The 72,089-nt window shown below is 38.0% G+C and overlaps 1 protein-coding gene across 1 annotated transcript; it reads right to left on the reverse strand.

Moving 5' to 3' along the window:
* Positions 1 to 3,397: 3,397 nt before the first annotated feature.
* Positions 3,398 to 53,773, reverse strand: LOC120226227 (pregnancy zone protein-like). The gene is made up of 36 exons (XM_039224416.1): positions 53,649 to 53,773; positions 51,531 to 51,714; positions 50,638 to 50,791; positions 50,426 to 50,478; positions 49,357 to 49,377; positions 48,738 to 48,906; positions 47,473 to 47,557; positions 44,559 to 44,682; positions 42,424 to 42,538; positions 40,471 to 40,580; positions 37,962 to 38,123; positions 37,129 to 37,356; positions 33,046 to 33,109; positions 28,997 to 29,139; positions 25,090 to 25,239; positions 22,760 to 22,930; positions 20,095 to 20,185; positions 16,783 to 16,942; positions 16,153 to 16,381; positions 15,515 to 15,641; positions 15,198 to 15,319; positions 14,923 to 14,974; positions 11,977 to 12,060; positions 11,282 to 11,458; positions 10,907 to 10,994; positions 10,118 to 10,274; positions 9,659 to 9,733; positions 9,193 to 9,376; positions 8,516 to 8,739; positions 7,458 to 7,676; positions 7,157 to 7,287; positions 6,709 to 6,799; positions 5,909 to 5,977; positions 5,256 to 5,358; positions 4,428 to 4,469; positions 3,398 to 3,571 (listed from the first exon to the last, which is right to left on the reverse strand). Exons 1-36 carry the CDS (start codon positions 53,729 to 53,731, stop codon positions 3,549 to 3,551), a joined length of 4,464 nt encoding a protein of 1,487 aa, XP_039080347.1. The 5' UTR covers positions 53,732 to 53,773; the 3' UTR covers positions 3,398 to 3,548.
* Positions 53,774 to 72,089: the final 18,316 nt, after the last annotated feature.

Here is a 72,089-nt window from a genome sequence, read left to right on the forward strand (position 1 = left end):
CTGATTCATCTTTTATGAGATAAGCTGTAAACATGACAGAAGGCTAGACATGAAAAACTAGACCCCATATCTCATTTTAGGTTCAAATTATAGAACAAGATATTTTATTGTTAAACTGTGTGGAATATATAAAACCTTCCACCACTCAGTCATTTGGCATATGCTCATTTATTTCTTCTGATTTAAAAGACAAACAACAATGAACTAAGTAAACTGAGCCAGTAATGGAAATACGTTATTTTCATTGGCCATCACAGAAGTTCCCTGCAGCTGCCATCATAAATTACACACACTGGGTGGCTTAAAACAATAATAATTTGTACTTTCGTAGTTCTGGAGGCTAGAAGTCACAAATCGAGGTACTGACCAGGCCATGCACCTTCCAAATGCTTTCAGAGGCAATCTCTTCCATTCTCTTAGCTTCATTTGTTGCCAGCAGTCCTGATATTTGTGTCTCTGTCTCGTCATCACCTGACATCTTTCCTGCATGTCTGACATTGTCTTCCCTCTGCATGATTTTTCTCTGTGTATCTTCACCTTTTCTTACGGAACCACAGTAATATTGGATAAAGGGTCCATCTGACTACAGTATGATCTCATCTTAACTTCCATCTTTTTTTTAATATTTATTTATTTTCAGAGAGAGAGAGAGAGAGCGCACATGCAGGAGAGGAGAAGAGAGAGAGGGAGACACAAAATCCGAAGCGGGCTTCAGGCTCCAGACTGTCAGCATAGAGTCCAACACGGAGCTCAAACTCACCAACTGCGAGATCACGACCTGAACTCCGACGCTTAACCTCGACTGAGCCACCCAGGCGCCCCTCACCTTAACTGACATCTTAATTACATCAGCAAAGACCCTATTACCAGATAAGGTCACATTCCCAGGTACCAGAGATTGGGACTTCAGCATATCTTTTTTGGGGACACAGTTCAACTCCCAAGAGAGACAATGTGCTTTTACCCCTTTGATGATTGCTGACAGCTAGTTCTGCAAGACAGAGGCAATAGTTTTCCTTTTAGAGCTCTGTGAATGTATAAAATGCACTTCTAAACAAGTTTTGCTTAAGCATGAGCAAAGTTCCCTGTTCTCCTCATTTATTTGACTTGGGAAAAGTACGAAAATCTTTTCCATAAAATATTTGTGACACATTAAGCAATTCAACTCAGGTTTGAGTGAAACGATCTTTCTAGTTCATTTTCTTTACTGGTACATTCCAACACCTTTGTGTTACTTCATTTCTCTTTCACTTATCCACATTTGGGAATATGCACACTCAGGCAATGGCCCGTTCTATCACGCTTTTGTTTTACTGAGAACCTTCAATATGCACAGTACTGTGTTAAGTGAATAGGCTGCAAGCATGATTGAGATACAGGTTTGGTTTTCAAAGAGATCAGATTCAGAGATGGGAGGAAAATTATTTTTTAGCCTGTTTTAAATTAAAGTATGCATAAGCGTGGAAGAGATATGTGTGCTAAACCATGTGATTAAGCATGAAGAAGACAGGCTGGCTCTGCACAAATGGCCTGTGTATTGGAGATTAGCAAAAACTCCCTTTTTCCCTTTACCAAGAAGGTGAACTCTCAGAATGCAAGTCTGAAATATTCTCCCTATTTAAATCTTTCTACAGTTTCTATTAACCAATGAAAAATATTGTTCTAGTTTTTCATTACCTTGTAATCTTATTTTTTTTTTAAGTTTATTTATTTATTTTGAGAAAGAGAGAGAAAGCACAAGCTGGGGAGGGATGGAGAGAGAGAGAGAGAGAGAGAGATTGAATCCTAAGCAGGCTCTGCACTCTCAGGGAGAGCTTGATTCAGGGCTTGAACCTACAAACTATGAGATCATGACTCCAGCCAAAGTCACACTTAACCAAATGAGACACGCAGGCACCCCTCGTAATTTTATTCTTGCACATACCTTTTAATTTGCCTCCATGTGTATATGTTGTTTTATGCTTATATTTTTTATTTTTATTTTTAAAAAATATTTATTTATTTTGAGAGAGAGTGCGAGCACCAGCAGGGGAGGAACAGAGTCAGAGGGAAAAAAAGAATTCCAAGCAGGCTGTAATCTGTCAGTGAAAACTCTGACACGGGGCTGGATCTGACAAACCATGAGATCATGACGTGACCCCAAATCAAGAGTCGGGCCCTTAACTGATTGGGCCACCCAGGCATCCCACTTTATGTGTTTAACTTATTATACTACATATATTTATGAGATCAATCTTTCATTTTAACTTTGTAGCTCAGTCCAAATTCAGAAAATAAATCAAATGTAGGGTTCACTTCTTGTGAATTGAATAAATGAAGTTAAACTGTGTCTGAGTAAGAAAGGCTGAATGTTGTAAAATATTGACTGACTTTCAGAATCATTATAAGTTGATTAATAGTCACTGCACTACTGAATAGTATCCAGTAAGACTATGGAGATAATAACGTGACAAAAGATTTCAAAGTTTTACCTGGAGTAAATAATAAACAGTATTGCAAAGAAAAGATGCAAACAGAGAAATGAGAGGGACCAGCCATTGTAGTTATTAAAACATTTTGTTGAGCTACACAAATTCAAATATTTGACTTGTGAAAGAAACACACAGGATTTCATCATCTCAAATATCTCTCTAAAGCTATCCCTTTATGGTCATGCCAATTCCCCCTTGCCCTCCCATCCGTAACTCCTGGAAGCCACTAATTTGTTTTCCATTTCTATAATTTTGTCATTTCAGTAGTTTTAGATAAAAGGAAACATACACTATGACCTTTTGAAATTGGCTTTATTTTCTTTTTCTTTTTCTTTTTTTTTTTTTTTAAGATTTTTGAATGTTTATCTACTTTTGAGACAGAGAGAGACAGAGCGTGAGCAGGGGAAGGGCAGAGAGAGAGGGAGACACAGAATCTGAAAGAGACTCTAGGCTCTGAGCTGTCAACACAGAGCCCGGTGGGGGGGCTCAAACCCATGAACCACAAGATCATCACCGGAGCTGAAGTTGGACGCTTAACTGCCTGAGCCACTCAGGTGCCCCTGAAATTGGATTTATTTTCATTCAGCATAATGTTTTTGAGATCCATTCAAATTGTTGGGTAAATCAATAGTTTGTTCTTTTTTATTGCTGAGTAGTATTTCATGGCATGAATGTACCACAGTTAGTATAGCCCTTCACCTACTGATTGGGTATTTTGGATGTTTCCAATATTTGGAAACATTGTTTTCTTTTCCCCACCTTCCTGTGGGTTATTTGAACACTTTTTGGAACTCCATTTTGATTTAGCTGTAGTGTGTTGAGTGCAGCTTTTTGTAGAGCTTTTAGAGTGTTTTAAAAAATACTATGGGGAATAGATACACATTTCAGAAGGGAAACAGAACATTGATAAAGAACAAAAGAAATTGTAAATGTGTATATGTCATAAATTTAATCCACATACAAATTTTATGTATTCCAATTCCTAGCTCCTGTTTCTCTCACTATCTTTTCTCCAGATAAGACTTTGTTCTTCGTTGCTGGAGAAAATCATTGGATGGGGTCCGCGAGTTTCCATTTTTAAGTATTTCTGTGTTCAGATTCTAAACAGTAGAATGAAAGGTAGGAAAATTAGGGAAATTCTGTCATCTACTACAGGAATAATTTTCATATTTCCATCATAAATATTCAACTTGAGTAAATTTTAATTATTTTTAATGGTTTTTTGTCCCCCTCCCCCATTTTAGAATGGAGAGGTGAGCATCTCAAAGCAAGTGTTCTATTGTCAAAGAGGAACATTGTTGACAAGTCTAAAGGAATATCTTACAGGTCTTTCATGTTGGGCTATATGGATAATTACAGGGAAAAGTTTCCTGACCATAATAGACATAAGTGTAGAAACATCCTAAAAATGTCATAGGTGATAAATATATCACCAGTGGGTATAGGATATAAACTAAATAGTAGATGATTTCATTTTTAAATATGGCAAATTCCTGGATTCATCTGCAAACAACTCCTCCCAGATTCAGTAATTATACTTTACATGTATTTTTTTCTTTCTTTAAATTTTTTTTAATGTTTCATTTATTTCTGAGATAGAGAGAGACAGCACAAACAGGGGAGGGTCAGAGAGAGAGGGAGATACAGAATCTGAAACTGGCTCCCGACTCTGAGCTAGCTGTCAGCACAGAGCCTGAAGCGTGACTCGAACCCACGAACCGTGAGATCATGACTTGAGCAGAAGTCGGACACTTAACTGACTGAGCCACCCAGGCGCCCCACATGCATTTTTTTCTTACTGAGAAATTTTATAAGCCATTTGAAATAGTTTGCTTCATAAACAACACACCATAGACTTTTATAATATGATTAGGATATACTCAAGCAACAGCCTATTCGGACAACAGATGTTTGTATTCTTTATGTTGACATTATATATTATTGTTTATACTTTACCAGCACTGCAGGGATCACTGTATTCTTCAATGGTGAATTCTTCTGAAACACAAAATGATAAGACAGAAAGAGTGAAGACAATCAATAATAGGCTTATGAGCAGTTAATTATAAATAAACTGTAAACTAAGAGAGAAAGTATAAAGCATGGTTATGGAGCCGATGAAAAGGAATGACTTCTAAACCATGTGAGATTGGTGGAGGGGGCAGGAAGAGAAAATTGGGCTTGGATACAGAATTCTGGGCCAGATTTCACAAATTGGGAGTTGTCTTTCTTTGGACACTGTGTAGCCCTCTTCACAGCTGGGTTCTTCTTATTGGAGTTGTATCTTTCTCTCTGAACTCTTTCTAACTCCAGGAAGGTGTAAAGTTTTAACACTACCAGCATGTTATGATGCTGGTATGTTTCTAGTTTAAAGTGGAATGGAAGAATTTCCTGATATATTACAGAACTTCCCAAATTTTGTGAGACCCCTGAAGGCACAAGCCAAAAATGGATCAAACTTTAGAAATCAATACTGAGATGATTTTTAGTTATTGCTACTCTTAAATTTCTGGAATAATCCAGTTCAGAACAAATAACTATAGGAGAATTTAGAAAGAACTGATCCTCTTATTGCTTTATGATTCTTAAAAATTAAGAATGGTTCTAAGACAAGTTTAGGGGGCACATGAGAGGTTCATATACAAGAACATGACCAGCCAATGACCACAGACTCACGAGTTCTTCCAGTGAAAGGCTGTGCAGTTTTGTTTTAGTTAAGGTGACCCTTTACCAGGTTAGTCAGTGTTTTCTTTTTAAAGCACAGCCTGTATGAATCCCACTTACCTGTCTCATAATAATCATAGGCTTTTATAGTAGCTGGTTTTAAGTTGTTCACTTGGATGTCTTGTTCCACGGAGAAGGAGAAACTCAATGTTTGATTGGTTAGCTGGAGAGACAGAAAAACCAAATTGGAATCAAAGATGAACTTAGTTACCAGTTGCCATCCTCTCTTCCTATGCTGTCATCAAATCTTATGGTTATGTTATCCACCTATAACAAAACCTATGGAAAGAATGGGACATTTTGAGACTTGCAGAATGACAGACATAGAAAGGACAAAAAAGATGATTCTATGGACAGTGAAGTGTAGTAAATTGACTTGTTCAGGCTTCATTTCCCTCTATAGCTATTTTCTCCTCCTTCACCTGTGTGTATGAAAAACATTATCATCTAGGATCTGGATTGGTGTGTTGGGAAAGAGAGAGGCAGCATGAGCAGGGGAGGATCAGAGAGAGAGGGAGACACAGAATCTGAAACAGGCTCCAGGCTCTGAGCTAGCTGTCAGCACAGAGCCCGATGCGGGGCTCGAACCCACGAACCATGAGACCATGACCTGAGCTAAAGTCAGTCGCCTAACCAACCGAGCCACCCAGGTGGATTGGTGTGTTGGAATATCTAGTAGTGTTCCCACATCGGGCAGAGTCACAGAATCTTACCTCTTCAAAGTAAATCAGGACATGATTGGTGCTCACTTCAGTCCTTTGAATCTGAGGCTTTTCTTGGAGCTGTTGATCGAGACGATAAGGCAGATATATGAGATGAGGAAATTCTAGGCTGAGAATACTTTTCAGGTATATATGATCTAACGGGCTGCTCAGAAACATCCAAATTGCTAATTGTGATTTGTTCAGGAATAATAGTAATATTTATTAAGCCCTTTCTATATTATCTATCATCTATTTATACCTCTGTATCCCTTTATCTATCTATATGTCTATCATCTATCTATTGTCTGTCTATCTATCATCTATCTATCTATCTTCTATCATCTATCATCTGTCTTTATGTAGCTGTCAGTCTATCATCTAATTATCTAATCTATCTACAACATATATATTTTCCTGATATATGAGAGAGAATTATACTTTACATATAAAAAGGAAAAGGGAGAATATCACAGATATTTCTGTATATATGACATATTTTATATCATACACATGTGTATACATGTGATATATTTTCCCTTTTTAAATACATGGTTGGAAGATAATTCAATACCTCTCCACATACCTAGATATATCAGGACCTTCTGGGGCAATACTAATCATGTCTAGGACTTATGTATTACATTTGAGACTACATAACAGTGATGGCTCACTCTTAAAATGATGCAAATCTAGAGAAGTACATTTGAGGGAGTAAGCCTCTTGAAAACTGAATCAGTAAAATAAAATTGACAAGCATAAATATCAGCATTTATCATGACTTTGATACTTGTAAGGGACTCAGGGTTTACCCTTCTCACTGATGATTTCACAGGTATGAAGCCTGATATCATCTTCACATCAACAATGGCCATGTTGGAGCTTGGTCGTTCCCCAGTGTAACTATGGAGTCAAGGCATAGGGAGAAAAATTCTTTGGAATTTGTCAAGACAGAAATCTCCCCTTCTCTTTTATTTCTCGTGTTTTCTATCCTTAACCACCAGTCAGCTTCCCTGTCTACCTTATATGCTTCTGCTATGGTTGTTTGGAAAGCCCATCATTATGAACTCACACTCTACAGGTATGGTGACATCATACTCTCAATGTAAAGGTTTTTCAGTAAGAGTGAAGAACATTTTCTTAGTAAACATGGCAAGAATTACATATTCACATTGTGTGATTCTGGGCAATGGAGGTTCCCGCACAAGAAAATCAGTTTCTCAATATTCTACAAAGGCTTTTTCCTACAAAAGGATTTACCTAATGTTGATGTGAATCTGGAGTTTCCTGTGAGCATCTACTCCATCACAGTTCTTGGGGAGGATATCAACTGTCAGAGTGAAGGGAGCTTTCCTTTCTTTCTTAGGTAGGACATTATATCTCAGGGATGTCTAGAACAAATTAAAAAAAATCCCTTATCTTTGCACTCCAATAGTCTGTCTCTTCTAGATGATTCATCTCTCTTCTTAGAAGATGTTTCCTTTTCCATTTGGAGATTCGTATCTAATTCTTGAGACTTTTTCTCTCCTTGGCAGCATCCCCTACACCCTGGCAGTCTCACCTGGATATACACACATCCTGATCCTGACACTGTTGTGGTGTACTCTCCTGGGATCTCTGGCAACCTGATTTCCTGAAACAATAGGCGATTGGCATCATGTACTTGGAATTCTTTCGAGAAGGTCTCTGAAGACTTGACAGTGATGACAGAGGCTTTCTCCATTTTGCTGAAAGTTGCTGCTCCATATTTGGATAGGGCTTGAAGAGCTACCACTGTATCCTGAAGAAAGACAGGGCAGAAGTCACAGGAGAGAAGGTAACAAAATCATACTAGATGTAAATCATATCAACCCTACTCTCTCTCGGAGTTATTTAGTGACAAACACAGACTTGTTATTCTTCATAAACTATTCTATGTACTGGGGGGATATAAAAAAGTTTCCCAACTCAAGTCATTTACACTAAACACATGGAAATTAGACTTAGATATTTGACATAAAGCAGAGGCTATTTCGATAATTTATAAATTTATGTAATCATATATGTGTAAACATTCAAAGAAAAGAAAAGAAATCAGGGCTAGATTAGTAAGAGATGACTGCGAGAAATGTTAGAAATACGGTTACTTATGAAGCATGAGAAATGTTTATATAGACAGAAGAGGGCCATCAGGGACTACCAGGGTGGGAAATACCTGGAGACATAGACAAAGGAGAGAACCATTTCCAGAAAAAGCAAAAGGATTAGCCTAAGTAGATAGTAGTAGGCATGTTTACTGGGGAAAGGAAATATCTTGAATAAAGTATTAGATGATACTAGTCTTTGGATGAAAAAAAAAAGATTTACTTTATCAAGGAAGTAGTTTTATGAAATATTGCATTAGGAAGATTGACCTATTTTACAGCTGAGGGTCAACTAAGGGGAGAAGATAAGAAAGACCGTACAGAGGACAGAGCAACAATGAATATATTTAAAAATGAGGCTGGAACCTTTCTGCTGATGGAGGAATGGAGAAAGTATGAATTAGAAATAGTATCTAATTACTCAACTCTTAGAATATGAGTGTGTTGACATATGTATTCTTATATTTATTTTTCTTCCCAGAGTCTCTCCACAGACCTGAGTGGAGGAGAAGCCCCCATTGGGGTTTTGTTGCTTGGTGATCCATTTCACGATTTTTGAAGCCACAGACAGGTCTTCCGAAGATGGGGCAGGCCAAGCAGTAAGATGGGCAAGGAGCAAGTAAGAAGTCATCTCCACTTCAACAGAAGGAGCCCGGGGTTCATAATAGAATGATAGAACTTCTTGAACTTTCTCAGGACGCTGCCAGTGGATTGATTCACCTTTGAAAGGGAAAAAAAAAGATGATCTTAAACTTAAAGAATGACTTTTAAATCTAAGCCATGAATACTCATTATAATTAGAGCTCACCTAGTGAACTGATGTAAAAATATTAATCACCAATCAAGCACCTCTTTGCCAAAAAGTCAATTTTAAGCTTCTAGTGAATCACATTTGTGTGTGTGTGTGTGTGTGTGTGTGTGTGTGTGTGTGTGTCTAGTACATACTTGTGTGATATTAGAGATTGGACTGTATAGTCTATCATGTGTGAACTGAAAAAATAATCATGTTGCCTAGAGAATTGAAGTGTTGGATCAATGATAATCTTATCATCATTATAATAATATAATATGATATGTGTGATATAATATAATCATGATACGTCCTCTTCCTTCTTTTGATCGCTGGTGATTCTGGAGGTAAATTTTATCTCCTTTCACAGTTGCAACTCTTACCTTCTTTCACAGCATCTTTGTCCAGTGATTCAAGCAGCTCTTTTCGCTTGGCCTGGTTTCTTGCTAGGGCAAAGGCATAGGCCAATAATGCTTTGGTATAGACGGGATTTCCTTGGGCCTCTGACTCTGAGATGGCTTTCCAGGCATTTTCCAGGCAGAATAGAGCATTGCGGACAACAGGTTCCTATAAAACAGATGGGAACAGATCTTTACTTAGCAGAACCAGACTAATGAATGGTCTCCAGACTAACACCGGATTAATAGCCTCAATGTAACTGTGTCATGGAACATCACGGTTTTGACCAGAGAATCATTTCCTCTGCAGCTTCTGAAGGTCTCTAGTCTTGAAATATGCCAAAATTAAACAACATAAAAACCACAACTCATTTTCCTCAGAGATTCATAGTTTCATGATTTGTGTCCCTTATATTTGTGAGAGAGGTATAGGGACTGTGCTGGTACATACAGTGACAGCCAGTGGCATCTCCAGCAGAGCAATGGTGATGTAGGCAGAGAGCGTCACTTCATCGTCTACACCACCCTGTAAAGACCACAGGCAGAGATACTCAAACATTCCAGTAGTCATTAGCCAGAGTTGGCTAACTCCACTTTTCCCCTTGCACACTTCTCACTAGAAAGCATCTTTTCTTATGCAGTATGATTGGTTTTCCCCTTTCTCCTCCACTCTAAAATTCTTGAATCTGTTCCAGATCACTTTCCCTCTCTTTTAATAATATATTGGGGCTTTTTGCACATGATTTTAATTCCTTAAAATAAAAGACTAATTTACTGTCAGATTTCAGAAGCTTTAGAGTCTACTGCCCTACCTCAAATCTATATCACCAAGACTTGAGGAATCCATAGGAGCATCTTTGCTCCTACATGTCACTATATTCAGGGACCAGAACAAAATTAATGGTTCCACCTTAATAGCATTGTTTAGCAGTGATCCTGAGCGTTGGAAACACCCATTTTCCTTCTGCTTCTGTGAGAGCCAGGTGAGGGAATCCTTGATGTGTGAGTTATCCACAAAAATGTATGACCGGGCTTGAGCAAAGGACTTGAGCACAAATGCAGTGAGCCTGTCCACACAGGAGAGACACACATTAGGACCGTCTCACAATTAAAGCTCACTTTGAGCAAATGCATTCAGACATTGGTCTTTGCAACTCAGTGGAAGAAACCATTGGGGGGATTGGTGGGGACAGGACGTATGCACACTAAATATTTTTTTGTTTGTGCGGCAAATACCTGAATTCTTTTTTAAATCTCTAAACTTTGTTGGTTTCTTCAGAGTTGATGAAGAACTTTTCCTTTTTTTCCCCACTTTTTTCGTGCACAATGTTTGCATGATAACCCTTTCCATCACCAAAACTGCCATTTCCTGAATGATCTTCATTACATTACAATCTCTTTCTATCCTTTCCCTTAATGCATAGTATAGGTGCTTTTTCTCTTACCATTCACATTAAAACACTTTCTGTCTTATATTTCCATTTTGGGGGATCTTTATTTTATTGCTATTTACTGTACTATCACAGTAGGTGAGCGTTCATACATGAGTTTGTGAGATCACACAATAGTGATGACAAACTTGAGGATTATTAAAGGTTAATGCATTCCATGAAATAACTTCAGGTATCAGAGAATAAGTATTTCCAGAATTCCAAAACATAATGAATCCGCAGGGAGTATATGGAAGTAATGATCTTACCAAGTGTTTCCCTCACTTGTACCATAATGCTCCCCAAAGGTACTGTATGAACCATCTCCATGCTTATAATTCAACTGCCTTTGGTACCCTGAAAAGAAAGTATTCATAGGTTTATGAAATAGCAGAGACATTGGAGAATTAATCAGTCTTTTCCTCAAAACTTGGTGGGGAATCTTAGGAAAACTACTATTTTATCAACATGTTTCCAAGACTTAATAATGCCATTGAATGTTCTGGTAGTATAGTGGGACATTTTATTGGTTATCATAGCAACAGTGATTTTTAAATCTCAACCGAAGAAAGGCTAATTTGAGTTCAGTGAAAGAGCTATTTAGGGAATCAATTAAGATTTCTCCTTTTGGGGCAATCTCTCACCACTGACGAGATAGCTGATGGCTTTGGACTTGATATTCTCTGTCAGCTGTCCCGTCTCATTCAGATAGTTAAGGACATAGATGTTAGGGACAAAAAGGACCATATTCTGCTCTCCACAACCATACGGCATCTGGAGAAGATTCTGAAGATTTCGCATTGCAGAGCCTAGTATGTCACCTGGGGAATGAAAGACATTTAAAAAAATCAGAGGAACTCATAGCTAGTCTATGTTGGGATAAAGAAGATTACTAGCTAAGTGTGAGGTCAAATCTCTTATAGAGAGAAGGATAAGAAACCATAAGAGGCGAAGAAAAACAAGAAATAGAAAGGATAGAGAAAAATGGGGAAAATAAAGTCAATAATTCAAGGATGGAAAAAACTGAATGGCAGGAGATATCTTTTCTGATGAACAACATGTCCAGTAAAAACCAACTGTTAGGATGCCTCACCGTCTAGTCAATTTCTTGAAGATGGGGTCACCAAGAGAGGACCCTTGTTACTTTTTAGAGTGTGTCAAGGTAGCACAACATCTGTTCAGCCCCCTTTCTGACAAATACACAATGCAATTCTTAGCTTAGCACTCTTTCTCTCAAACCAATGCCTCCAGCCAATGTTTTCATTAACCGTGGCTGACGAGGCTGCACGCATGAGAATAATGAGGTGGACAGCTGTTTGCCTCTGGCTGGCAGACTCACCCAAAACCGAATACATCGCCCGGGCAGATCCCTCAACCACATCTGAAGGAACTTTCAGTGACAACTTTTCAGACACTCCAGTTTCTAATGAAAGAAGACAAATATGTATAAGGGAGGGAAAACATGAGAGAAATGTCCTACTTTTGTTTGAAGTTTCCCCCTTTTTGGTCAAATTCCCACCTGTCATTTCTCTTGATCACCATATAATTTCTTTGATGCAATCCAAGTTTCTCACAGTGAAATCCTTATTACCGTATATCTGTGTTAAATTTTTATAGATTTCCAAATGATAGCATACCTTGTTATGCTTATTTTCTTCCCCTAACTGTTTATGTTAATATATATGATTAGTGTTTTTTAAAAATAACATCCATTCCATAAATATGCATTCAGTGCATACTATATACCACTTTCTGCTTGAGGTGCAATGTTGCAGCAATTTCAAAAAAAAAAAAAACCTTCCTGACTTCCCAGAGTTTTCTTTTTCATAGGAGTAATAAGATAACAAACAAAGATTTAGTGTGATAGAATTGATAATATTCTATAGAGAAAGTTAAAGCAGAATGTTTATGTGGGAGAGCTGGTAAGACAAAGCGAAGTGGCAAGTGGTGGATGTGAAATCGACTCCCCTCTCTGATAAAACAAAATGGTAGGTGACTGGAGATTTGAACTATATCAAGATATATGATTTATACAAACCTGGGGGAAGAGAATTCCAGGAAAAAGGAACAAAAAGTGAAAAGGGTCCAGAGACTAGAGCATGCTGACTGTGTTCCAAGATGAGACTTGGGTCTTCTGTGACCAGAGGAGGGTGCGTGAGGGGAGAGTAACAGGGTCTGAAGTCATAGCAGACTTTTTTTTTTTACAAATAGTTTATTGTCAAATTGGTTTCCATATAACACCCTGTGCTCATCCCCACAAGTGCCCTCCTCCATGACCATCACTCCCCTCCCCCCCACACCCATCAGCCCTCAGTTTGTTCTCAGCATTCAAGAGTCTCTCATGGTTTGCCTCCCTCCCTCTCCCCCACTATTTTTCCCCTTCTTCTCCCCCACGGTCCTCCATTAAGTTCCTCCTAATCTTCCTATATGTGCAAACATATGGTATTTGTCCTTCTCTGCCTAACTTATTTCGCTCAGCATAACACCCTCAAGTTCCATCCATGTTGCTACACATAGCCAGATTTCATTCTTTCTCATTGCCATGTAGTGTTCCATCGTATAGATAAACCACATATTCTTGATCCATTCGTCCATTGATGGACACTTACGCTCTTTCCATGTTTTAGCTATTGTTGAGAGTGCTGCTATGAACATTGGGGTCCATGTGCTCCTATGCATCAGCACTCCTATATCCCTTGGATAAACTCCTAGACACAGGCTGTAACTTTCAGGGACATGGAAAATTCTTGGAAGGTTTGAACAGAGGAGGCACAGGATTTAAAATATGCTTTAAGTGATCTGCCTTGCTGTCAGGGATCAAGGGAAGATGACCAGGAAACCAGTTGGGAGGTTATTGAGATGACTCAGGAGAGAAAAGGCGAGAGAAGTAGACATGGTGAGAAGTAAGAAGATTCTGGATAAAATGGAAAGGTGGAGCTTCTTTGAAAAGAGATTGGGTGTGGAATGTAACGAAGTGGTAATGAAGAATGACTCCAAAGTTTTTATCTCAAGCAAGGAGAAGAATGGAATTTTTATAATCTGAGATGGATAAAAAATTGTAGGAGGAGGTTTGTGGGAACTGGGAGACGTGTACGTTTGAACATGCTGGTTTTGAAATGCCTCATAGCCTACAGGTCCATCAGTGGAGATGATAAGTAGGCGACTGAATACACGAGTCTGAATTAGGAAAGCAGTGGGGCGCTTGGGTGGCTCAGTTGGTTAAGCGTCCGGCTTCGGCTCAGATCATGGTCTCACGGTTCGTGGGTTCGAGCCCCGCGTCGGGCTCTGTGCTGACAGCTCAGAGCCTGGAGCCTGTTTCAGATTCTGTGTCTCCCTCTCTCTCTGACCTTCCCCTGCTCATGCTGTTTCTCTCTCTCTCTCTCTCTCAGAAAAAAAAAAAAAAGAATCAGGAAAGCAGTGTGGGTCCAAGTTGTACATTTGGCTGTCTCCAGTACAAAGCTGTTTTTTTTTTTTAATGTTTTATTTATTTCTGAGAGAGAGAGAGAGAGCATGAGCAGGGAAAGGTCAGAGAGAGAGGGAGATACAGAATCTGAAACAGGCTCCAGGCTCTCAGCTGGCTGTCAGCACAGAGCCTGACATGGGGCTCGAACCCACAAACCGTGAGATCATGAACTGAGCTGAAGTCGAACACTTAACTGAGTGAGCCACTCAGGTGCCCCACAAAGCTGTTATTCAAGTTCTGTGGTTGAATGAGATTATCAAGGGATGCTTACAGAGGAGAGCTCTGCACACAGAGCACTGTCCTCAAGATGACCCAAATGGTGCAGAGTTGAACATTTTAACGGTAATTTTTATGTGATTGTATGAATGATATTGGTAAAATGTTGATTTCCCATATATGCTAGTGACTTGAAGTTCTTCTTCAAATCACTTACATGAGGAAGTTCAATTCGAGCACGTTGAAACTAACAATTGAATTCAACTAACAATTGAATAATAAAGAGAACTCTTGCCACACAGGTGTTTCAATACTTTGAAAATTATTTAGGGGAGAAGTTTGAAACACCCAGGTGTATTGGAAAGAATCTTGTTCCGTGGTCATCAGCTTTAGGTCTCATTATTAACCAGAAGCTTTTAGGTAAGCCTTTTAATTTCTTTGAGCCTCCAGGAAAAGATTGTTCTGAATCAAATACCCTTAGGCTTGCACATGGGAGAGCACGCTAATTTTGTTCTCCAGAGGAAAACAGACTGCAGATGGCCTTCTGCAGCTCTACACTTTGGTAAACGGCGGAACAGGACAATTTTGTCTATTTTTGACCCTTACCTGATGCACAGAGGAGTGTGTTGAAAGTTTTCTCTTGTTCTATTCCTTCAGGCTTTTCATTGGAAAAAAAAAAAAAGGCGAAAAAGTAAAGTCATATTGGGTGTAAAAGCAAAAAACCCCAGTCACTCTAAAGGCGAGGAGAAAATGTTAGTAAGACACTGAATTACAGATACACTTCTATTCTTGGGAATGAAATGGCACTGTCACATACATATTAGACCCTGCTATATAGTATAATAAGGCCTCTGAAACTCAGAGGAAGTTTATCCACGTACCTCAACTAATAAGGGCTTCACTACAGTATCCTTCTGTCCAAGCTCCGGGACTATTGGCATCTCATTTCCACACAATTCCTGGGACTGCAGGGCCTCCACGGTAGCTGTGAAATTCACCTTTCCTGGGGAATGAGATCCTTAAGAGTTAAACAGTGATTCTATATTGAATGGTTTCTCTTTTTACATTTCTCCAGTAGATATAATGGTTTTCTTTCGGTGCATCGTTGTTGAAGGAGGAGGGAAAAAATCTGGATCAGGGTGGCAAGCAAATCACTACAACATAGGAAGTGAGAGTTGTCAACGCCTTGATCACTTACCCAGTGACTTCGGAGTCACAGCCCAAGACACAGTTTTCTGACTCGTTCCACAGACACAGTGAGTTGCTTCATCTTTTTTCACTAGGTCGGCCGAGTTGTCAGGAAGGGTGTCCAGCTGCACTGTGACCTGTCCCCCGTACCCGCCCACAAAGTGTGGGAAAAAAACACAAGCAGAAGATAATAACAGAGGAAAGGGGCTTCCGGGGACCATGCGAACTTTTGGACGGGCTTCGAGAAATGGTTCAACCAAGGTAAATCCTGTACAGTGCTTTGTAGTTTAGACGTTGCCCAGAGGGAACTGAAAAACTGATGGGGATTGAGTTATTCCCAGGATTTAGGCTTGTGCCAACACAAGGGAGAGAAACTTGCTTTAGTCGAGGTGGAAGAAGAAGAAGAAGAAGAAGAAGAAGAAGAAGAAGAAGAAGAAGAAGAAGAAGAAGAAGAAGAAGAAGAAGAAGAAGAAGAAGAAGAAGGAATCAAAGCAAATGACCGGTCACGTAGCTTTGCTGTTAACACCTATGCCATTCCCAAATTAGGCTACATGACAACTCAGCTATGATCTGCTGGGGGATCACCTAGGAGGCCTGGATAATGAATGGCGATTGTACTCTTGCTTGCTCCCAGAGAAGTGCCCTTACCCGAATGCAGTGGGACAAATAATTGAACACGGTGGCTTTGAGAGTAAAGGCTTCTCCTCGCACCACAGAGTAGGGGAGAGTGAGTTCCACGAAGAAGGGCTGGAACACTTGAAGAGAGATGATGGGGGAGAGGCCCAGTCCTGTGTTTTCAGATAAGCAGAGTGCACTGGCCTTCCACTCAGTGATGGTGTCAGGGACCTTCACTGTCAACTCTCTTTTACCTGATGAACTGGAAAAGGGAAAGAGAGGTACACTGTGAGTCAATATCTTTTAGCACAGGCCGTAGCTGATTCTAGAGCACGGTAACTCAGTAACCCTGTGTGGTCAATGCTAAACTCGATACCAGCGCGCCCAGTGCTAAACTCGGCACTCCTAGCGAGGCCTCTGGAAGTTTTTCCTTTCTTTTTAGAGGCATGGGTAGCTTCCTCCTTTCCATTATTTTACATGTCTCAGGATGAAATTAGAAACAATTTTGCATTGCTGAACTATGAGATCAATGAACTATGAGCCCAAATATTTACCAAGAAGAAATGAAATAGAACTGAAAGGCTCAGGAGCCAAGGGTAAGGCCAGAATCAAAGAGGAAGAGTCACATCTTCTAAAATAAATTCTGGGCAACACACAACTCACTCAAGGGGCACCAAGTCCCAGATCCAGGTCTCAGGGAAGTATTTCCGGATTGTCTCTTTCATGGGACTGTGTACCATGGCTGGAACACTCGCATGCATTACCGGCAGTTGAATTCTTCCTGCCATACCAGGTGCTAGTTGTGGTAAGGCTTGTGGAAGGGCTGTGGAAAGACAATACAAAGGGCCCCATGTAAACCTCATTTTTAACACGAATTTCTTAGCGTTGCCTAGTTTCTCAAGCAGAATAAGGTCATTTGCCTTGGGAAATGTTTATCAGAACAATTTAACCTACCAACTTTTTACTCTGTTCACTTATTTATTTGTCCTGTGGGAAAGCTAATCCTACGGTTCCTTCAAAGAGTTTGGAGGTAAATGGATTTTTCTCTAGAAATGAAAACAAACGTAGCTCTCTGTAAACTGATTATTCAATGAGTAAAGGGAAGAATAAAGGGTAATGTAACACACCAGATATTACCTTTTCACTGAAATGATGATCATGTGTTTTTCACTTGCAGTGGGAATGAACAAGAAGAATGAATAGTAGCTACAGAAAGGATTTCAGGAATGCTTTTGTCCTTGACAGTGACTGAGATATGAACACAACCACTTGAATACAGTAGAGTTGGTTATAGAGCCCAGGAACTCAATAAAGGACAGAAAACATACTTTTGAGTGACCAGAGAAGACCTTACCGAGGTAGAATTTTAGATGATCATTGAAAGATGAGAAAGAGAGGAGAATTAAGGAGATATTTGAAGGAAAGGGCTCTAAAAGTATGTACATAGAGGTCAGAAGGGATGCTCCACAGGGGAAAGGGAGTAAGATGTCTATTTTAAGGGTTTGTTGAGTAAATAGTAGGTATAGTTGTATAATGAAGTGCCATGAAGATTAGGACGTTTAAAGTAGATCTGTTCATGTAGGAGTTAGCTTTATTTAAATACTCTAGGGAGCAGAAGATCTAAAGATCACGCAGGTAAATATATACATATAAGTATGATATACAGATTTTAGATAGATAGATAGATAGATAGATAGATAGACAGATATAGTCGGACATGCCTTTTTAAATCTTTAAGGACAATAAGTCTATAAATTCTGGAAATGGTGACCCTCTATGAGAAATAAATGACACAATAAAACTAATGTTTAAAGGTGATAGAGACTTTCACAGTATCCAGGATAGATTGAAGTGAAAAAGGACCGGGGCCAAGAAAAGTAAATTAGGGTGATTTTTAAGTAATTTCATTTTGAGATAACAAGGCACAAGGGTAAGGTGGTGTAACTGAAAAGGAGGAGGAAAGAATGGATAGGTGATAAATACAAATGCAAAGTTTGCACAGAGCCTTGCAGAATATTTGGGGAAAGAATGTAACAACACTACTCTGTTTTTAGGTTTTCTGGGTCATTCTATCAACATGTTTTCTCTTATTATTGGGAAGAAAATACACACTTGGTATTAAGAGAATTGTGAAAATAAAGTAATAGTGTGTTTCAATTATTATTTTTAAGTTTATTTCTTCATCGAAAGAGAGAGAAAGAGAGAGAGCGGGGGGGAGCGGATTGGCAGAGAGAGAGAGGGAGAGAGAAGAGAGAATCCAAGCAGGCTCTGTGCCAGAGCCTGATGTGGGGCTCATACTCATGAACCACAAGATCATGAATTGAGCCGACATCTAGAGTCAGAAGCCTAATGGACTGAGTCACTCAGGCGCCCCTCTTTTCAGTTATTTTTTTAAAAATATGCTCTTCATGGAATCATAATTATATTTTTTCATTTATGCTCACAACATACGGTCAGTAACTTTGATGCTGTCATTCTGACTTTAGATTTGAAGAGACTGAGCTTTAGAAAGTTTAAATGAGTCTGCGAATTTGCAAAGTCCCATATGATCTACCACATGGGAGTATGATGAGAACATGTCCGTTGGTTCTTAGCAACTTTTTTCACTATCTAGAATTTTCTTTCCATTGAGGGAATCTTCTGATTTGTTCTTCTGTCATCAACTAGAACTTTATTCTTTGTCTTCTTAGGTAAATAATTTCTACTGTATTCAAGTATGTGTTTCTTTTATTTTTAAGAAATACTTTAGACTAGCACTAGACTAGACTTATTAGAAAGTAGGATTCGTGGATACACAAATATGCAGGGAGAGATGTCCCTAGGGTTGATAGCAATAAAAAAGAATACTCAGAATCTTTTCCAATTTTTCTCATGGCCGGGCATGCTTGAAACACACAAGGAGACCAATAGTCGATCTGCCAAAAGTTGGCCATTCTATTTTGTTCAACATTTCAAAGTCACTTTGACTTTCATAAAAGAACGTGACAGAGACAATTCGTGTCCATATGATCCCTCACATTTCTCAACCTTCCTGGCGGTAAGGGCAGATACGCCACTTTCACAGCAGGCCAAAAAAGTCTGGCCAACAAACTCCTTTCTCATGGTAATGATCTTGAACGGCACATTGGAGATAGAATCACAAGATGAAAGTAGAATGGGTACCCTTAAGTCACTGATTGGTAGAGTGCTGTTCCAGACAGCTACTGGATTCATCTGCGGTGTTGTGTGAGCAAAAAAAAGAAAAATAAACTGTTATAATCTTAGTCACTGAGATGTGAGAGTTTGGTTGTTATTGCAGTGTAATCTGTCTTATTCTGACTAATTTAGATGTTGACTCCACACTGGATAAGGAGGATTTGAAATCGCAAGACTATTGAAGGCTAGGACAGAAAAGCAGTCCATTTTGATTTCAGAGCGAGAGAGAGAGAGTAAAGAAAAGAAACAATAATAGCTTTAAAAATTCTATTTCTTTTTTTCTGGCCATGTGTAGCAACATGGATAGACCTTGAGGGTGTTATGCTGAGCGAAATAAGTCAGGTAGAGAAAGACAAATATCATATGATTGCACATATAAGAGGATTAGGAGGAATTTAAAGGAGGACCATGGGGGAGAAGAAGGGGGGAAATAGTGGGGGAGAGGGAGAGAGGCAAACCATGAGAGACTCTTGAATGCTGAGAACAAATTGAAGACTGATGGGTGTGGGGGGGGAGGGGGGAGATGGGCATGGAGGAGGGCACTTGTTGGGATGAGCACTGAGTGTCATATGGAAACCAAGTTGACAATAAACTATTTGAAAAAAAAATTCTATTTCTTTTTGAAGGGGAGGGAATGTTATTTGAAGAAAACTCAGCAAGAAGTCGCCGCAGAGTCACAACATTCAATACTCAGAAAAATAACTTTTCGTCCCAAACCACCCCAGCAAAACATCATTTTTTCCCCTATTACTCTAGCAGGCAAAGATCTCCCGCCCTTACCTTCTGCATAGGCTAAAGGATATGGTGGAGGCAGATGACAGAAAGATGTACTGTAGACTTCTGAGTTGGTAAAAATTTTTACTCCTGCATACTGGAAGAAAATAGATATTATTAAAGCAAATTGGCAATCCAGTCTTGAGAATGGAATATTTTAATACATTTCTACTGTAGGGGCCAAGAGCAGGCTGCCAAAATGAATATGGCATATTGATTATTTTGAATTGAAACTACTTGGGAAACATCTGGTTCAAGAACACTCAGTCCCTCTTCTGTCCTCATAGCAGTAAATAAATGTCCCATGTGAAAGGTACCCTCCCTGTACTAAGAAGGAAAAAAAAATTTCTTTATCACCAGACATAGGAACTTTAAAGCCAAGAATGCTGTAGAAACAAACACTGTTATTTTTTTTTTCTAATCCATGACCTCAGCCCAAATTCCACTTAGAATTCTAAAGCTGCCAAACATGTTTCCTTCCTTCCTTCCTTCCTTCCTCCCTCCCTCTCTCCTTCTCTCTCTCTCTCTCCTTCCTTTCTTTCTTCCTTTCTTTCTTTCTTTCTTTCTTTCTTTCTTTCTTTCTTTCTTTCTTTCTTTCTTTCTTTCTTTCTGTTTTATTTACTATTGAGACAGAGAGAGACAGAACANTCTGTTTTATTTACTATTGAGACAGAGAGAGACAGAACATGAGCAGGGGAGGGGCAGAGAGAGAGGGAGACACAGATTCTGAAGCAGGCTCCAGGCTCCAAGCTGTCAGCACAGAGCCCGATGTGGGGCTTGAACCCAGGAACCATGAGATGATGACCTGAGCTGAAATCGCACGCCCAAACGACTGGGCCACCCAGGTGCCCCCCGGATATGTTTTCTTTACCCTGTCAATTTCTCACAAATTGGTTTTCTCTTTGTCTAAAAAGTACAAAAGCTTCCTGTTTGTTCATTTCTTTAGGTCTCACTTTCATTATTGGGCCTCCATGAGCATGTAATAAAACCATTTTTTCTCTCCCGCTAATGTCTCATGGAAATTCAATTCTTAGTCCAGCTGGAAGACCCTGAGGGTAGAGGAGGAATTTTTCCTTCCCTACATGATCACACTTTCATTATTATTATGCATATAGCTCATAGGACCATCATGAAAATGCCACACAAAAAGAAAAAAGCTATTTTATAAATGTGAAAACAGAGCCACAGACGGTCCAGTTCATCCAGTTAGTGACTAAAAGTTGGGATTAGGACCCACGTCTACTGATTTCTATTTCTGAATTTTGTGTGCTATATGCTGATGCCTCTTTAATTATCTTCTGCAGCTAAGAAACTATTTTATACCTGTATATTTACCTTCCCTTCCTTTTCTGCAACAAATATTTGTTTCTCCAAACAAATATATATATATATAGTGTGTGTGTGTGTGTGTGTGTGTGTGTGTGTACCTCATGGCTTTATTGCACAGAGTAATTGTTTATGTTTCTTTTCATTTGAAATTATAGAGCTGTATATTGGAGATTTTTCTTCGCAGTAAGCTTTGTTTTGTTTAGATTTTATCGGAAAATCTGCCTTTCCCTAAATATCTATGCTCAACTCATCTCTTTCCTAATTTATTCTTGTTTCTTTTCTTTCTCATTTTCTTTTAGGTATCTTGAATCTCTGCATCCAAAACATTTATGCAGATGCCTACAGTAGCCTGATTCCTCCAGTCCACTTGGTCCCAATGGCCTTTTTCTTCACTATTAGTCACTGATAAATACTACTCGCTGTCATATCTCCAAGTACATGGGAAACTGTGGGACGCCAAAACGGTTATCAGTGGTGGACATGAAATAAGGAGAAAGAAGTCAGAAATAAATGTTTAAAGATTAAACAGCTAGCTAATGAACCTAAAGAGTGCTCTTCCTACCCTTCTCCCACCAATTGATTTATGATCCTGGAGGCTCTAGAAAAAGGAGATTTTAAATGGCTCTCTGCTGAGCTGCAGAAGAAGGGCATGTTTTCCTCAAGATACAATAAGAGTTTTAAGTCCTCTTTGGTAGTGCGATAAGGTATAATCTCACAAGCTGGACAAATTCTTCCTTCATAACACTGTCTGGTTACAGTTTGTCTGAAAAATAAACATTTTATGTAACATACCCCAGGCATGCTAACATTACGACCTGAGGTTTGTAAATCTTTTCCTTGTGAAAGACTACTTTCAGTTTTCCTGAAATTTTACTTCAGTAAAGATGATGAAAGTATTATACTTTGTGTATTCAGTCATTTATTCGTTCAACATTGTATCTTATTGTGCAAAAAACTGATATAATGGCCACCAATAAGGTACTCACCTTTCACTGTGGAAAATGTTTCACTATTCTCATGTACTAGAATCTCTGACAATCACTGGGAGGGGGATATGACAGCAGTAAGTAACTTTGGGATCAACTTGGGTAAGGCTGTGGACCCTACAAGCATATCGTTTGCAGTTTAAAGAGTGCAAGATAAATTGATGATTGAATGAATATCTGTATGTATACAAAGTTCTCCATACTTCTGAGGATCCAGTGTTTTTCTATTAATCTTAGCTTTGTTTTTTTTTTGGGGGGGGCAGGATCAGATTCTATAGCTTAGAAGTCTATTAGTTCTCCATTTTAACAAAACTTAAAACTCAATTTTTGTTTATATTTTTGGGAAGATGAATTACCGCAAAAATAGTGAGAACATCATCATCTTTTACACCCCACTTTGGTGTATAAATAATTCCATCATGAACTATGTCTTTCACATGGGTACATTTTTCATCATTTTCATCGTCATCGATGAAACCTCCGTACATAAAGGTAGGGGCCTTCTTCGGTGGCAGCAAATCATAGACCTGCAACGTGAGAGAAGAAAGGGAAAACTCTTGTTTTGTTTTCCTTTTTAAGTTCATTTTTAGTGTGATAATGTTCAATCTGGGATTCAAAAAATCATGGTGTTTACTTAATGCTCCCATGCCAGCGTGATAAAAAGAAACAGATAAATCATAGGGAGATAATAAATGTTATGCATCCTGATCCCTTGTTGTGCAAAGGAAATTAACACATAGAAAAATGAAATTAATTGATCAAAGTCTCAGATCCCATTTTGGTCGAGTGAGAATAAAACTCAAGTCTCCTGTCTCCTAGACCAAATGCCTTTTATTTTTTAAGTTTATTTAAACTTAAATAAAATAAAAATATTTTAAGACCTTTTATTTTATTTTTTAAGTTTATTTATTTATTTTGAGAGATAGGCGGAGGCAGAGAAAGAGAGGGAGAGAGAGAATCCCAAGTAAGTGCCATGCCTAGTGTGGAGCCCAACATGGGGCTCGATCTCACAACCATGAGATCACAGTCTGATCCGATATTAAGAGTCAGATGCTTAACCAGCTGAGCCACCTAGGTGTTCCCAATATGCCTACATTTAAAAAGAGGCCAAAAACTTGGACAGTACAGAGAAGTGTGACAGAAGCACAAAAGCCACTTATAATCCCAACAGTCAGAAATAATCTCTGTAAATTCCCAATTCATTCCTTTTCCCACTTTCTATGATTAAGTTCTTTTGAATTCTTACTGAGGTTTTTGTTTTTGTTTTAGTCTACGATTTTCGTTCCAACTCTAGCTTGACAAAAAACTAGATGTCAGGCAACCTAGAAATAAACCAATCGCAGTTCAGTTTTTGCCCAGAGCCTGGGGGCAGGCCATCTGCTTAATCACATGGCCATTAAATAAACACAGGCCTCCACACAGACCTCCTAATCTGGCTGCGTTTACCTCTTGTCTACACTCCTACAATAGCCTACTAATTGTTCCCTTTCTTTCATTCTTGCTCTCATTCTCTCACCAGCAAACAGTATCTCCTTTACAGATACCGGAATTGGCCCTCTTCTGTTTACAACTCTTCAAATTTGCCATTGCATTTACTGTCAACTCCAAACTCCACTCCAGGCTAACAGAGCTCATCACAATCTTCTTTACTTTCCATTTCACCTGCGGTCTCTACCACCCTCTTCTCTCCCCATTATTTATTAGGTTATTACCTTTTCCTTTTAGAACACTCTAGTCTTGTTCTGACCTCAAGCCCTTCTGACACGCTGCTCTCATTCTTTGTAATACCTCCCCTTCCCCCCCCCATTCTCTGACCATCTAGGAAGATACTCCGAATCACCATTTGAGACAATGTCCAACTTGTTTTTTCTTTATCTCAGCATCTTTTTTATTTCTTTCATTATCCTTACCCAAATTTGGAACTATTATATGTTTATATGTTTGTGTTGCTTGCTTGTCTATTTTAATGCCTCATAAGACCATAGGTCTAAGATGGTCAAAACCGGTATCTGAAAGTTCACCATTAGAACCGCCGTTCCCAGAGCAGGATTCGGCCTCTAATGAAGATGCAGTGAAGATTTGTTAAATAAATGAAGGGACAATTAAAGTAAACTACAGGGACTTTTTGAAAGTCCTCTATTACAAGAGACATCTCTATAAGACAAGTTTGAATGGAGGCTCTCTTTTGTCCATACTTCAAACCAGTGAGTAAGTGTCTAGATTTTAGGGAAACCTTAAAAATCAGGCATTTCACATACTACCTTGATGTGGTGCATTATATACATATATATATTCTAGAGTAGCTTTATCTGCCCTAGCTATGTTTTCTTCACTCATAAAATTAGGGTAATAATAACCACCTTAACCACCTTAAAGATTTAGTATTCATGTATTCATTCATTAATAATGCTTTGAGCATCTTTTATACATAAGGTACTATGCTAGGCGGTGAAGGCAGTAGGGAGCCATATTGCTCCCTCATTGAGAATATATTATGAGAGAGAATGAAGTGAGAGGAGATTACATTAAGCCCCTTGTGCAATGTCTTTTGTGGAACTGAATTTAAGTCCAGTTCATACATAGCTTGCTAGAGTGTGCCTGACGCTCTGAAGAATGTGTCATCTCAGTTATAACTGGTCTTAGTAGATGTGCATTTTCTGACATCCAAGGCTGAAAGGGGACTCACCAATTGAGGTGAGAGCTCATCTCTAGGCTTCATCAGCAGAACGCTCTGGTCTACAACACGGAGGCCACAGAGAGAATGGCGAGTGGCTGAGACCTCCAGGTTGATATTTGAGGCTGGCAGGCTCTGGACTGAGGAGAAGCTCAAACCAACCTGTGAAAAGGATATGATTATGACAGCAAATGTTCTAAGCATTACAACCTCAATACTTTCTTCTACCCCAGGCAAGGACTAATTCTTTCCACACTTGGTTTCCCTTCATCCGTTTTGGAGCAGGCTTAAGAGGTGCATACATTTAGGGACTGCCAGTTAACTATCTCTGGAATAAAATGAAAATACAGTTGCAGTTGACTGAGATTTCCTGGTCCTTATATAACTGGTGAAGTGTAAACTGGTTTTGATCATGAAATAGAATCCCAAATGGGAATATGAGCACACTGCTGACAAAGCTACATACTTTGCTGTAGTTGATCTGTCTCCTTGCAGAGTTTTTGTGGTGAATGTGTATAGTTTGCATGGAAAGTCACACTCCACCTCTGAGACCAGCCACCTGAAGTCGACTCCAGGTCGCAGTCTTAGTTATCTGGCATTCTAAAGGGGCACAGTGCTGTTTATCAGGAGTGGGGATTTGTTGGCTTATTAAAAAAAAAAAAACTAGACATCTAATATGCACCCTAACAGTTAACTGGTTGAGAAAATTCAAAGAACTGTGAATAAAGAATAAGAACTATGAAATAATGGAAAATTATCCATACTTTTTTTCAGAGATTTGATTGTGCTTTGGCCAAGAGAAACTCACTGATCAGTGAATCTATCCGTTTCTTATGTTTCTGTAAACAGTTCTTGAGTAGAGCCCGAGTTTTATTTTATATTCAAACTATAAAAGAAAATAATTTAGAATTTAGAGTCTGTAGTAGCATTGGGTAACTTTCCAGATTCTTGAACTGTGAGTTGATTTGGATTGGAGTGAAATGTCAGCATGCTTTGTGAAAATAATATCTGAATTGGATTGCTGAATTTAACCTTGATAATGCTGCTGTGTGGTCTGTGAATTAATGTAACAGTTGGATTCATGTATCATGAGACCTATATGAAAAACATGAATAGGTTTACTATCAAAATGAAGAAGTATTCATCTCTGCAGTTCAGTATATTATGAAAACATTGCTTATGGAGAATTCTGTTTTAAACACGTTTGTTTTTATTTTTAGAAAATTTAAGTGTATGAAAATATGTTTGTGAGTGCCTATTTCAAATGAACACATGAATTATTTGGGATTATAATCAACTGAAACTACTATTAATCAAGAAGTGGCTACGTTATAAAATGTAAAAGTTTTATTGATACAAGAACACAAAAGAATTTTAAGGCATAGTTTGAGAGTCTGCACTTATCTATATTAATCAGTGTTATCCTTTAAAAATGTTTGTAATGTTTATTTATTTTTGAGAGAGAGTTAATCAATGTTATCCTTAATAAATAATTCTATCCAGTTAAGAATGATAGGCAATTTAAACTGTTATATAGTATTTAACCTGTATACTAAAACTGTTCTTTAAAAAAAATTGTTTAATGTTTATTTATTTGGGGGGCACCTGGGTGGCTTGGTCAGTTGGGCGTCTGACTTCAACTCAGGTCATGATCTCACTGATCCTGAGTTTGAGCCCTGCATTGGACTCTGCGCTGACAGCTCAGAGTCTGGAGCCTGCTTCCCCTCCCCTGCTTGTACTCTCTCTCTCTCTCTTAAATTAAAAAAAAAACATAAAAATTTAATGTTTATCTATTTTTGAGAGAGAGTCAGAGCCTGAGCAGGAGAGGGGCAGAGAGAGAGGGAGACACAGAATCCAAAGCAGGATTTGGCTGTCAGCACAGAGCCTGACATGGGGCTCAAACCCACAAACTGTGAGATCATGACCTGAGCAGAAGCTGTATGCTCAACCAACTGAACCACCCAGGTGCCCCTTTATAAAAAAATTTTTTTAATATATAATTATTTTTGAAAGAGAGAGTTAATCAATGTTATCCTTAATACATAATCATATCCAGTTAAGAATGCCAGGCAATTTAAAGGGTTACATGGTATTTAACCTACATACAAAATCTGTTATTTTTAAAGTAAGAAAGAAGAGATATGAATTTTGGATGGAAAACAGTTTTTCTCTATCCCATTGAAGATTAAAGAGAATACTTGAAGTATATTATTGGTTTGAGGGAACACACGTCTCAAACTCACCTGGAACTTCTCTCACATTCTCAGCCTGCAATTCACTCTCTTCATCAACCTGCCAGGTTGCCTACCTTCTAAGGTCCTCAATGTTTAACTTTTTAATAGCTCTCTTTTCTACCTTCAGGTGGTAAATAAAAATAGTCACCTTTCTTCTAAATACTTTTCAGTTCTCACACTTATGTCTACTCCTGATGGATAAGTTACAAGATATTTGATATGAAAAGACTGAGAATAATGTCCAGGGGCTCATGTTTCTGTGATACTCAGGGATTGTCACACGTTTTCCACAGCAAGAAACCACTGATGGAATGAGCGAAGGGTGCCGAAAGCTGTAGCATATGATGGCCATTCCAACTAACTGCCCACAATAAGCAGCAAGGGCATTGAAGTCTGAGACAGGAAATTTCTTCTTGGTTCACATGGAACACTGCAGAAGAAGCTATGTTCTTTAGTAAGATGGAATTAAAATTTGATATCAGAATCCATTGTGTATTTTTCTTAGATCATTATATTTTTTTAGAAGATAATCTAATGCCATTCTCATTGCAGAAATGTTCACTTGCTATAAATGCATAGTTTTCTTTTTAAGTTTATTTATTTATTTTGAGAGAGATAGCATGGGCACATAGCAGGTGTGGAGAGGGAGAGAGAATCCCAAGCAGGCTCTGTGCTGTGACTGCAGAGCCCAGTGTGGGGCTTGAACTCAGGAACCGTGAGATTGTGACCTGAGCCCAAATCAGGAGTCGGACAGTTAACTGACTGAGCCACCCAGGCGCCCCTAAATGCATAGTTTTAATGTCCATAAAATTCATGTTAAAGAGTCCTAGGTATAATTTTAAAAAGGTAAGTGAAGTCGGTGGATGCTATCTGATTGCTATTGTTAAGCACCTAAATTTTGTTGGGATACAGGCTTCTTGTTGCAACTATATATTCTTTGGAAATATGCAAGTATGTTAGGTTTTTCAAGTATGATAGATTTTTATGCTCTAGTCGTTATTAGAGTGCCCAGGCTCTTTCTCAACGTGGGGCACATACTTTATGCCCTCTGTTATCGAGCTGAATTTAAACTCACAATGAGTTACTGGTTCCTGCAATCATACATTGAGGTGTGTCAGGGGTATGATGGGATAAAATGGACACACCCTTGAGAAGCATCCTTCGTTAACTGAAAATTTGGGGAGCAAAACATGTCAAAATTAAAACTCTTCAGGTTTTATAACAGAATAGATTTTGAATTCCACATGGATATGATATAACAAGAAACTTGTAAAACATTGTGTCTAGGGTCATGTGCTTTGAGTTTCTTCACTAGCCCTCTCAGGGTATGGCATCACTGTCAGTCTCTGGAATGTTCCAGAAGCACTATATGGCAGTTTTAAAAATGTACACGACATGGGGCGCCTGGGTGGCTTAGTCGGTTAAGTGTCCGACTTTCGCTTAGGTCATGGTCTCGTGGTTCGTGGGTTCGATCCCCGCGTCGGGCTCTGTGCTGACTGCCAGCTCAGAGCCTAGAGCCTATTTCAGAATCTGTATCTCCCTCTCTCCCTGACCGTCCCCTGCTCACGCTGTCTCTCTCCTAGAAATAAATAAAAATATTTAAAAAAAAAACGTACACGACATCTTTCTTTTCCATGCTTCAAAAAGGAAGATAAATAAAAGGACTGCTTATGCAAATGACTCACCTTATTGGCAAAACAGTTTTCAGTGTCGATTTCTTTTGTGTCAGCAATAATTTCTCCATTAGGCAAAATAGAATAAAGGAGCAACTGGGCAGCAAAAGCAATATCTGGCTCCACTTGAAAGGAGAAGGCAAATACCCCTTTCACTGTAGAGTAAAAAATGTTCAAGATAATTGATTAGAAGAGGGATGAGTTCTCAACTTTGTAAAGAAGAACGTCTCTAGTTACTTAACTTCTAATATTTGGATCACACTAAAGTAAGGGAAGACTTGGATTGATACCATTGTGGATGTAGTAGTGTTTAGTACCTACATGCTGAACCAATGACACTTTTCCTTAAAAGCGTAGGACAAATTGTTCCTCTGCTGAAGTAGAAAAAAACATTTAAAGCACCTTTCTGTTTTTATTTTTTTTAATTTTTTAAATTTTTATTTAATTTTTATTTTTTTTTTTACAAATAGTTTATTGTCAAATTGGTTTCCATATAACACCCAGTGCTCATCCCCACAAGTGCCCTCAAAGAACTTAGACCATTTATGAGAAAATTAAGTATGTCCATCATATAAGCACTATGTAATGCACACAAAAAGAAACAACTAAGATAAATATAGGCAATTCGTGGATAAAAACTTAAATTCAAGTTAGTTAACATATAGTGTAGCATTGGCTTCAGGAGTAGAATTTAGTGATTCATCACTTCCATACAATACCCAGTGCTCATCCCAAAAGCCCTCCTCAATGCCCATCCCCCATCTGGCCCATCCCCTACCCACGCCCCTCTTACAACCCTCAGTTTTGTTCTCCACAGCAGAGTCTTAAATCTTTTTTCCATTTAAAAACAGAAAGGTGCACTTAACCAGGATTTAAGTAAAATCCTGGAAGGAAAAAAAAAAAGATTTCTTAAGAAAGAAATCAAGAGAGAACTTCTAGATATCTTTAATTATTTCTATTTGTGATCCAAATTAACCCAATTCCTGTCATATCCATAAGGATAAGGCAAAGAATGCAACCTAATCTCTACCTTCAGGTCATTTTTCAATACTGCTGAGATACAGGTACAAATAATTACATACAAAACAATGTGTGACTCTGATTTTTTATCCACGAATTGCCTATATTTATCTTAGTTGTTTCTTTTTGTGTGCATTACATAGTGCTTATATGATGGACATACTTAATTTTCTCATAAATGGTCTAAGTTCTTTGTGGCAGAAAATTCTTTCAAAATTATAGCTTTCCTGTATCTTTAGAAGATTGGAGGACAGCTTGGGGTGAAGATGCACAGAAACAGCAGGGTCAAAATAAATTGGAAACTCCTGACTTGGTCATCTAGCATAATACCCTCTATGTCCATCCATGATGTCACAAATGACAAAATCTCATAAGGAATATAGTCAATAATACTGTAGTAATGCTGTATGATGACAGACGGTGACTATACTTATCATGGGAGCACTGAATAATGTACTGAACTGTCAAATCAATACATTGTACACCTAAAACTAATATAACTGTGTTAATTATACTTCAATAAAATAATTTGAAACCATAATACTAAAACCACATTAAGAGCGTATAAAAAGCATAACAACAGGGACGTCTAGGTGACTCATTTGGTTGAACATCCGACTTTGGCTCAGGTCATGATCTTATGGTTATTCACTTGAGCCTAACATTGGGCTCTGTGCTGACAGCTCAGAGCCTGGAGCCTTCTTTGGATTCTGTGTCTCCCTTTCTCTGTGTCCCTCCCCCACTCTCATTCTGTCTCTCTCTGTCTCAAAAATAAATAAACATTTAAAAAAGCATAACAACTTCTTGAGGGCATTTTGAGAGCATGGACTCATTAAGGTTTTTATCCAAAATTCTTATTATAGAGATATATCAAGACAGGAAGATATATTATCTTCAAATTGAGTTCTCTTCAAATATAGTTCGAATATATAAACTTTAAATAAAGTTTAGCTCCCACAAGTTGTAAACAGTAGCCTATCCTTTATTTATGAATTACTTTAAAAATATTTCTTGTATGCCTACTGTGTGCCAAGGACACAAAATGGGGTTCCAAAGATAAAAGATCAAACACATTTTAATTTTTGTAACATGTACTCTTCATTTTTTTCCTGGATATACTGACTCATCTTGGGTGAATGAGCTTTTTGATTCCAAAATATGCTGCTAATAAAAGTTTTTATTTTATTATTATTTTGTCTTTGTAAAACGATAGCCTATAACTTTACAAATGAATAGAAAAAGGGAAGCTATTTATAAGATTTAGCCTAGGGACACATAACAAATCAACAGACCAAATATATTCATTGTTTTGTAACAGACCTTTTTTTTTTTTAAAGTTAATTATTCTTCCTGGGATAACAGAAATCAAGAGATGTTGATGATTCAAGAAAACTCAGAAGGAAAGTGCCATGTACGATATAAAAATGTTGTGAACCAACTTGGCTGAAATGACAATAGAAAACACTGAGGAGCAGAAGAATAGAAGTTCTAACATTTATCGAGATAGACCATATTTGGGGACATAGAACATGTCTCAGTAAATTTAAAAGAAATGATCACAATGGCATTAAGTTAGAAATCACTAAGCAAAGTTTCTGACAAATGTCTCAATATTTAGAAACTAAAAAAAAATTTATTTTATGAATCACCCATAGTCCAAAGAAGAACTCAAAAGAGAAATTTGAAAATGTTTTGAACTGAGCACCAATGAAAATATCACATGCACATACTTATAGGATACAGCTTAAGCAGGACCTGAAACCTAACGTTGTTGGTCCAACCAGCTTTCAAAATTTCTTGGGACTGATGACTCTTTTTGTCCTAGAAAGCATTACACCTAAGGCCCCACCAATATCCAAATTAGATAATTAACGTGATGATATTTGGGACTTTTGAGCTGATGAGACCTACATGAGATTTTGGACTGGAGTTAATGCTATAAAGGATTGAGCCTTTTAGAGCTTTAGGATGAGGTGAGTGTACTTTGCATATGGGATGGATGTGAATCTTTGCAGCCAGAGGGTAGTTTGTGGTAGGCAGATTAATGCTCCCCCCAAAATATTATAATCTGAAAAACTGGTGTTCATGTTATAGCAAAAGGGACTTTGCAAATGTGATTGCATCAAGGACTTTGAGAGGGGAAGATTATCCTAGGTTATCCAAGTGAGCCCAATGGAATCTGGGTGATCTTTAAAGAGGAAGCAGAAATGCAAGAGAGAGGTTTGAAGATGAAGTGCTCCTGGGGTTGAAGACAGAATGGCCACAAACAGGAATGCAGCAGATTCTAAGGTAAGGACAAGGGGTAACTCCTTAGAGCTCTAGAAGGCGGCCAGTTCTGCTGTCACCCTAATATTAGTCCCGTGAGACTTCTGACCTACAGAAGTATAAATGATGAATCTGCACAGTTGTAAGCCAGAAAGCGGGTGGTAATCTATCACGGCAGCAATAGGAAATAAATACAAAGACATACACAGTAAAGGTTTTCTTTAGTGATTTTCTGCACTTTTAAATAAATAAGTTAATAAAAATTAATATTTTAATAAAAATATATTCATTTAAAAACATTTAATTATAAACTAAATAGATTGTACTTTAGGAATAAAATTTAAAATATGGAAATGTTAGAAAAAGAAGAAAAAATACTAAATGGACTAAAATGAACCTAATGTGCCATCCTTCTGAATGTTTGAGAGAGACTGCTAGTGGGGAGAGGGGCAGAAAGAGAGAGAGAATCCCAAGCAGGCTCCACGCCCAGTGTGGAACTGAGACAGGGCTTGATCTCACGACTGTGAGATCACAACCTGAGCTGAAATCGAGAGTCAGGCGCCTCAGTGACTGAGCCACTCAAGTTCCCCCCGCCCAACCTTTTAAAATATTTATTTATTTTGTACTAGCTTCCTCATCTTTGGGTGATGGAAGAAGGTTGGTGACCATTACCTCTGTAAAATGTAAATGTAAAATGTGAAAATACTCCATCTTGCTAAAATGTTCAGGATTTGAGTATATGAGAGAAAAAAAAAGGAAATCCTGGAAGTACTTACTGTTTCCTCGCTCAATGGACAACACATGGGTTCCTGATCGGGCGATGATTCCTCTTGCTTTGATCTGAAGAGGGAAATATATCCATTATCATTTTAAAAGGCACATATTAAACTTACATGAGGGTATTTAAAATATATAAATAAATGATCTCACTACTGCAACACAGAAGTTTTGAACACTAAAGTTCTCTTTCAACATTTTCCTATATACAGTTACATACTTTAAATAACAAATATATGTTTTGCAATGTTTCAGTATTTCATTTAATATTTGCTATTTGTCTTGAATATTAATACATCAAATTCACATATTCTTTTTTTTCTTACAAATAGTTTATTGTCAAGTTGGTTTCCATATAACACCCAGTGCTCGTCCCCACAAGTGCCCTCCTCCATGCCCATCTCCCCTCTCCCCCCACACCCATCAGTCCTCAGTTTGTTCTCAGCATTCAAGAGTCTCTCATGGTTTGCCTCTCTCCCTTTCCCCCACCACTTTCCCCCTTCTTCTCCCCCATGGTCCTCCGTCAAGTTCCTCCTAATCCTCCTATACGTGCAAACATATGATATTTGTCCTTCTCTGCCTGACTTAGTTCGCTCAGCATAACACCCTCAAGGTCCATCCATGTTGCTACACATGGCCAGATTTCATTGTTTCTCATTGCCATGTAGTATTCCATGGTATAGATAAACCACATCTTCTTGATCCATTCATCTGTTGATGGACACTTAGGCTCTTTCCATGTTTTAGCTATTGTGGAGAGTGCTGCTATGAACATTGGGGTACATGTGCTCCTATGCCTCAGCATTTCTGTATCCCTTGGGTAAATTCCTAGCAGTGCTATTGCTGGGTCATAAGGGAGTTCTATTGTTAGTTTCCTGAGGAACCTCCACACTGTTTTCCAGAGGGGCTGTACCAGTTTACATTCCCACCAACAGTGTAGGAGGGTGCCCGTTTCTCCACATCCTCGCCAGCATCTAGAGTTCTCTGATTTGCTCATTTTAGCCACTCTGACTGGCGTGAGGTGGTATCTCAGTGTGGTTTTGATTTGTATTTCCCTGATGAGGAGGGATGCTGAGCATCGTTTCATGTGTCTGTTGGCCATCTGGATGTCCTCTTTGGAGAAGTGTCTGTTCATGTCTTCTGCCCATTTCTTCACTGGGTTGTTTGTTTTTCGGGCGTGTAGTTTGGTGAGTTCCTTATAGATTCTGGATATTAACCCTTTATCTGATATGTCATTTGCAACTATCTTTTCCCATTCCGTTGGTTGCCTATTAATTTTCTGGGTTGTTTCCTTGGCTGTGCAGAAGCTTTTAATCTTGATGAGGTCCCAACAGTTTATTTTTGCTCTTGATTCCCTTGCTTTTGGGGATGTGTCAAGTAAGAAGTTGCTGCGGTGGAGGTCAAGGAGGTTGTTTCCTGCTTTCTCCTCTAGGGTGTTGATAGTTTCCTGTCTCACGTTCAGGTCCTTTATCCATTTTGAGTTGATTTTTGTGCATGGTGTGAGAAAATGATCTAGTTTCATTCTTCTGCATGTTGCTGTCCAGTTCTCCCAACACCATCTGTTAAAAAGGCTGTCTTTTTTCCATTGGATATTCTTTCCTGCTTTGTCAAAGATCAGTTGGCTGTATACTTTTGGGTCCACTTCTGAGTTCTCAATTCTGTTCCATTGGTCTATGTGTCTGTTTTTGTGCCAATACCATACTGTCTTGAGGATGACAGCTTTGTAGTAGAGGCTGAAGTCTGGGATGGTGATACCTCCCGTTTTGGTTTTATTTTTCAGTATTACTTTGGCTATTCGGGGTCTTTTGTGGTTCCATACAAATTTTTGGATAGTTTGTTCTAGTTTTGAGAAGTATGCTGGTGCAATTTTGATTGGAATTGCATTGAATGTGTAGAGTGCTTTAGGTAGTAATGACATCTTAACTATATTTATTCTTCCTATCCATGAGCATGGAATGTTTTTCCATTTCTTTGTGTCTTCTTCAATTTCCTTCATAAGTTTTCTATAGTTTTCATCATACAGATCTCTTGTATCCTTGGTTAGGTTTATTCCGAGGTATTTTATGGTTTTTTGTGCAATTGTGAATGGGATCAGTTTCTTGATTTCTCTTTCTGTTGCTTCATTATTGGTGTATAAAAATGCAACCGATTTCTGTACGTTGATTTTGTACCCTGCAACTTGGCTGAATTCTTGGATCAGTTCTAGTAGGCTTCTGGTGGAGTCTGTCGGGTTTTCTATGTAGAGTATCATGTCATCTGCGAAGAGTGAAAGTTTGACTTCCTCTTTGCCAATTCTGATGCCTTTGATTTCCTTTTGTTGTCTGATGGCTGATGCTAGGACTTCCAGCACTATGTTAAACAACAGTGGTGAGAGTGGACATCCCTGTCGTGTTCCTGATCTCAGGGGGAAAGCTCTCAGTTTTTCCCCGTTGAGGATGATGTTAGCTGAAGGCTTCTCATAGATGGCTTTGATGATGTTTAAGTAGGTTCCTTCTATCCCAACTTTCTCGAGAGTCTTTATTAAGAAGGGATGCTGTATTTTGTCAAATGCTTTTTCTGCATCTATTGACAGGATCATATGGTTTTTATCTTTTCTTTTATTGATATGATGTATCACATTGATTGATTTGCGAATGTTGAACCAGCCCTGTAACCCAGGAATGAATCCCACTTGATCTTGGTGGATGATTCTTTTGATATGCTGCTGGATTCGATTTGCAAGGATCTTGTTGAGAATTTTTGCATCCATATTCATCAAGGATATTGGCCTGTAGTTCTCTTTGTTTGCTGGATCTCTGTCTGGCTTGGGAATCAGAGTGATGCTGGCTTCATAAAATGAGTCCGGGAGTTTTCCTTCGATTTCTATTTTTTGGAATAGCTTGAGAAGAATTGGTATTAATTCTGTTTTAAATGTCTGGTAGAATTCCCCAGGGAAGCCATCAGGTCCAGGGCTCTTATTTGTTGGGAGATTTTTGATAACTGATTCGATTTCTTCACTCGTTATGGGTCTGTTCAGATTTTCTATTTCTTCCCGTGCAAATTCAGATATTCTTTCAACAAATATTTTAAACATTCACCAGGCAATATACATTAAAGGCAGAACGATATAAAATATATGTAAGTATTCTCTATTGTGAAAAAACTGAATGTATTGACACTCTCTGTGTGCCAGGCATTGAGGTAAATTATTTGGTTATAGGATTTTATTTCATGTGCACAGTATTCCCATGAAGTGGGTATAAATCGCATTGCTAGTATTCAGGTAAGATGATTGACATTTGTCTTTACAAATGAGATCAGGTAATTTGCCCAAGATCACATAACTAACAAACAATAAAACTAAGATTCTAACTTAATGTCAGTTTTTTTTAACTTTTCAATAACATTTAAAAACTACTGTTTATAGTCAATCTTCCTATATAGAATTTTGTACACATAAATTTTTCTTTTTAAAATGACTTTCTTGAGTAACTACCATTTTGGATTATATTTTTAAGCTCAGGGCACAAATAGGGTTATTGGCCTCAAAAGTATCATATTGATTTATGATATGCCTGTCAATGCACTTTTCCCTGCAGTTACACCAGTCATGAGCTTTGTAAATTATGTAGAAGCTTTACAGGTGTAAAATGCTACTGTTTTATGGTTTTATTTTTCACCTCTTCAATTAATGTCAAGTTGAATAAAATTTGAATTGACAAAATTGAATATTTTCCAGAAGACTGTCTATCATTTTATTTCCTGTTGAATAAATTCTTGATTTCTTATCCTTTGCTTAGTCACCTATTGAGTTCTAAGAATAACATTATTTTTGTCTAACAAGACATTTTCCCCTGGCTTTTTCCTTTTTCATTCAATAATTTTCCATTGGAACTCAGAAAAAAGCTTAGAAATTCCAGTGGAGACCAGAACATAAATGAGAAATTAAAGCATTAATAATGTATTTGGAAGCCACTTCTCTTCACGCATAAAAACAAGGAAAGTAAAAGGTCTACACTGTTATCTTACAAAGGATAATACTTAGATAGGAACTCAATCTTTTTGAGGTCTACACAGTCAGGATGAGTTACTTCTGTTCTTACCAAATAATAGAAGGTCAAATCTTTTTCATCCTTCAGAATCTCTTCATTCAGGATGTACTGTGCCCGGATTTCCTGGATTTGTCCACAAGCCACAGTACCAGTAACAGATTCAAGGTGTACGTAACTCTTGCTTGGGGAAGAAATATGCCTTACAGTGTGCTGTGCTGAAGTATGAAATTCTTGAAGCCACCAGTCATCAAAACAGTGGGTATTCTCTTTGTAAGTGACCTAGTAGAAAGAAGAAAGGTCTTAAAAAGGCCATTTGTTAGTATACACTATGTGTACATTGATCACCCTTGTCATTTACTGAAGATTTTATGTGAACCGTTTTTATTTGGCTCCATGATAGTCTGTTTTCCCAAATAAAGCATAATCTGTGGGTGACTTTTCCTAAGTTTATTTAAGCTTGTGCCATACTGATTCAGTAGATAATATTCACTCACAGTCAAGATCAATTACTTTTTCTTAATACCCTTATGCCTATAAACTGCATAAAGATATTCGAATCTTCTACAGAAACCAAGGAATAGCGATACATCAAAGAAATCAAGAAAATATAATCTTTAATAAAACTGTGAAAATATTGAATTTTACCAGGGAATGTCAAACCGATCAAATCAATGTCTAGGGCAGGTTGTAAATGGAGTCAATCTGAAGTCAAAATTTTCTGGCAGATCATTTTTTTCTTATCATTTAGGTCTCCACGTTGCTTAATTTCTATTTTCTCCTGTGTTGCCGCTTCTTTTCCATAGAATTTACATGCTTCCCATATATCCTTAAATTATGTGGCTGCAGCAATCTTTTTTCAGCCCCAGATATCCCTTCCCACCTACCGTAACTGTGAACGAAGGAAATGTGAAGTCGCTGGTATCAATGGAAATGTCCGCCAAACCATTTTCATCCGTGATAAAGGTGGAACGAAATGCATTTACATTCACAGTGACGACCACAGTTTTATTGGGGATTGGCTGGTCCTTCTCATTGACTAGAAGAACCTAGAAGTGAGGAAGTGATAGATGGTGTCAAGGGTTATATAGCAATAGCGTCTTCCATTCCTTGTTGCGTTCATCTCTTGACCTCTTGGCAGCTGTCATTTACTGAAGATCTTAGAATCTGAGTAAGATTTGTTTTCTGAGCTCTAGACTATTTGATCTTTCCATTTAGCTATTTCCTGAGCACAAAACAATTGAGAATATCCAAAAATGGACTCATGATTTTATCTTTCCCAATTTTCTTCCTCCCCAGTGTTCTCTGTCTCAGTATATGCTTCTTCTATCCATCCCATAGTTTAGGAAGCAATATCGAGAGGCATTTATTTATTTATTTATTTATTTATTTATTTATTGTTTTCTCTCTTTGACTGACTGTATCTAACCCTTGCTCAAATGCTATATCTTTCCCCGTTCAACACTTTTATTCCTATTTTCTTCTCTCCAGATCCATTGCTACCATTCCAGTTAAAACCTGTGGAGGGTGAAATAAAACAAGGTCTCTTATCAAAAAGTTTACAGTGGAGCTGGGAGACCATTAAGGAGATGAGCCTTATGCACATCCTCACCGGAAGCACCTTGAACTTTGGAAATGGACCAAACTCAGCCCAAACACCTGCAACATGCTACAGAAGATTTTGCTCAGTGATGGCCTTAGCAACCAATTATATTCAGTCTAGATTAGTTTTCTGCCACCAATACCAATCAAAATTCCTCATTAAAAAACATGTATAAGAATCCTCCTTCATCTTGAAAAACTCTTGATTTTTGTTCTTAGGGGACACTATTTGAATTGTTGCCCAAATTTATGTTTCCTGAATTGCAATTCGGAAACCCCAAATAAATGCTTTTTTAAAATTTTAACTCCATCTCTTTTCTTGGATGACAGAACATAGTATTTTTCTCCATCTGGTTTCCAATAGCTTTTTATTTAATCTTACACAGTACACCCTCTTCCTGCTTCCTGCTGGCTTCAAACCATTCTCTGTAGTGCCTGAGCTAAATTGATCCTGTTATTCTCCTTAAAACCTTCAGTAACTCCTCAATACAAAATTTTGAGCTTATTCTAAACGGCCCTCAAGATCTATTCTGGCTTACCTACAACTATGCAGTCAGTCAATCCAGTTATATCTTCCATCTCAGTCAGTCACACTGGCTACCTCTTAGTTCTTTGCTCTTTATTTTATTTTTTAAAGTTTTTTTTAAGTCTATTATTGAGAGACAGAGAGAGAGCACAAGCAAGGGAAAGACAGAGAGGGAGAGAGAGAGTGCCAAGCAGGCTCCACACTGCAGCGTGGAGCTGGATGTGGGGCATGAACTCAAGAACCATGAGATTGTGACCTAAGCTGAAATTAAGAGTCGGACGCTCAACCCACTGAACCACCCAGATGCCCCTGCTCTTTATTTTTTTTAAGTTAATTTATTTATTTTGAGACAGAGGGCACAAGTGAGAGAGGGCAGAGAGAGAATCTCAAGCAGGGTCCTCACTGTCAGCACTGTGCCTGACTCTGGCTCTATCTCATGAACTGTGAGATCATGAACTGACCTGAAATCAAGGGTCAGACCTTCAACTGACTCAGCCTCCCAGGCAGCCCACTTCCTTGCTCTTTAAAAACTATTTCAAATCTAGAGCCTTGGCCACTCTACCTTCTTTCTTAAATTTCTGGCCAAGTCATATTCATCTTTTAAAGTCCTCAATTTTCTCATGTTCTCCTCTTGGTCTGAATGGTCTTATCCAACTATATCTATACATTTATTAATTTCTTGCCAATTTGACAAAAACATTGCAATAAATGAAGAAAATATAAAATACATAATGTCACTAAAATAAGGAAATTGCCTCTCAACCATCAATTCAAAGATAAGTTACTAAAGAAGAAAATTTTAAATGCCTAGAAAGCTTATATCTCTTATATGAAAGGAAACTTATGGCTTACTTACTAAGCTGGGAACAGTCTGAAAATTTACCAATGTTATTATCTATATTAATCTTTGAAGCTCAAAAAAAACTTTTAAAAACTATCAATATGAAAAATTCAATCATCTAGATGAAAGAGTATCTTTAAAAAATTATAAAACAAAATCATTTTTTATAAACAAGCATAGAGTATGCAGCCAAACTTCACAGAAGAAAAAGTATTATAGAGGCTTGTTAGAAGTTAATTAATAAGAGTGTGCTTTGTTTTTCTGGATGTGATGGTATTTGCCTTTTAAGTTTGTCATTTGCCATGATTTCTTTCCTCACTCTAAATAAATATTTATTTTTATAATAAATTATACTTTGGGGTATAAAAATTAATTTTCTTAAAGGCCACATCCCCCACATTGTGATTTTATTGAAAAGATATTTTACCTGTCCAAAAAAAGGGATCCCACGTCCAAAATACATATCCACTTTTGTAAATTTCAATTTGCTTAAGGTATTTGAGATTGTACTTGATCCATGCCCAGTTAATTCCAACTCTGAAAAAGAAATAAGTGAAGTTGAACTGTTCTATATATTCAACTCACCTCCTACCTCCAAGCCAGCTTCACTCCATCTTAACAAATTACTATCTCTATTCTATATCTTCTTCTTTCTAGAATTTCTCACACTTAGAAAATATGAGCAGCTTGACATTAGCTTCACCTTCGTATAAAAAATGATTATACCTCATCCCCCAATTCCTCTGGTTTCGCAAGTATCCTACTTGCTCCATCTATGTTCTTAAGTTTTCTCACCTCTTCTGTGATCTTGCTCTGTTTTTGTTTCTGTCTCAGATCCCTGCCTTCTCCTCCATGACTTTTTGCATGCAATATGATTCTTTACAGTGGAATCATGTTCAAAATAGGCTTATTTTCGATCACAAACTACTTACCCAGAAAGACCCTTCTTTTCACTGTATGGCCCTTCCGAGGTATAGACAACACCTGGTGCCTTTCCATTCATTGAAGTGTAATCTGTACTTTATCTTCATTATCAAAAGCATTGTTCTATCAAAGTCTAAAAATCTCTTATTTGCTCCACTATAGTATTCTCATCTCAGACTTCATTCAAATGAATTCTCAGAAGTACTTCATATGTCAGTACCACTGAAACCCTTCCAGTGTCTTCTAAGAAACTCTATTCCCCCCCCCCCCCCAAATTCCCCTAGGACTTCTAATTTTATTATTCAGACTGATTTGATACTATGTCCTAAATGTAATTACTTCTGCCCTTGGGCCTCTCCTTGTCTGTCTCTAGCCTCAATTTAGCAAGGCTACGTGAGTTCACTTTCAGAACAATTGGATTTACTCTTACAAGGATATAGATACAATAGGAATTGTTTCAGATTTACATTTCTGGTCCTGATTTTGCTCTGGTTTTCTTTTAAAATTATCTTTGAAACTGAATCATCTTCTATGTTGATATACCAAATTATAATTAATTATCTTTGACAAATTCTCATTCTCTTTCTCATATACTCCTTATTTGGTTAATGGCATCTCCATTCTCCAGGCCCCAGATCTGTAATCTTTGAAGCAATGTTGAATAATATGATGTATCACATTGTAACACCTTAAAATTGTTTCATCTAGCCTGTCCCTTTCATGTTTGCTAGAATTATATTTTAAAAATATTAATTTATTTAGAACATTCTACTCCAATATGGCTTAAGATATCCAAGGCTTTTCATAATAAAGTCTAATTTTTTCGCATATGATTTACTTTTTTACACACTTTAGCCCCGACCTATATTTTCAGATTCATCGCTGGCTTTCAAAATATTATCCATTCTGTACAAATCACCTCATAGCTACTTTATAAACTTTGTTTATTAGAATTAATTATCTCTCTTTATGCTCACTTGACCTTTATTTTTTACATTTATTTTTTTTTAATGTTTATTTTTTTATTTTGAAAGAGAGAGAGAGAGAGAGAGTGCAAGTGTGGGCAGGGCAGACAGAGAGGGAGGGAGAGAGAATCCTAAGCAGATGCCACACTGTCAGTGCAGAGCCCAATGAACTCACCAACTGTGAGATCATGACTTGAGCAAAAGTCAAGACTTGGATGCTTAACCCACTGAGCCACTCAGGTGCCCTTAGTTTTTACATTTCTTGTGAAAATGTTATTATGGTTATAAATATATGCATACACACACACACACACACACATACATACATATACGTAATTTCTCTTTAGATTTCTAATTCCTGGACTGCAGGGACCATGTTAGTTCCATAGTCCCTGGAAATTACAAAATGTTTTACCTGAAATAGAAGTTTGATAAAAGGTTAATAAATTAGTAGTCTAACAAATTAATAAATATTTAAAAACAATACCAACCTGTTCCCTCCTCTTTGACCTTGGCTTCCACTTGTATCTCCATGTCGTACCCCTTTTGTCTCAGCTGGAATATTTTAGTTTTCACGAGTTGTGTCAAACAGCCTTTACTGTCTGCCTGAAAGGAAAAAAAGAGAATTCCTGGGTCCTCTGATTTGCTGCCAAAAAAGTCAGTTATCAATCTATGAAAATTTTGTGTTCAAAATTTCCTGCCAAAGGAAAGTTTACAAATGTTTTGAACGTCTTTTAGGTGCTTATCCTTTCCCAAGCCAAAGATGACATCAAATTTCTTCATAAATTGAGTTACTCATTGCCTCTGCCTTCCCTCTTCTCTGCTGAAAGCCTATTCCACTTCTGCCCAAGTAAACTTCCCAGTTTCCAAATGTGCCACATATTTTGTAATTCTGTCTATCTGCAAATGCTGTTCCTCAGAGGATAACATTCTTTTTCCATTGTTATCTTGGCTAATAGATAACTGCTCTTCTAAACTCAGCTCAGACATAATATCTCTGGGGCACCTGGGTGGCTCAGTTGGTTAAGTGCCTCATTCTTGGTTTTGACTCAAGTCCTGATCTCACATTTTGTAAGTTTGAGCCCCACATCGGGCTCTGTGCTGATAGCATGGAGTCTGCTTGGAATTCTCTCTCTCCTTCTCCCTTGGTCTCTCTCAGAAAAAATCAGTAAAACATTATATATAAAAAAAGACATAACATCTCCTCTGTGACCACCTTCATCTAAACATCACTAAGGACTATATTTTCTTAACTGCATTTCTTCATGTCTAGGACATTAATAAAAACATATATTCATTGAATAGATGAATCATTATAGTAATCAGATTTCCAAACTAAATATTGGGATTCATATTTTAAGAAAGATAAGTTTTCACTTTTTTAACTTATTTACATGAAAACATTTATTGCATAATAAAATGTAATGCTTAATTTACTTAATCCTATTTTAATTTACTCACTTGAAAATAAAAATTAACCCCTTATCCCTGATATATTAAAAGTTTTGTTTTGTTTTGTTTTTTTCTCCTTTTTTTTTTATTTCTAGGAGAGAGAGAGAGACAGCATGAGCAGGGGAGAGTCAGAGAGAGAGGGAGACACAGACTCTGAAATAGGCTCCAGGCTCTGAGCTGGCAGTCAGCACAGAGCCCGACGCGGGGCTCGAACTACGAACCGCGAGATCATGACCCAAGCAAAAGTTGGACGCTTAACCGACTAAGCCACCCAGGCGCCCCTGATATATTAGAAGTTTTGTAACTAATTTCCTCTCATGTTTATTTTGCTTATTGATGTTTATCTTGACATTTATTCTCATATTCATCATCCTAGCCTTTAATTTATTTGTTCTCTGTAGCTTTGATAACTTTCTTTTCCATATACTTATCATGCGCATTCATTGTCACTCTCTGGGCTTTTATGTACTCTTTCTCTGAAATCGGTAGTTTATACATTTCTTTTTTAACACAACATATTCTATTTTCTGTGGTTTTCTCTAGTTATTGCATCTTCTTTGATGTAATCGAGGATTTCATTGTTCCTGTAGGTCTCTTTCTCTTATCTGATGCTGGCTTCATATTTATTTTTCCACATGCCCTTTTGATTCTACAACATTTCATTTGATTCTCCTACTAACCAATTTTTTTTTTTTTTTTAAGTAAGCTCTTCGTCCAAAATGGTGCTGGAATGTACAACCCCGAGTTCAAATGTCCAACACTCAACCAACTGAGCCAGCCAGGTGCCCTCTTCTCACTGACCAAATTCTTAACATTGGCTACATTCTTTTTCTGTTATTTGATAAAAGCCAACTTTGATTCTTCCACATTATTTTCTGGCTTTATATCTGGCATCCTGATTGCTGTCAGAAGGAATTATAAAACTGGCCAAATAAATACCAGTATAAATTCAAGAATCCAACTCTCAAGAGGGCTCCTAAAATTGCCAGGCAATCTTACAATGCTTCCCTTACTCTACATTTTTTTCTAGGTGACCACTTCAAACACTACTCTCTGTTGTACTGCTTTCACAATACAATATTGTATTAAACTGTGTGATATTCTTTTTTGCATTATAATCCCTGAGAAAACAAGATCTGGTGTTAGTGCCCTGGGGGGAGTGGTTTCCATATACCTGTTGACTGAATTCTTCGCAGATACTCTGTGAATATCTTCCGTGACAGTTGGAGCGGTATCGTGAATATTTTCTGCATACATTAATCGTCACCAGACCAGAGACTGGCTTTCCATATGTGTATCTACGGCAGTCAAGCAATTATAGACAAAAATATATTTAATATAAATAACTCAGATATGTTTTCACATGATTGGATCCATGCATATATCCATCTTGTTCATCTGTAGCAGTCATAATTCCTTCCATAACATTTGTGTCGGGAGCCATTTCTGAACTCAGTAGTTGAGAAAACTCCTTGTGAGGTTAAGGCAAGTTTGCAAGGCTCTTGCCATCAGATGACGACCGATACCCACCCCCACTCAGTTGTTTCTTCTTGAGAACCAACACCCAAGACACCTTGTTGATTTATCGGGAGTGACTTATTCTGGCCTTGATATGTTGGCTGCACCTTGTGAAGGAACTTACTGTAGGAACTTCTTTTGTGGTTATGAGAGCAAACATCGCGTTTCTGAAAAACCTGTTAAGCGATAAACAGGCTATTGATCCCTGTTCACAAAGAACTAACTTTTGCCTTTACTATGCTAAAAACATTATCCTGTTTGTATCTGAATGCTAAAGATACTTTCTTTCCTCATAGGATGAGCATGAGTACCCTTATCTAAATCATAATAATAAGGTTATGAATATCAATGTTCTGGAGAATTTTTACTGATCAAAGAATTTATCATCAGAATGCCACTTCTGTGCCACCCCCCAAACACTTAATCATAATATAAAGTTGAGTCTCAGACAGTGCGGAGATGCCTGGCTGGTGACCAGAAAGAATCTCGTGGCTCTCTCATCCCTCTCTTGCCTACACCATCCATCCTTCAGGGACTCTTGAACCTACTAGAGCTGGACTCCGGCACATTTGTACTTTAGAAGCACTTATTCTGAGACCATGTCTTAATTATCTAAGTGGACATACATCTACAACTCTGAGAGAAAATAATTACTGAATCTTTTTGAAACACCTCCAAATGAAAAATGAACAATGTAGTTTTTCCCGGATCTTTCCTCCCTTCCAGCTGAAGCTTTACTAAGACTGTCTTATTTCCTTCTTTCTCTGCCATCAGGTTACCTATGTTATAATTCTAGTTTGACAACACTTCATAAATTGTTTGGGGGGAAAATTTAAGGCTATGTAGATAGCATATTTCTAAGTCATCTCTCATTAATGCATATTTTAAGAATATAAATGAGAACTTAAATGGAAATTTAAATATTCAAAAGCACTAGCTACAGAACAGAAATATTACAAATGAACAGTATCATAATGACTGAGTCTGATTCTGCCAAATCTGTTGGAAAGATATGCTATGGTATACTCGGAATGTTTGCACCCCCAAATTCGTATGTGGAAATCCTAAACACCAAGGATGATTGCATTAGGGGTGAGGTCTTTGGGTGGTGCTTAGATAATGAGGGTGGAGCCCTTACGAATGCAATTGGTGCCTTTATAAAAGAGGCTCTAGAGAGATCTTTTGCCCTTTCCATCATACAAGGACATGGGAAGAAGGCAACCAGCTGTTAACCAGAAAGAGAACCTTTACCAGAATCTGATCATGCCAGCACCTTGACCTTGGATTTCCAAGCCTCTAGAACTGTGGGCAATATATTACTGTTGTTTATAAACTAACCATTCTGTGGTACTTGTCATGGCAGGCTGAATGAAGATATGATGTGAAGCCAAATTAGTATGTACTTTCTCTAAGTATGCTTCACGGACCATCTACCCTGAAATTACCTGAGATACATATTGCACTTCAGAGTCCTCAATCTTTTTTTAGATTCATGATTGGAATCTCTAAAGGTGTGGCCAAGGAAACTACATTTTAAATATTCACCTCAATAGATTCTGATGCTCACCTAAGTTTGAGACCTGTTGCTTTAGCCAAAACTGTGAGGTAATGTAGATGAGAGTTGGCTTCCTGGCCCTGATCCTCCTCTACTTATAGCCCTCCCACCCCCAGTTTCTAGAAGTGGTAATAAAGCAATAAATTATTTACTGAATCTCACTTTGTGGAATCTTTAAAACTGACTGAAAGTGCTCCGCCTTCAGAGGAAAAGATCTAAAGCATCAAAATTGGAGAGAAAGATGAAAATGTGATGATCATCACATTGCTTTCAAAACCAAGTGGTAAAGTGTCTCTCTTCAGTACATGTGAAGACTGTCTTACTGCGCCTAAAGGCAACCAGGGAAGAAATAACTGACACGTATATACATCTATATATATCTACATATTTATACATTATATATCTATTTAAGAAAAGTTCTGCTTAACTTTTTTCTAATTTTCCATAGTTTCCGAATTCAGGAGCAATAAAAACATGGGAATTACAGGACACAGAATAACACAGAATTTGTGAGCATGAGCATGACCTTGAGTTGAATGTCTTGCACTCAGTTGGGCACAGTGTCTGGGTTGTAGAAAGTTTCATGAAGCTAGATTCTTTTTTTTTTTTTTTTAATTGTAGAGGCAATGTATGATAGGGGTGAAAAGCTCAGGCTCTGGAGCCTGACTGTTGGATTTAAATTCTAGTTTGCCATTTTCGGAATGTAGAAACTTGAGCAAGTTTTTCTTAATCCTCTATGTGTTACAGTTTCCTCATTTGCAAACTAAGGATAACTATCCCCATCTCACAAGGTTAGTGTGAGAACAAAGATGTTAGTAGGGGCAAGGAGCTTAAAACGTGGTCTTGCACATTTTCAGGGGTCAGTCAATACTTTTACTATTAGTGGCAAAAGTGCTCATGCTTCCTAGTTGGAGAAACTCATTCTCTAACTAAAATACCTTGACATCCAGTGAACAGTTATTTGCAATGCAAAAAAGCAGGGAAATAACAATGGGATAAAAAAAAATTAACTCACAGGCCACAGGCGGTTACCACAAATTCTTCATCTAGAAAGCCAATAGTCCTGGGCATTTTCACTTGGACTTCAAATCTGGGCAAAACTGTTGTCAACAGAAGGAAGAAAGAGATGAAGGTGAGCGGCCTATCTTCCAAGTATTACGAATGATTCTATTACAGAACCTTATAACATAGGATCACATGAAATGATTTCAATTACAATAAGAGACAACAGAACCACTACTGACAAGGATGTGTTTATGACCATAGTATCAAAGATGGAAGGAAAGAAGTGCCATTAGTCTCTAAAGATCATCATGGTGAGATGAGGTGACAGGCACAGAGAGGCTGTTTGATTTCAACGTGTCCTAATTCTTTCCCTCTCTGTGTCCTTTTCTTCCCAGATGCTAGAACTGTCGACTGATACAGGCACAAGATCTACCACTAGACACTTGATTACAGAAATACTAGAGTGGTAGATATGAAGAGGTGCATATACATATGGTCTGCCATAGATTGTTCTATGGCCATGGCCCTTTGTGGTCCCCTTTGACATCTGAAGGTATTCTTGTAGGTGTTAACTTATTTGTCCCCACTGATGCTTCAGGAGAACTGGTTAGTAATTTCCTCCGATTCATTAGCTCCTTCTACTGTCCCCTTACTTTTCCAGCCTCTCTCACAGTTGTGTAAGATTAGTTGCTCCTATGATAAATCCTTGTTCTATAATTCCTGTGGTGGTTCTGGTGAATATGGGGAATCCTGCTTTTGTGATGAAGTCTCTTCATCCATGTTCAATTTACATTAGAAAACCCACATAACAAATAACTAATAAGGGGGCTTCAATGTCTGACTACTTTGATTAGAGTCGTATAGGTATAGGTCATAGGTGCGGCCAGGAGGCACCTTCAGTTATAAGATATAGATCAACAGGTGCATGTACATATTTCTTGTATTGGTTAACAATTTCTGATTGAAGAGGGTAAAATGGACCTATTAAAATCTCTTGCCTCTTACTGGCTCTGTGATTTTAGTAGGTTACTAACAGTTCTAGTACCGGTGTCCTTGGAAAACGGGGCTAATACAGCATCTGCCTCAGATGGTTATGTGAGGATTAAACAAGATAGTGTGTGAAAAGCGCTTAGTGAATATTTAGATAAATAGAAAAAAAAGTGCTACTTTTCAACTATTATATGCTAGATTTTTGCTTGTACCTATGTATAAAAACTCTTAAACTCTTAACTACTCTACTGTCATAGATGTCTCGGTCACATGCAGAATTCTTACCATATTCCTTCACCTCAAAGGGGAACTGTAGTGTTCCTCCTGACTCCTTCTCCATCTTAATTGTGTAAGTGCCCAGGGTGGGCTCCATCGAGAGTGGGAAAGAGAACTGGCTGAGTCCTCCTTGCAGTCTGACACTTTGCCATTGGATAATTCGATTTTTCTTGGGATTCTATAGGTAAAAACATGAGTTCATGGAGACCATCGAAATACATATTTTGAGTAGAGGGACAGCTTTTCACAGAGGACGCATGGGGAGTTGGATGACAGTCAGCTGGCAAATTGACACCAAACGTGTTGACCAAAGGTTTCTAGGAATTCTTTGCTGAGAAAAAGGCATCAAGGTTACTAGCTATGAGATGTTACAAATTACAGTACCTTTTTTGAGACCACGGGCATCTGTTTTGGTCAGAAATATTGGAAGAGTCACTAAATTGTATCATCTCAGGGAATTTTGTTCTTTTATTTACATCTTATCCACTTTTCAGATGATTTAAGATAGAGAGGGAAAATAAGGTTTTGTTTTGGTGAAGTACTAGGGAGAAAGGAGGTGGCAGGAGGCGATGGAACATAACGTGTAGTAAGTCCACTACCCAACAGAGATGCATAAGGTCTTACCTACCTCAATATAAACCACCGAGAACTGTAAAGAGAAACAAAAGTATGAGTGTGAGGTAGAAGTTCGAAAAAGAAAGCCATAACATCAACATTGATAGCCTATCTGGATCAGAGGACATGAGTCTGTGTATATTTTTCTAACAAGGAAATGTGCCCCAGTTTGGTTTGCATGCACTTCACATGTTTAGTTTGGGACATATATCTCTTGAGAAGTCATGACTTCCCTTTTATGAAATAATGTACAATGGAGGAAACTTATACTTAGGTAAAAAGGTCAAAATAGTGAGTTCCTTTTGCAGCTAAAATTTATCTCTGAGAAATTCTCCATCTGTCTAAGAGAGAAATCAAGTTCACTTAGTTTCTTTTGTTTCATAAAAGTTACTGGGATTAAAAAATGTTTATTTATTTTTGGGGTGTCTGGGTGGCTCAGTTCGTTAAGCGACTGACTTCGGTTCAGGTCATGATCCCATAGTTAGTGGGTTTGAGCTATGTGTCAGGCTCTGTGCTGACAGCTGGGAGCCTCAAACCTGCTTCAGATTCTGCATCATCTCTCTCTCTCTCTCTCTCTCTCTCTCTCTCTCTCTGCCGTCTCCCAACTCATGCTCTGTCTTTTTCAAAAAATAAATAAACATTAAAATATTTTTTTAATGTTTATTTTTTGAGACAGAGGGAGAGAGAGCGAGAGAGAGCATGTGCACATACAGGAGCAGAATAGGAAGGGAGAGAGGTTAGGGGCGCAGAGAGAGAGAAAGACAGAGGATCCTAAGCTGGCTCTGGGCTGACAACAGAGAGTCCGATGCCGGGCTTGAACTCAGGAACTGCAAGGTCATAATCTGAGCTGAAGTCGGACACTTAACAGACTGAGCTTCCCGGGGGGGGTCCCCCAAATTACTGGGATCTTTAAAAAGATAATTTCAACTGAATATTTTTTTGATAATGTAGTTGATGAATGATCTCATTCTCCAGCAGCAGCAGATCTCTTATGAGATCAGATTGGTCTCACGGTTTTCAAAAGAATGGGCCTTAAGTTTGTATCTGGTTTCCCCTAACTCATCCACTGTTAGGAGACTTACCGTTTCGTTCACAGGGTGAAAATTGACATTCACAGAGACAATGCGGAATCTCACTGAAACATAGAGATTTTTCCCATGAAGCCCTCCGGTGGGGAATCCAAGGTAGTAACACAGATAACAGCATGCTTAAGTTTTCATGACCGCCGAATAAAGTAATAGACAACCACCCACCCACTCCTTAAAGTTGCCCTTGCCAATTTGGTTCCTTATACCTTCTTGTCCTGGTTTGTAGATGGGTTTGTCTGTTTGGGCAATGACAACGCTTTCTGCTCTCCGTATATTTATTATCTTCTTCTTTATGAACTGTTGGGTTGGCCCTCTCACCTCCACAGTAATGACCCCTGAGGAAGTGAACAGCTTTGGAATCTGTAAAACAGAAAAACATTGAAAAGTCTGCCGCGAACGTCAAAAGTCCTCTAAACGTCTCAGGTTTTCTGACTTTCTTTTTTCTCTGGTTAGTCCCAGAGCATTAGTAAGGGATAAATCAAGAATTCTGGACAATTCTGCTTCTGTAACATGACAGGAACACTTTGCTGATTTAAAGGGAATATGTCACTGAAATAAAACCAACTATTCAAACGGTCATGACAGGGAAGGCAATAACAAACTCTAATTTCCATATGATGGCATTAAAGTAATTATCAAATGCTATTTTCCAATGGTCAACATTACTGTTACATGTTGTCATTGGTAATAAGCCAGTATGAGTAATACTTTTAATACCGTTTAATACCTTATGTAGTAAAAAGTTTAAGGACAGTACAGTAACCATCAACCACTTGTGACATCTTAAGTCATTTAAATTTATGAATTTTGGTGCTTGTAATGGAAAATGGCATGGGCTTTATTTACCTCTGAAGGGTAGGAGCCAATGAAATCTTTCCTCTAACTACTATTCCCTTTCATATATTGCACTAGGACTGTTTGTAAATATTATGAAAGTGTATTCAGTAGAAACTTTCCTTTTTAGAATCTAATTTGAAATTTATTTTGTACTTCTCATATTTTTCATTATGCTTTTTTATTGCTGGGGGTCAGACTATAAGGCATTAGCTAATATGCTTTTTCTCTACTGAACTTCCAGATCCCAAAGAGTCCTACTGACAGTGAAGGGGCTGCAGAAGAAGGCGTTCTTCTCTGTCACTGTCTCTGTGAGGAGGGTACTGATCTGCATTCCGTAGTCCAGAATTATTTTCAGTGTCACTGTCTCATTCAGGCGACTCAGCATGACACAGGCCCTTTCAGGAACCCCAGTGTACAGCTGATATGGGACCAGCACCAGGTACTGCCTGTGGAGAAGAGGGGCCCAGGTCAACCACGGAAAGGTTAAAAAGACATCATGATTGTGGCTGTTTTCCAGATAATCTTTTCTGTAATCACCAAACATAGAACTATTCCTAAGCTATGGAGAAGCAATCTGTGAATCATTATGTGCTTTAAAATTTAGAAACAGATCAAGAAAATGGGATGATATATAATGGGATATGATTCACCTTTAGCAAAAGGAAATCCTATTGTTTGCAACAACATGGATGGGCTTTGAGGGCATTATAAGTGAAATATACCAGGGGAACCAGGGTGGCTCAGTCAGTTGAGATGGGATTGAACCTTGTGTTGGGCTCTGTGTTGAGTGTGGAGCCAGTTTGGAATTCTCTCCCCCACCCCATTCTTTTGTCCCTCTCTCCCACTCATGTGCACTCTCCCACTCTCTCTAAAGATATGTGTGTGTGTGTGTGTGTGTGTGTGTGTAATATGCCACAGAAAGATAATATTGCATGCTATCACTTATATAAACTCTTTAAAAATAAGTCAAATTCATAGAAACTGAATAAAAAATGGTTGAATGATTGCTTGGGGTGGGGCGAGGGGGAGCTGCTGTTGAAGGAAATAGAGAGTGGTTGGTAAAAGGGTACAAACTTTCAGTTATAATAAGATGAATAAAGTCTGAGGATACAATGTGTAACACGGTGACTATAGTCGATAACTCTGCATTGTATGAATGAAATTTGCTGGAAGTAGAATTAGACTGTTCTCACACACACACACAAAAGAAGAGAAGAGTAAATATTCAAGGAGATGGATGTGTTAATTAAGCCAATGGGAGGAATCCTTCCATTATCTGTGCAAATTAGACCATCGAGTTGTACACTTTAAATATCTTATAATTTTAATTGTCAATTATATATCTATCTATAAGGCTGAAAACATATGTTTTGGTTTTTTTTTAAGGAACAACAAAATGTGATTCACCAATGAATTGTCTATCTGGATTAAGTTCTCTTTGCTTCATAAGACTTATCGCCACACAAGTTTCTCTCTGAAAACTTAGGTGATGCCTCTTCCCTTGTATCCCTCACAGGGTCCAGGAGGAGGTAGGTCGTCTCTGTGAGCGTTCTCACAGAATCTTGCAATGCTTGCTTCTGGTTTTGCGCTGTCTTCCCTTATCTGCACACTATCCTTTTCTATTTTCCATACTGTGAGAGGTTGAGGACAGGGTCCACATTTTGCTAATCCATGTATTCTCAAGATCTAACACCAGCCCCTACAGGTTTGCTGAAGAGGTGAGTGATGTGACACAAGAATCCTGGCTTCTCTGAGAGTGATGCATACACCTTGGTGATCTCTGGGGAAAAATACAGAGACTGGGTTTTCTCACAATGGACTGACACTGCAGCCCTTTTCATGAGCCAATAAAGAATGTATCCTTGGGGTGCCTGGGTGGCTCAGTCGGTTGAGCGTCCGACTTCAGCTCAGGTCATGGTCTCACGGTTCGTGGGTTCGAGCCCCGCATCGGGCTCTGTGCTGATAGCTCAGAGCCTGGAGCCTGTTTCAGATTCTGTGCCTCCCTCTCTCTCTGATCCTCCCCTCCTCATGCTGTCTCTATCTCTCTCTCAAAAATAAATAAAATATTTAAAAAAAATAATGTATCAATGTTTTTCTTCCTGGTAGGAGTTCTATATTATTATTTAACAAATGTTGTATAATTCTGTATTCTTATTTGGTGAATGTTTCATAAATGTTACTGCCCTATGTCTCTGTGCTTTCTAGAATTAGAGTATGCCTCTTTCCACATGAGCAAAAACAACTTGTTGACCTTTCTAAGCTCCTACAACAGCAGATAATTTCACAGGACATCAGCAAATAAATAAGAGAGAAATATCAAGAAGCAGATAAAACAATGGGAAAGAGAAGGACAACAGAATTTTCTGAAAATGTTGCTTACGGTTTTGAGGTAGTGGATGCATCTCTGAGAAGAACCAGGAAAAATAGAATCAAGAGTGGATTGGGCAGTTGATTTCCCTTCATGCTGTGGAGAGAAACAGGAAATAAAAGGAATCTGGGCCCTTGATTCCTTGAACTCTGTTCTTGTTCTAGACTCACTGGTTTTTATTTCACCTGGTGGGCAGTGAAAGTAAACTGCTAACCATTTAGTTTTGTAACATATTAACTACTTCCAGTATAAAAAAATCAATTCCAGATTATTTCTATGACCATCAGTATTCTTTTATCCACTTTCTCAAATGTTCTGTCCTTGAAAAATATTACTTCCAAGCTACATTGGCTCTGATTATTAATCAGTACCTTACGTATTTTTAAGAAGGAGCAAAATGAATTATATGACTTGAGGAAATCAATTAGTTGTCTTTTTTTAAAAAAATTAATGTTTATTTATTTTTGAGAGAGAAATAGAGCACAAGTGAGGAAGGGGCAGAGAGAGAGGGAGACACAGAATCTGAAGCAGGCACCAGGTTCTGAGCTGGCAGCTGAGAGCCTGGTGCAGGGCTCGAACCTGTGAACCATGACGAGTTGAACAGAAGTTGTATCTTTAACCGACTGAGCCACCCTGTGGAGAACCTGATGCAGGGTTCAAATCCCGTGAACCATGATGACCTGAACAGAAGTTTTCACCTTAACCAAATGAGCCACCCAGGTGCCCCTCAGTTAGTATTCTTGACTTTCATTTTTTAAAAAGAACTAGGGGGAAGATGGGCATGGAGGAAGGCATTTGTGAGGATGAGCACTGGGTGTTATATGGAAACCAACTTGACACTAAACTATTTGTAAAAAAAAAATAACCTCATCTAAAAATTAATAAAAATACTAAAAAAAATAAAAGAACTATTAATGTAAATACATATCCCAAATATCTTGATAGTCCCAGGAACAGGCTTCATCCCATGTGGTTCTTTGATGAAACAAAGAAGTGAAATTTATCACAGGATTTTAAACACAATAACTCGAAAGACAATCTCTCCCTTGCTTAGCAGTTTAAAGCTTGCATTTTTTTATAGTTATCCTATGTTTGTTTATAAAGAAAATTGATCATTCATTAGGATACAACCCATGTAATACATACTTATTGTTTCTTAGTTCAGTGAACATCTAGAATATAAAGCCAATTAATTCATTTCATTCCCTAAGGAAATGACCTTTACTTGATGAATGCTCTTATTTAATTTTACCTTGAGCAATGTAAAACTATTTATCAATAGTGACTCATCATCCTATTGACTTTCCAAGGAGATTCAGGTGTTAGAATCTATTTTTATGGAATCCTGCAAACACGAAAGATCCCCACTATTACATGAATTGAACACCCCACAAAATGAAGAGTGCATATTTTGAATAGAGAATCGATTTAAGCTCTAAAATATGATGTGATGAAATACAGGCACTTCTGTGGAGGAAGTATATTTTGGTTTTGACATACATTTTTGTGAATAACCTGAAAGGGTGAGAAGTGAAGATAATTTACATGGCAACTCTTGCGAATTGTAAAACTACAGATACCTAAGATTTTAAAAATGTCATGGAGGATAATAAATTCAATGGGAGATATAATGCCAAGCCAAACAGAATAAACTGTAATAACACATTGTCCTAGCCCTTAGTAGTTGGCAGATGCTTGATGAACGAATGTAAAACTCTTCTGTTTCATTTTGGGCGGCACCGTCACTAGAATCTTTATGTTCTTTTCTATTGATTTCCTCAGTGCTCCCTCTCCTCCATTTCTGTACTGCCATAAATAACACCATTACCCTCTACCGACTTAATGTTGGATCGATTAACTTATAATAAATAATGAATGATTTTAAGAGGACCCTATGCTATTTTCCCAGGCATAATTAAACTTTTTGGATGTCCAACCACCCTCTATGTTGGCCAAATGCCTAATAATGGAAAATAAAAATCTGTATTTGGATGAAACAAAAATCATCATCATAGCTTGAACTTTGAGAATGGAAGAATATATTGGGTGTCATCAAGACTTTACCATTTTGATTTTCTAAGGTTAATTCCTTATCTTGAGAGAGAGAGACAGAGAGAGAGAGAGAGAGAGAGAGAATGAGCAGGGGAGGGGTAGAGAGAGAGGGATAGAATCCCAGGCTGGGCCTCAGCATGAAGCCTGACACAGGGCTTGATCCCACTACTGTGAGATCATAACCTGGGCCGAAATCAAGAGTCAATCACTTAACCGACTAAACCACCCAGACACCCTTATCATTTTGATTTTTTATTGCAAGTTTTTTCAGGTACATTTAAAATGTTTATTATATTCTTTCCAGAATTCTCAGCTAAGGTTTTTATACACTTTGGTCTTCAACCTTTCCTTCTTATATTCCCTAAAAGAATTTTTTTAAACATATAACTCCTCACACTTCCTTAACTTAAATTTTTAACCGTGTGCAAGATGACAAAAAAGCATATTATAAATCCTGATACTTAAAAAATAAAACTGCAATATCATTTTTCAAACACATGCGATGAAATGGGAATACCATGGTCATTTATTGCCTACCATCATCCATTTAAAACATACATGAACTCCTTTGTTACCAGTTGGAAATTTTACATCATTCTTGTTTCTTCTTGGTCTTGTATTTCCATCCTAATTCCCCACATAATTTTTTCCTGGTGTTATTCTTCACTACACCTTAATGAATACCTTATCATTCATTTCTGTAACTAAAGATAATCAAAATTATAAAAAAAGTTTTTTGTACCTGTAAGGCTCTGAGTAGGAATACAATTTTTTGGGTTGACTTATCATTACTTGTAATGATACTTATTAAGATCATACATATATACTACAATCTTAATAAATAAGCACCAGAGATAAAATTTTGTTTGAAAATAATTTCTTCATGAAAAAAATTGTGTATTTCATCCATCTGGTACCTTGGATGAATTTTGTATCCTTGGATGAATATTATTTATTGCTCGATTGAGACAAGTTTCCGCTCTCTATTTACATCCTGTTTTTTTCTATCTGATTCTAATTTTTTAAACCTTTATTTATTTTGAGGGAGAGAGAGAGCATGGGTAGGGCAGGGGCAGAGAGAGACTGAGAGAGAGAATCCCAAGCAGACTCTGCATTGTCAGCACAGAACCCGAGGTGGGGTTAGAATCTACAAACCGTGAGGTCATGACCTGAATTGAAACAGGAATCGATGCTTAACCAACTGAGCCACCCAGGTGACCCGATTCTATTCTATTTTTATTCTAAAATATTCCTGTTCTGTTTCCTATCATAAAGGTGTAGGCTCCAAGGCAACTTTTTTAAATAAAGACACAGAAATGAGAGAAGTTCTATTAGAACAATATCATTTAATTATTTAGGCATCTAGGTTATAAATCAAAGGTCACGTTATAATAATTATTAAAATAATTTTAGTTACCTATCAGCTAAAAAAATAGCCTCCTTAATTTTGTTGAGAGCCAAGTATTGGAAACTAGGTCAATTGCTAAAGAATTTGGATGATTCATTAGAATCATCCTCATATTCAGTCCCTAGAAAGTACACAAAAAATACTTAACAGCACTTATAAATGGCACCTGATTGTTGCTTTCTTACTTAAAGACACACACTTAATATACTTAAGAAATTTTGGAAAATTGAAATATCTTTAATTTGATTATACTTTTATAAATATAAAACTCATAAAATTCCTTAGCTTATTTTGTAAATGATGACTTACACATTTAACTGATTAAATTTCTAGAGAATGTTTGCCAATAAAGCTAATTTTGCAAAGCCAGTTCTTGTTGTCAAAATAATTGGTCAAATGAAACATTTCTGATAGTACAACTATTCCTTCATTTTTAATTCTAATAAGCCTATAAATATGCATCCCTATGACAATTGTCTGACTTCTAAATTCTGAGATAAAGTAGGATCTTCCTGGGTATTTGTTGCTTAGATGAAGACAGTTGGCTTCAGTATTTCTTCTCATGCTCTCTGCTTTCTTCCTATGGAACTCTCAGGAGCAATAGACATTGACAAGAGTTGCAGAAAAGAGGTGGGGGATTTACATGATAGTTATTTCTGCCACCCACCCTTATGATATGTGTGAGTACAGAGAATTCAAAAATGAGCCTAAATTACCTATTTATAATGTTATATTTTTTTATGCCAGGAATAGGTTTAAGACAGATGGATGAATAAGGTCAACAATGAGCTTTGATGACTTAAGGGAATTTTTGCAAATATCAATATTTTGAATTGTCCTTTTGGAAGAGGTGAGCAAGAAGATTTCTATTGCAAGATAGATCTAAAATACATAGAAGTATAAGTTAAAGTTCATATATTAAAATAGATATGCAAATTGTGCTTTGATTATATTATCAACATTATGCACCTGGTCTTAGCCCAAAGGCTGAAAAGCGATTATAGTATCAACATTATGATAATGATTTTATATAATCGTTACCCACAAAAATCATAGGACTATTGATCATGCAGTTTTTAGGGATTCAGAAATGATGTTGAAATAAGTTGAGGCCAAAGCTGAATGTTAAAGACAGGTTTTAGCCAAATGATAAGGTCAGAGATCAATGTCACAGTATTCTGATTTTGAATAGTAGGTAGCCACGAAACTCACGTGAATGAACATAGAGTAATGAAATTCCAAGCATCAGTTTAATAGACACTTAATAAATATTTGTTGAATGAAGTAAAAAATAAAGTAGTTTGACATCATTTCCTGGCTAAAATCATGTTCATATAAGCAAGAAAAGTGTCTAGAAAAGAAGAAATGTGAAATACAATGTGAGAATATTATAACTGAGCTTGAAGTAGGACCAGGGGTTAACACAATAGACTCACTTGTTGAACTGCCCGGGATGAAATCCCAGGTCTCTCGCTTCCTGTGCCGTCTTGGGCAAATTGCACAACCTCTCAGTGCTTCTGCTTCTTCACCTGTAAAATTGAATTAATAACAATAATTGCTGTATGACTGGATTACATCCGTTAACATGCAAATGATTACTGTTATTTACTGCTACATGAAAAAGAGAACAAAACGTAAATTATGGCTCTAATTATGCATTAAGTATTTACATAAATGAGGATTAGAGGAGAATAAGAAAACATGAAGAGTTGACTTTGTATTACTAATAATGCTGATATAATGTTAATTGAACAGATCAATTTTTTTAAAATTCTTAAAATAAATCTATTTTAAAAAACTTTATGAAAGTCATCATTACCTTTGGACAGATTTCTAAACCAATGTTATTTTCAAAGAAAAGTATATTTACAGAGCATTGAGCAACTGTGAGTGGGTGAGAATGAATGTCCTTGCCACCTTAGTGTATGTTGAGTAGGGGGGAGAGTTAGAAGCATTGCCAGGTGTAGAATAAAGTTAAAACTCGTATTAACACACATGGGACATTCATAGCAATGTTTTTAATGGATAAAAGAAGCAGAAATCCAGGCTGTGATCATTTATCCTCTATAATAAATTGCTGATCTGGGGTATCTATTTTTTTCTCCCTGTGACTATTTGACTTAGTAGAGAGCAGGCTGGAAAATTCTGGGGCGTAAAGGACACATTCTTATCTGTTAAGTATTTCCAGTTAGATTTTGAGAAGCAAGGCGAATGATAACAAGAATATAAGGAATATGCTTTTTGGGGAGGGAAGGGTCTTATTAGAAAGACTCATGTTTAATATCACCATGCTGATTCAGAGATCAGGCCAACGGGCTTGTCAGCTGAGCTGTGATTCTTTATTTAGATTGCAGTAGTATTTTCTTCATGGACATCATTGAAAACTGCTCCAGTGGCAAAGTAATGTTGTCTGCAGTTCAATTTCCTGCCTCTGATTACTCATTTGGAAATTTTGCTCAGGAGAATCACATTTTCCATGCCCGCACAGCCCTCCCCCACAGTCCTGCAGTCCTGAGTCTCCTCATGCCCAAACTGCTGATTCCACCTTGTCTGCTTTGGCCATACTGGACTAACTTTCCTCCAGGACCTAGAAGCTTTCCCACCTTAAAAACTTTGTGCTTTTTATTCCCTTCACCTGGATTCCTCTTCTCCCAGATGCTGACATGGCGAACTTCCTCATGTTCTACCTTTGCTTACCTATCATCTTCTCAATGAGAAGTGTCATGCCTCATGGGCACACGATTCTTCACTCATTTATTCAATGAGTAATGAGTTAATGCTTGCAATTACTAACAGAGCAAGGGAGGTCAGTAGTACCACAAGATAGGGAGGTAGACAGCCATTTTAAAAGCTGTGATCAGCATAATGCTTATCATTTTCTGACATGTTATATAATGCCTTTCTTATTATATTTATTGCTTATTGCCTGGCACCTCTCACTGGAATATAAATTATGTTTTGTTGATCACTGATTCTTGTGAATGGGAGCTATATCCAATAATAACAAGCATCCAATCATTGTTGAGTAAATGAATGAAGAAACATGAGCCCATGAGACATGACACTTGCTTTTTCTCTCTTACAAAGTAAATAAAAATTATAAAAGAATCAATGGAACTGTAGGTATATATTTGATATGGAACAAACAATAACATTTCAAATGAGTTAAGATTTACCTAATGTATTGTTGAGCTTGTCTTTCTGCAAGAAATCACCTAACAAGATTCAATTATATACTTTTATCAACAGAACACAGGACATTGCTTCCTTTTTGCCAATGACATGGGAAAAAATACATATCTTGTACATGTAAACATGTTTTTAAATGGTCAAGATATCAGCTAATGTAAGAAAGATAGAAATGCAGTTCTCTTTCATACTTGTCCATTTTATTATTGTTTCTGATGGTAGAATATTTCTATATAATATTTTTCAGGTATTTTTAAAATAAAGCTTTTGTAAAATGATAGAAAACTCTTTTTTTGAGTCCAGATAACTTATTCCATAGCCAGTGAATGACCGGAGAGTCAAGGTCAAAGGTCAGTGTCAGTGGTAAACATGTTTTCATAATTGGTTTTGTAATAAAATAATAGTGTATAGCAATAACTAAGAGTAACATAACAGTTTCTGAATCCTGATTTTTTTCCAAATAAAAGTGTGACTCTGAGAGATGCTATTCTGCAATTTTCTAAGAAGACGATAAGCATACATTAAATTTTTTTAAAGATTTGTTTATTTTTGAGAGACAGAGAAGGAATGGGAGAGGGGCAGAGAAAGAGGAAGACACAGAATCAGAAGCAGCCTCCAGACTCTGAGCTGTCAGCACAGAGCCCAATATGGAGCTTGAACTCACGAACCATGAGATCATGACCTGAACCACCCAGGAGCGCCAGTAAGCATACATTTTTAAGGAACAACTCAGAAAAAAAAAAAGTTTATTGTTTTCAGGGACAGATGTTTTATGCTGAAAATCTTTTTAAAAGGGATCTTTTAGTTACCCAGATCTCCTAAAAGAGCTCCAAGCTAGAGGAAAGAGGGACAAATGTTGTGAGAAAAAGAAGTTATGCCCTATGTGCCTTCTCCAACTACTAGGTTGTATTCAACAATGCGGCAATTACATCATGGCAAATGTCCTTCCTTCGGGCAGGGAAAATCCACCAACAGGGGAATTGCTGCCTATCTTTTGATCTAAGACTTTTGAGAACAACAAGCCTGGTGAAACTCCTCATGCCAAGAAACAAGGCAAGGGCAGTTGGATGGAAAATCATCCCCTCTCTATCCTCCATGTTCCACATACACCAGATTTCTTTGGGGACTTCCAAGTAGTGTGCAGGATTTCAAGGTTTTTCACAGATTCTTGTGGGGATTTATCAGTCAAGATTTTGAGACAAAATTGCGAAGTTTTAAGTGTTTTTTAAATAACTGCTTATTTTGTCATTTGTTTGTTTGTTTATTTATTTATTTATTTATTTATTTATTTATTTATTTATTTATTTTTAAGTAGTCTCCACACCCAGCACTGAGCAATGCAGGGCTTGAACTCATGACTCTAAGATCAAGATCTGTGCTGAAATCAAGAGTCTGATGCCTAACTGACTGAGGCACCCAGGCACCCCAAAGTTTGAGATGTTTAAAATAAATTCCATAAGAGCTTCTTGTGCATTTCACTCCACATCTTTCCCAAGAAATCAATCCAACATTACTAATGTATCATTATATTTATGATATTATTTTTTTTTCACCAAATCAGAAGCGGAAAGATGGAACTCTATTTGCCAAAAATGTAGACTAACAAAAATAGGTTCTTTCTCTTACTTATCTGTTGGCAAATCAATTGACAAATGTATTACAAGAAACAGGGAAAAACAAGCCCCATGAAGCTATTGGAAGTAAGCTGATTACTATTAACACTTAAATCTGAGAATTATTTTTAGGATTTCTCTGTAAATTGCAATTTACAGACTGCTCACGCTGTCTCTCTCTCTCTCTTAGAAATAAATAAAACATTAAAAAAAAAAAAGGAAGTTAGAACTTTTGCAAGATTGTGAGAAAAGTCCAGAAATGGAAACAATTGTACTTTCAGGGTAATGCTTTCTAATGCAAAACAAGTAATTCCATGAAAAGGTGAAATAATTAGAGATATGGTTAAAATCGTGTAATATACTGTTAAAATAATGAACAAGTTAAAAATGAAACCTGAAAAAGAGAAAAATAAATGTGTGCTAAAGAAAAAAGGTCAAATATGAAAAATAAGACAAAGTAGTAAAAAACAGAAAGTAGTTGTTGACCTAATAAAGAAGTAAACCGGGGAAAGCTCAAATTTTACAGAAAAAGATGAATTTATTTGGGAATTGCAGAGGAATTGCAATTCAGACACACAAACTCTAGCAAGCTACAGGCAAGTGTGTTGAGGGTTTGGGGTTGGCTGTATTTATGAGAAGGGAATGGAAAGGGGGAAGAAGTCACTTAGAATCTGTTAAAATATAAGGCATAGACCAGCGTTGACAAGTCCCCAAGCAGAAAAAACCAGTTTAATCATACACATAAATCTCAAGTCAACTTTTTGTGAGATCGTCCTGACCTAGTTCATTGCTCGTGTCTCTGGAAACCATAAGCAAAAATTTCCACAATGTTCCTGACCAATTCTGTATCATTTAAGAAAAGTCCAACATTATATGTTATCAGGAAATCAGGAATCCCAGTGTTATGGGAAATCAGCCTCTCTCTCGTTCCTTATGTTTTTTTCTCTTGAGGGCACATGCATGAGATTTTCCATTTTCCATTTTAGAAATTCTTTCACATCAGTCTCCCTCTCCCTCCCCCCCACATTTCCCCCTTTGATCAAGATCTTTCATAGAAAACAATGCTGATCAATTATGTCATTCAGGAGCTGTTTGTTAATTTTTGTTATAAAAGTATAGTTCTTTAGAGATTGTACTGTATGTTCCATGGAGCTGACAAGGGCTGAACTCAGGTGCAGCGGTCCTTTTCCATGAAGCCGAGGAGGACCATCCTTATGTGTCTTGTACCACAGAGGACAGATATGATATGGGATTTCACTGGCCTTATTTGAACAAGAGGGTTGAACACGAAGGATCCCAGCTATGTCCCTCTACGGTGGATGGCTTCATTTCCATGGTTAGTTGAGTTTCAGGAAAAGCCTTTGAAAGGAAAAGAACTTTATTTTGTACCTACATTTGGGAAGAAGACATTTATTTACTTATACAAAACCATAGGAATTTAAGAAAACAAGTAAACTGATGACCAAAACCTCAATGACAGCTAGTGATTAAAATGTACTTCTCAGCCAATTTGCCCAATTGCCTATGCTTAGTAGATCAAAAACGTCTCAAGTTCCAGGAGTCTGGCCAAATTCTGCTAGCAGCCTGATATGGTATTTCATTATTTTTAGTGCTTGTGTTATTTTTTTCAGATGACAGACATAAAAACAACATTATTCTCTAAGGGGGGAACATATTCCCCCTGTGGAGCAGAATTAGGGCTCTGCAGTATTGTAGCACTACTCCTGGAAGGCTTATTCGGACATGCTGACAGTCAAAAGCTCGGACAGAAGCATTGAAAGTGGTAGACATGACTATAGAGAGATCACAGATTGCTTTTTCAAGGTCTGCTACCCCAATCCAAGCTCAAAAGTCTCTGGAGAAAGCATGCCCCTAACTCTTTCTATCTACTATAGGGACATTTGTAGACATCCACTCAAAATTATAACCTTCCCAGTTCTGCTGTTTCCTTTTAAATTGATAGGAGAAAGACTCTACTTTAGATATATAAGCAATAGAGAAAAGAGTTTCTTTTTTTTAATTAAAAAAATTATATCCAAGTTACTTATCATATAGTGCAATAGTGATTAAGGAGTAGATTCCTTAAGGGGCGCCTGGGTGGCTTAGTCGGTTAAGCGTCCGACTTGCGCTTAGGTCATGATCTCACGGTTCGTGGGTTCGAGCCCCGCATCAGGCTCTGTGCTGACTGCCAGCTCAGAGCCTGGAGCCTGTTTCAGTCCGTGACTCCCTCTCTCTCTGACCCTCCCCTGCTCACGCTGTCTCTCTCTCTCTCTCTCTCCTAGAAATAAATAAAAAAACATTAAAAAAAAGGAGTAGATTCCTTAAGCCTCTTACCCATTTAGCCCACCCCCCTTCCCAAAACCCCTCTAGTAACCCTCTGTTTGTTCTCCATATTTAAGTCTCTTATGTTTTGTCCCCATCCCTGTTTTTATATTCTTTTTGCTTCCCTTCTCTTATGTTCATCTGTTTTGTATCTTAAAGTCTTCATATGAGTGAAGTCATATGATATTTGTCTTTCTCTGACTGACTAATTTCACTTAATATAATACCCTCTAGTTCCATCCACATAGTTGCAAATGGAAAGATTTCATTCTTTTTGATTGCTGACTAATACTCCATTGTGTATATATATACACCACATCTTCTTTATCCATTCATCTGTAGATGAACATTTGGGCTCGAAGAGAGTGTTTCTAATTTTGGCATCAGGAGTGAGGGCAACGATCTCACAATGTCCCTTCCAATTAAGGGGAAGTATAGAATATGCACTTTTTTCCACATAAAAAGAAATATCCAGTGTATTCTAAGCATAGGACATAGTTGGGCATAGTTGGGTCCCTTTGACCATATTCATTTTTGTAAAATGAAAGAGAGAATATCATGATCAGGAGTATAATCATTTCCATGGAGCACATGATAATCTGGTTTGCTAACATTATGGGAATGGTTATGTGAACATCTTAAGTTTTTATAGACCTGAAGTAACAAGTGAGTTGATGTAATATCAGTAAGATTTTGGTGGAAGTCTAGATATCTAGGGAAAAAGATATCTAGGGGAAAAGCAAGTGGAATTAAGTTTCGCTCATGTTTATTTAGGTTATATAAAATAACATAGTTATAAATGTTTAGTGGGAGATATCCTAGAGTGTTTCCATTTTTATAATAGTTTTCAAAACAAAAATTCTGGGTAAGAGCCCAGACCTGATTGATTGTATCCCTTTATAAGTAAGGGATACCCAATGGAAAGCCATAATATTTGGCACCAATCTTCTAGAAAGAGGACATGAATGGTTTCAAAGTTACCACAGGAAGATCCATTATCTTTACCAGACAGGTTTCGCCATCTGTCTAAAGACAGGAGCCGGACCACAATTTGGGTTCATCATGAGCATTATTTGCTCTGGCACAAATCCAGTAATCAGTATGGTAGCAGAATCAGAGAGTTTCTGTAAGGTGGGGATAAAATGATGTGTTAAAGCTAAAGTAAAGAACGGCAGGAAAACTAGAGAAAGGTCAGTGGAAGGCCCGAATGGCATAAAATATTAAACATAGAGTAATTCTAAAAATGTTAAGTTATACAAGTCTGGTGTGTATATCTCGGGTAAGTTGTCTACTTCAGATGCTATCTGCCTCAGTTCCCAGAAATTTTCATTTTCAGGTCACTAGTTGGTGTACAAGTCCATTCAGATTTGGGAGCTTTTTTGAGGTTCCATGAATCCAGGAGTCTGTTCCTTGAAGTCTGGCTGCACAGAGATTAGCTAATGATAACATTTGGTAGAGGTTTTGCCAGGGAGGTTGAAGCACTTTTTTGGAGCTGTCTTTCCAATAAAAAAAACGTTTCTAGGCTGTAAGTTGTGATGTGTGTCTTCATCCAGAATGCACTGTGGAAAGATTTTTCTACCAGAGCATAATTGTTTTCTAGATACCTGATCGGGCCTTTGCAAAATTGGAGTATATCCCCTTTCATTAGTTGTGGGTAAAAACAAGTGTGTGTGTATGGGGGGGGGGTCTAGGTGCATCAGTTGTCCTGTAATTATTTCTAAAGGCAGAAGTTTATGCATTCTGAAGGAAGTGGATATAAGATATAGAAGAACCAATGGTAATACTTTTGGCCAGAGTGTTTGGAGAGTTTCGACTATTTTAGCTAACTAAGTCTTAATAATTCCACTTGTATGCTTGACCAGTCTGGAAGACTGAGGATAATAAGCACAATGGTAGAGTTGCAGAACTGGCCATACAGTGCACACTTACCAAAGTATTTGAACAATAAAGTGGATTCTATGATCCACTGGAGGAAGGGAGGTGGGCAGAAGTTTTTTCCTCAAGTTAGAATGATCTATTCTAATGGGGTTTTAGGTACAGAAGAGGCAGTCAGTTACCTGTCTACCTGGGAAAACTTCAGTTCAATGTGAAAACATTGAAACCATTACTAGAACACACTTACAGCCATAAGATGGAAGCAATTGTATGAAATTCATTTGCCAAACCTAGAATAGTCCATTGGGTAAATAAAAATGTCCAGGAGAAGCAGATAGGTTTCCCTGGGTTAAATCTAGGACAGATGGAACAAACAAGATAAGCACTTTTCGCGGCCTTGCCAATGATTCACCACCAATATTGACTCATGAATGTTGTCATTTTATCCGTTGACTAATGACTTTCCATGTGTAATAGTTAATATTGGAAACTTTAGATTTTTTCTGGCAGAACCGGTTTGTTATTGGGTCTGAATCAGAGTTGCTTTTCCTCATAAAACAAACATCCCTTAGTTCTCCAATTTTGTTTTTCCTATTCAGAGGCCAATTTTTGTATTTCTCTGGTTAATTCTCTTAGGTCATCACCAGGGAAAGTCGTTTTCTTGTCTCTGAATTCCATGGTTTTGTGGAGACATCAGCAAGGTGGTTTCTTAGGGCTTCCAGAGAGTCAGACTTAAAGTGCCCAGGGACTGTGATAATATCTAGATCTGCTAGTAGGTGCATAGCATCAAATAAATTTTGGACATAAGGACCATTTTTAACTTTGTCTTTGTTAGACGTAAGGAAACCCCACTGTTTCCACAACATTCCAAAATCATGGGCTAGCCCATGGGCTGTCAGTATAGATGTTTGTGGTTTTACTTTTAGCTAGAATATATGATTGACTAAGAGCATATAATTCAGCTTGTTGGGATGAAATGGCCAAAGGTAAAGGTGCAGCCTCACTGACTTCAAGGGGAGGTGATATCAATATCCAGTGTAATACTTACCATTTCCCTTTTGCATGTAAGAGCCATCAGTAAACCCTGAGAAATCAACATTTTTTCCAACTGATTTCTTGTAAGTGATCGTTTAGTAGGTGAAAGTCAAACAATCAAAGTTAAACAGCCATGGGGATTTTGTCCACTGAGGAAGCAAGTAAGGTAGCAAGGTTGAGATCATAGCAATAAATGAGAGTGATGTGAGGGGTGGTTAGCAATCCAATTTCATAAGAGGCAAGATGACTTGCTGCAAGGTATTGAGTGTGATATGAATTCAAGAGAGCTTTCACAGCATGAGGTACAAAGACGGTCAAAAAGGATGCCATAGCTATTTTTTTCAGTGGCCTTTACCAGAGTGCTGGACGGTTCTAAGGCATGGGGGTAACCTCAGACTATGAGATCTCATTGTTGGCTGCAGTAACCTAGAAGTTGGTGTTACCCCCCCACCCCCCATCTTTGGGTAGGTACTCTAGAGGCATTTTCCTCTTTTTCATATACAACAACAAAAAAGGATAACTGATAAATTTGGATGTCCAAGGCCAGGTGGATTTATTCAATTTTCCTTCAAGGTTTTATTTATTTTTAAGGTTTATTTCTTCTATTTGAGAGAGAGAGATAGAGGAGAGAGAGAAAAATGCACGAAGGGGGTGAGCAGAGAGAGAGGGAGAGAGAATCTCAAGCAGGCTCTGCACTGACAGTGCAGAGCCCAATGCAGGGCTTGAACTTGTGAAGCATAAGGTCATGACCTGAGCTGAAACCATGAGTCACTGATGCTTAACTGAGTGAGCTGTCCAAGCACTCTTCCTTCAAGGTTTTAAAGGCCAAATCATCTTGATTTTCCCAGATAGTGGGGTCCAGGTAAAGGCGAAAACATTTTGGCTAGCCTTATCAACTAGAATACTGAAGAACACACTGCATAAATTGGTCATAGAGAAAAAATTGTTCTCAGTAGGGGTAGATGCCAGTAATGTATGGGGGTTAGGAAAACAACAGGATGTTAAAGAATAACAATGTTATTTATGGCTTGGAGATCTTGGACAAATCTCTATCTTCAACCATTAGGCATTTCTTACAGGTATTTCAAAGATTGGTACAAGGAATAATAAGCCTGTGTTCTTTATAGTCCCCTATGATCGGTTTTATGCCTTGTAAATCTTCCATGTTTATTAGTATTGATAATTTGGGGGAGAGGTTTTAAGGGATAAATTTGGATCTTAACAGAGGGACACTATGACTTCTACCTATGTTTATGGAGGATTTTGCCCATCAAGGAGGGAATACTAAAATTAATAATGGCAATGAGACTGAAGTTTGATCTTCCCTGGATTGTAAAGTACACATGAAAGAAAAGGATTTTGGATTTTGGGGGGATTATATTTAAAGGATATATATTCAGTTCAGGGGATATGAACTCAAGAGTTATTTCTCCCTTTCAAGAGAAAGAAATGTCAGCATGATATTTTTCTAGGAAATCTTGTCCTAATAAGTAGATAGGAACCAATTCATTGAGGAGAAATGGATATTTATTTTGCAAAATTTCCAAGCGAAAGTGTATAGGTTTAGAAAGTAGTAACACATTGTGGTTTACTTGAGACCCCTACTATTTGAATATATGTATTACTCTAAGGAAGGGATGATTTAATTGTGGAGTTGAGCACCAATAAGTAGCTCCTGTGTTGGTTAATGTTGTAAGGGATTTGTCCTTTACCTGGAGAGTAGTTTTTCCCAGCCTACTTAATGGTAGAATGGGAAATAGTCCCTGTGTTTTCTTGAAGCCCCATCACTGGGATGAGTCTGACACTTTGCTCTTGGAACTTGGAAAGCTGTAATCATTAGACCTTTTTAATTAGGAGTAGTCCTTTTCCAATGGCCACGGTTTTCACAATAATGGCAGAGTCCAAGAGGGAGAGCTTATTTGGGAGATTCCAAATATTGAATTTGGAAATTTATAATTTAGGTTGCCCTTTTGGAATCACCTTCTCGGGTGTGGGCTACCTGACTAGCTAGTTTGACAAGATCAAGGGTGAATGCTATGTAGGTTCTCTTCACTAACAGAGATAGATCACTGTCTAAACCATTAGGAAACATTGAACTAAAGGCTTCTCTGGTGAATTCAATGTCTACAGGGAGTCCAGAATTTTCCTTAAAAACAATTTGGAGTCGACCATAGTAATCACGAACTATAGTAATCACAAAACAGCATTTTAGCCATGGCATGAGAGTAATCACATGAAAGATCTGGTAGTTGACTTAACTGGAATTCTAAAAGATTGTTCAGGGTTTTCCCAATTAGCAGTTTTTACCCAATACTGGGCTTCACCTTCTCCAAGCATGTGGACTAATCAATAAAGATCGGAGAAGCCAGGCTGGTAAATTTAAATTACAATACTGAGTTCATCGGCAAATCTATGAGGATACTCATTTACCTTTGGAAAATTTTCTACCATACCTCTATGTTCAGTTTTGGTCTGTGGAGAATAATACATGAATAGTTTAGTAGGGTCTTCAGAGGCTTAAATTTATTTCATTTTTAAAAATGCTTATTTATTTACTTATTAAATAATTAAATAATTTCTGAGAGAGAGAGACAGTGTGAGCAGGGGAGGATCAGAAGGAGAGGGAGACAGAATTTGAAACAGGCTCCAGCTAGCTGTCAGCACAGAGCCCAACATGGGCTCGAACCCACGAACCGCCAGATCATGACTTGAGCTGAAGCCGGACGTTTAACTGACTGAACCACCCAGGCTCCCCAAATCTTATTTATTTTTGAGAGAGAGAGAGACAGAGTGCGAGAGGGCAGAGAGAAACACACACAAAATCCAAGGCAGGCTCCGGCTCTGAGCTGTCAGCACAGAGCCCGATGCGGGGCTCGAACTCATGAAGAGTGAGATCATGACCCGAGCCGAAGTCCGATGCTTAAGAAATTGAGTCACCCAGGAACCTCTGAGAGGTCTAATTTGAAAAGGGAGAGTTGTAATAGGCTCAGTCAGTAAGGTTTCAGTATTGGAAAAGAAGCGGAGTTCAGATAAAGGAAGGCATTAGAAGAAGGAGAAAATGGATCTAGAAGAGGTAGAGCAATGGGGTTGGGGGGACCTTTGCCAGTATTGCTGAAAAGAGGGCTCAGATTTTTTTTTTCAATCTCCTTTTGGTTGTCTGTTTATTTGCTTCAGTTAGCTTAGAAATGCTATATCATAAAGAGGCACATTAAAATTCTTTTTAATGTTTATTCATTTTTGAGAGACAGAGACAGAGAGCAAGCGGGGAAGGGACAGAAAGAGAGGGAGACACAGAATCTGAAGCAGGCTCTGAGCTTTCTGCACAGAGCCCCACATGGGGCCCGAATTCATGAACCATGAGATGATGATCCGAGCCTAAGTTAGATGCTCAACCGTAAAGAGGCAAATTTAGAATCCTGAATACATTTGGAATCCTCTAAGTATGGATTAAAATAGCTGTCCCATTCAGTTTATTTGTTCTATTGCTGTGGTCTTCTAATACAGCCGGAACAAAAGCAAGTCTGGGAAGATGGAAAGTTCCTCATAGTGGCCATTTAAGTTCTAAATTATCTTTAGTAAGGTGGGGTCTTTTAGGGACCACTGGTCCACTGTTACAGCATGTAGATGATTGTGAGCCCATATCCCAGGGGTTTTCTTGAGAGCAAAGAAAAAAAAAGTCCTGAATGAGCCTGATGGCTGTGCTTTTAGGGTTGGGAGCTGTGTTTTATTTTACATCGTTCCTTTTGTGGAATACTTCTTCCGTTCCTGGCGGATGGTCATTGCCTCAGTTGTCTGATAATGACCCAGGTGTCGCTTCTTTCACTGAAGTTGTCTTATAGTTGGAAGGCGACTTAATGCCAATGTGGCCTCTCTGTGCCCAATTTATCCTCTTACAAGAGTCTTTTGCTTGGAAGACTAAAATCTTTCATAAGAAAGAGGTGAGCCCTCTAGTGGCATTTATGTGTCCCACCTGTATGGACTGACATTTATTTTTCTTTGTTTTTGTTTTGCTCTTAAGAATTCCACAGAATGATACCAAAATTCTAGAATGCTCCCAACAAGAAAACAAATGAGTATTCACCAAAAGGACAAAACTGTTAAACAGATCCCACATGAAATTAGCTCAACTGAAGGGAGAGAGCTGAGAAGCTGAGAGACTCACAAATGGATCATAGGCAGTGATTACTGGAAGCAAGGAGCACAGGCGGGTGTGGGTGGGATGGGCCAGTGGACACTTCGCTTCATTCAGAGGACCGTCAGCCTTTGTGGTGATCTCCTTTGTATCCTACTTTTTTTTAAAGCTATTTTTTTTAAATGCTTTATTTATTTCTAGGAGAGAGAGAGAGAGACAGCGTGAGCAGGGGAGGGTCAGAGAGAGAGGGAGTCACAGACTAAAAAACAGGCTCCAGGCTCTGAGCTGGCAGTCAGCACAGAGCCCGACGCGGGGCTCGAACCCACGAACCGCGAGATCATGATCTAAGCGCAAGTCGGACGCTTAACCGACTAAGCCACCCAGGCGCCCCTTTTAAAGCTATTTTTTAATGTTTATTTATTTTTGAGAGAGAGAGAGAGAAAGAGGGGGGAGAAGGGCAGAGAGAGGGGGAGACACAGAATCTGAAGCAGGCTCCAGGGTCTGAACTGTCAGCATAGAGCGCAAGGAGGGGCTCGAACCCCCCAAACATGAGCTCATGATGTGAGCCAAAGTCGGACACTTAACCTATTGAACCACTAAAGTGCCCCTATACCCTACTTCTTTACAAAAAATTTTTGTTAACGTTTATTTATTTTTGAGTGACAGAGACAGTCAGAGCATGATGAGCAGGGGAGGGACAGAGAGGGAGGGAGACACAGAATCTGAAGCAGGCTCCAGGCCCTGAGCTGTTAGCATAGGGTCCGATGCGGGGCTCGAACTCATGAAATGGGAGATCATTACCTGAGCTGAAAACGACCACTTAACCG

Source organism: Hyaena hyaena, unplaced genomic scaffold, assembly GCF_003009895.1.
Source record: "Hyaena hyaena isolate Hyena2069 unplaced genomic scaffold, ASM300989v1 scaffold_1631, whole genome shotgun sequence".
NCBI lineage: Eukaryota > Metazoa > Chordata > Mammalia > Carnivora > Hyaenidae > Hyaena > Hyaena hyaena.

Coding starts and splice junctions, on each gene's coding strand:
- LOC120226227 (XM_039224416.1), bottom strand. CDS start 53,731: ATGAAGGGAAATCAACTGCCCAATCCACTCTTGATTCTATTTTTCCTG. Junction 15,320..15,514: donor TGTGACTCCGAAGTCACTGG/GTAAGTGATCAA, acceptor CTCATTCCCCAG/GAAAGGTGAATTTCACAGCT. Junction 12,061..14,922: donor CACACTCCTCTGTGCATCAG/GTAAGGGTCAAA, acceptor TTCTTTCATTAG/AAACTGGAGTGTCTGAAAAG.